The sequence below is a fragment of the Salvia splendens genome, chromosome 10 (assembly GCF_004379255.2).
Source record: "Salvia splendens isolate huo1 chromosome 10, SspV2, whole genome shotgun sequence".
Lineage (NCBI taxonomy): Eukaryota > Viridiplantae > Streptophyta > Magnoliopsida > Lamiales > Lamiaceae > Salvia > Salvia splendens.
In genome coordinates this window covers 22,667,677-22,737,474 of record NC_056041.1, presented here as the reverse complement: position 1 = coordinate 22,737,474, position 69,798 = coordinate 22,667,677, and the positions used below count along the sequence as shown (strand labels likewise).

General features: G+C 37.8%; 8 protein-coding genes and 2 long non-coding RNA genes across 13 annotated transcripts in view; 6 read left to right on the top strand and 4 right to left on the bottom strand.

Moving 5' to 3' along the window:
- The first annotated feature begins 5,608 nt into the window (after positions 1-5,608).
- LOC121751703 lies at positions 5,609-7,951 on the top strand. The gene is made up of 3 exons (XR_006040151.1): positions 5,609-5,663; positions 5,837-5,894; positions 7,770-7,951. It is a non-coding gene; the product is annotated as an uncharacterized LOC121751703 (long non-coding RNA).
- A 2,464-nt stretch (positions 7,952-10,415) lies between these two features.
- Positions 10,416-17,502, bottom strand: LOC121752378 (putative glycerol-3-phosphate transporter 5). Its single transcript, XM_042147410.1, has 3 exons — positions 17,405-17,502; positions 11,737-12,776; positions 10,416-11,109 (listed from the first exon to the last, which is right to left on the bottom strand). The coding sequence occupies exons 2-3, from the start codon at positions 12,701-12,703 to the stop codon at positions 10,559-10,561; spliced, it is 1,518 nt and encodes a 505-aa protein (XP_042003344.1). The 5' UTR covers positions 12,704-12,776; positions 17,405-17,502; the 3' UTR covers positions 10,416-10,558.
- A 5,187-nt stretch (positions 17,503-22,689) lies between these two features.
- Positions 22,690-25,433, top strand: LOC121751416. Its single transcript, XM_042146152.1, has 6 exons — positions 22,690-22,968; positions 23,350-24,153; positions 24,500-24,670; positions 24,749-24,894; positions 25,025-25,135; positions 25,224-25,433. Exons 1-6 carry the CDS (start codon positions 22,831-22,833, stop codon positions 25,276-25,278), a joined length of 1,425 nt encoding a protein of 474 aa, XP_042002086.1. The 5' UTR covers positions 22,690-22,830; the 3' UTR covers positions 25,279-25,433.
- A 63-nt stretch (positions 25,434-25,496) lies between these two features.
- On the bottom strand, positions 25,497-27,507 carry LOC121751417. The gene is made up of 5 exons (XM_042146153.1): positions 27,093-27,507; positions 26,312-26,977; positions 26,163-26,242; positions 26,022-26,081; positions 25,497-25,935 (listed from the first exon to the last, which is right to left on the bottom strand). The coding sequence occupies exons 1-5, from the start codon at positions 27,423-27,425 to the stop codon at positions 25,710-25,712; spliced, it is 1,365 nt and encodes a 454-aa protein (XP_042002087.1). The 5' UTR covers positions 27,426-27,507; the 3' UTR covers positions 25,497-25,709.
- Positions 27,508-34,143: 6,636 nt separating this feature from the next.
- LOC121751259 (alpha/beta hydrolase domain-containing protein 17B-like) lies at positions 34,144-38,159 on the top strand. Of its 2 annotated transcripts, none has more exons than XM_042145975.1 (5): positions 34,144-34,866; positions 35,643-35,679; positions 35,939-36,175; positions 36,769-36,816; positions 37,527-38,159. In XM_042145975.1, exons 1-5 carry the CDS (start codon positions 34,547-34,549, stop codon positions 37,989-37,991), a joined length of 1,107 nt encoding a protein of 368 aa, XP_042001909.1. In that variant the 5' UTR covers positions 34,144-34,546; the 3' UTR covers positions 37,992-38,159. The 2 variants fall into 2 exon arrangements, with proteins under 2 accessions (XP_042001909.1, XP_042001910.1); XM_042145976.1 differs by lacking the exon at positions 34,144-34,866 and adding an exon at positions 35,237-35,545.
- Positions 38,160-43,183: 5,024 nt separating this feature from the next.
- Positions 43,184-44,397, bottom strand: LOC121752777 (serine/threonine-protein phosphatase 7 long form homolog). Its single transcript, XM_042147871.1, has 3 exons — positions 43,541-44,397; positions 43,385-43,472; positions 43,184-43,306 (listed from the first exon to the last, which is right to left on the bottom strand). Exons 1-3 carry the CDS (start codon positions 44,395-44,397, stop codon positions 43,184-43,186), a joined length of 1,068 nt encoding a protein of 355 aa, XP_042003805.1.
- A 2,732-nt stretch (positions 44,398-47,129) lies between these two features.
- LOC121751580 lies at positions 47,130-48,937 on the top strand. Its single transcript, XR_006040122.1, has 3 exons — positions 47,130-47,721; positions 47,822-47,931; positions 48,918-48,937. It is a non-coding gene; the product is annotated as an uncharacterized LOC121751580 (long non-coding RNA).
- A 5,611-nt stretch (positions 48,938-54,548) lies between these two features.
- On the top strand, positions 54,549-59,630 carry LOC121750738. Its single transcript, XM_042145338.1, has 7 exons — positions 54,549-54,839; positions 55,365-55,497; positions 56,624-56,706; positions 56,788-56,866; positions 56,942-57,051; positions 57,770-57,834; positions 59,271-59,630. Exons 1-7 carry the CDS (start codon positions 54,738-54,740, stop codon positions 59,362-59,364), a joined length of 666 nt encoding a protein of 221 aa, XP_042001272.1. The 5' UTR covers positions 54,549-54,737; the 3' UTR covers positions 59,365-59,630.
- A 2,197-nt stretch (positions 59,631-61,827) lies between these two features.
- LOC121750185 (transcription factor MAMYB) lies at positions 61,828-65,031 on the bottom strand. 2 transcript variants are annotated; one of them, XM_042144665.1, is made up of 2 exons: positions 64,038-65,027; positions 61,828-62,104 (listed from the first exon to the last, which is right to left on the bottom strand). In XM_042144665.1, the coding sequence occupies exon 1, from the start codon at positions 64,956-64,958 to the stop codon at positions 64,038-64,040; it is 921 nt and encodes a 306-aa protein (XP_042000599.1). In that variant the 5' UTR covers positions 64,959-65,027; the 3' UTR covers positions 61,828-62,104. The 2 variants fall into 2 exon arrangements, with proteins under 2 accessions (XP_042000599.1, XP_042000600.1); XM_042144666.1 differs by lacking the exon at positions 61,828-62,104 and adding an exon at positions 62,901-63,508 and having other exon boundaries at positions 64,038-65,031.
- Positions 65,032-66,582: 1,551 nt separating this feature from the next.
- The window catches only part of LOC121752309, a 12,539-nt gene continuing 9,323 nt past the window's right edge, over positions 66,583-69,798 (top strand). For both annotated transcript variants that reach the window (XM_042147304.1, XM_042147303.1), the window contains exons 1-6: positions 66,583-66,818; positions 67,800-67,927; positions 68,025-68,096; positions 68,210-68,355; positions 68,444-68,558; positions 68,632-68,712. In XM_042147304.1, coding sequence (XP_042003238.1) covers positions 66,596-66,818; positions 67,800-67,927; positions 68,025-68,096; positions 68,210-68,355; positions 68,444-68,558; positions 68,632-68,712 — 765 coding nt within the window. In that variant the 5' untranslated portion in view covers positions 66,583-66,595. The remainder of the gene's footprint in view (positions 66,819-67,799; positions 67,928-68,024; positions 68,097-68,209; positions 68,356-68,443; positions 68,559-68,631; positions 68,713-69,798) is intronic.

Below are 69,798 nucleotides of genomic sequence, written 5' to 3'. Positions count from 1 at the left end.
CGAGAGATAGCAGCTCGGCTTCAGAATCTGCCGCTCCTTGAGGAGCTCGCTTCATCTTCGGTCCTGCTTTCTGCAGACCGAGTCCGGAGTTGTCGAGCTGATCGGGACGAGAACCTGGAGGCTATCTTTGCCTCCGTGGGACCCGTTTCACCCGCTTCGACTTACAACGGAGAGGGTGAGGCCGAGCCGCTGGAGCGGGAGGCCGAAGTCGATCAGGCCGGGCATCCGGAGAAGGAGGCCGATCAGGAGGCGGAGGCGAGGCCGGCAGGAGGCGAGGCCGAGGCTGAGGTAGCCCAGGAGAAGGAAGCTGTACCAGACCGAGGAGCCGGAGACGAAGCAGGCGGAGTATGATTTCGTCTCCCTTCTCTTAGTCTAGTTTCTTCCTTGTAAAATGGCCTTGAAGCCCTAGTGTAAAAAATTTTCCTTGTGAATGAAAAATTCTCTACATTTGTCTTCGTATAGCTTTTCGTACTCGCCTTTATTCCTGTTGTATTTTACTATCTGCTCGGTATAGCTGCCGAACTAATATAGCTGCTTTGTACCCAAGGAGATGGAGATACTTCACTGGAAACGGCTGTACTCTTCGGCTTTGGACGAAGCTGAGAGAAGAGCTATAGCCGATCAGACGAAGAATGACGAGCTTCTGGCTCGTTTAGTGAAGCTGGAGGCCGATATCAAGGACTTAGAGTCCGATAAGAAAGATCTGGAGGCCGAGCTGAATACGGCCATTGCTGAGAGGACTGCGTATGAGGATTACATCCGTGTGCGCGGGGGAATGACCATATCAGATGTTCAGAGTCGAGTTGACGAACTGTGGGAGGAATATAATGTACTCCGGAGGAACAATGCGCTGGAGAGCTCGGCTTGCCAACAAGTCGTGACATCATTGCGGCGCTGGGCTTCTCGGTACAACATTGTTCTTTCTCGGCGCCCCTCCATAGAAAGATTCCTTCGGCATATCGCGCCAACAGATGCTCGCACTCCAGATCAAACCTCTGGTTCCCTTGTTCAAAATCCTACTCCCAGCCAACAACGAACTCCGGAACAGCCGGAAACGTCAAGACGAGAACGGGCTCAGGAGCAACCGGAATCGTCAAGACAGGGACGGACTGAAATTCGCCGAGGAGTTGTGACTATGAGCGAGCAAGATCAGCAGATGCTTATTGCAGAGACTCTTCATCGCCGAGGTGTTAGGACTTCTCGAGCTCGGGGAAGAGGCGTTGGGTCGAGGATAGCATCTCGTCGACCTGCTTATTCTTCATCTGCTCGGAACAACCGAAATCGGCTTCCAGAGGATTTTGCAGATAGGTGGCTTAACTTCAGCAACCCTGGACAGTAGAATAGTCCTTTGTAATAGCGTAACGCCATTTTGTAGGGTAGCGGAGTTGTGTGCCGAACAAGATTTGAAAATGAAATTTTGTTTTTGTTTTCGCTTCTAACACTGTGTATTTACAGCTTAGCGAAAAAATTTCATCGTACTTGTCCTCGGTCTTATGAAGTAAACTTCTTTGACCGGACTTGTCTTTGGTCTGATGAAATAAACATCTTTGACCGGACTCGTCTTTGGTCTGATGAAATAAACATCTTTGACCGGACTCGTCTTTGGTCTGATGAAATAAACATCTTTGACCGGACTCGTCTTTGGTCTGATGAAATAAACATCTTTGACCGGACTCGTCTTTGGTCTGATGAAATAAACATCTTTGACCGGACTCGTCTTTGGTCTGATGAAATAAACATCTTTGACCGGACTCGTCTTTGGTCTGATGAAATAAACATCTTTGACCGGACTCGTCTTTGTGTTCTAATTTGGCGATTTTCGTCGCCGGGATCGAACTTTCCCTTGTCCTAATTCGGCGAGTTTTATCGCGTGGATCGGACTTTCCCAGTTAACCGAAGTGGTCTTATGCAGTAAACCTCTTTGACTAGACATGGTCGTCCTCGGTCTTATGAGGTAAACTGCTTTGACCGAACTTGGTCGTCCTAATTCGGCGAGTTTTATCGCGTGGATTGGACTTTCCCTTGTCCTAATTCAGGCAAGTTTTATCGCGAGAATCGGACTTTTGTTGCAGTTCGTTTCAGACGAAGTGCTTGATTCTTAAGCAGAATTGTGGTCTTGTATCCTCTTTAGAAGCTTTGACACACAATCGTGGGCTTGTTGCAGCTCGTTTCAGACGAACTGCTTGTTTAAGCTGAATTGTGGTCTTGTATCCTCTTTAGAAGCTTTGACACACAATCGTGGGCTTGTTGCAGCTCGTTTCAGACGAACTGCTTGTTTAAGCTGAATTGTGGTCTTGTATCCTCTTTAGAAGCTTTGACACACAATCGTGGGCTTGTTGCAGCTCGTTTCAGACGAACTGCTTGTTTAAGCTGAATTGTGGTCTTGTATCCTCTTTAGAAGCTTTGACGCACAATCGTTGGCTTGTATGTTCTAAAAAGGGGATCAGCCTTTGAAGAACGAGATACCTCAGTTTTATTTGTAAGAGACGACACTCACATAGACAGACACAACGCACGTAGAGACAAGAACAAGTAAAAAACAAAGAAAACACATAAGACTGACTGACCGGACTGTCTCTTACAAATGGAACTTCTTGAGGTTGGAAACGTACCATGTTCGGGGTACTTGTGCTCCTGACACGAGTCAATTTGTAAGACCCTTTGCCGAGGACTTCTGACACCCGATATGGAACTTCCCATGTGGGTTCGAGTTCGCCCAGCTTTTCTGCTCGGCTTACTTCGTTGTTTCTCAAGATGAGATCTCCCACTTGAAATTGCAGCTTTTTCACCCTTTGGTTATAATACCGGGCTACTTGCTCCTTGTACTTGGCTGCTTTTATGCAGGCCAATTCTCTTCTTTCTTCGGCCAGATGTAGTTCGGCTCTTAGTCCGTCACCATTCATTTCTGAGGAGAAATTGAGTTCGGGGACTGGATATGCCGATCTCAACCGGAATCACGGCTTCAGTGCCGTACACCATCGAGTTCGGCTCCGGTGTGACTTCGGTCACTTCGCCGGCCTCTGATTCCGGCTGCTGTGATTGCTATGCTGGATGGTGCCGAACTGATTGCTCGGCACTTTTAAGCGCAATCTGCGAACACACTTGCTCTTTTTCGATCACCTCGGATGACCGCTATCTCTCCTTTAGTGGAGAAGGTGTTCGGCGAGGATGCCTCTGATCGCTATGACCGGGCTTCTTTTTGTCTTCTCTGGATGAGCTGTCTAAAGACCGTTTTCGACGGTCTGCCTCATCGGCACGAGAAAACTTGTCCGCAATGTCCCACATCTCTTGAGCTGTTTGCGGACCGCACTCCACGAGCTTTCTGTAGAGAGCTCCGGGCAGGATTCCATTTTGGAATGCCGAAATGACAAGTAGATCATTGAGATTATCTACTTGTAGGCATTCCTTGTGGAATCTCGTCATAAAATCGCTGATCTTTTCGTCGCGACCTTGACGTATAGAAAGCAGCTGAGCCGAAGTGATCCGGGCTTCCGCTTTCTGAAAGAACCTCCTGTGGAAAGCATCCATTAGATCTCGGTAGGATCTAATGCTGCCTTGGGGGAGGCTATCGAACCACCTTCTTGCGTTCCCGATAAGCAGCTCGGGAAACAGCTTGCACATGTGGACCTCGTTGAGACCCTGGTTCGCCATGTTATATTGATAGCGTCCCAAGAAATCATGAGGATCCACGAGTCCGTCATAGGTCATCGACGGAGTTCGGTAGTTCTGTGGTAGGGAAGTTCGGGTAATATCGTCCGAGAACGGAGTCCTCAATGCTCCGTACATGGCGAACCCGACATTTCTTTGGTATGGAGGAGATGGAGTTCTCCTGTGATTCCGGTACCGAGGATTCTTTCTTCTGGAAGACATGATACTACTGCGGTAGTGACTGTCTCGTATGGAGGGAGAGGGAGAATCCGCCGTTTTTGTCCCCGGCTGCTTTTGGCTTTTTTGCAGGAAGGTTAAGAATTCCTCCTGCTTTTCAGCCAAAAACAGCTTGACAGCCTCGTTCAAATCGGGCTGCTGGGAAGACTCGGTGTGACGGCTTTTGGAGCGGCTTGTTCCTCCGCCATGAGATCGGGTGGTAGATTTATCCCTAGGCCGTTTTCCAGACCTATGGGATGGATTGGCTTCCTCCTGGTTCTCCCGGGCAGGAATGCGGGTACTCTGCGATCTGGTATGCATTTTTTGGGTGGAAAAAATGGATCAAAAATTCGCTTTATCACAAATTTTGTTCTCTGGTTCCCACAGACGGCGCCAGTGATGATTCCGCGAATTTTTGATGATGATAAATGCTCGTAAAAATAAATTACGACACAGAGAATTTTACGTGGTTCGATTTACTGAGGTAAATCTACGTCCACGGGGAGAAATGGGGGCAGGTTTGTATTGCTTGATCTGCGAATTACAGCTTACAACACAGACTTGCTATATGATTATTTCTCTAGAGAGATTCCAACCTCCTCTATCAGATCTAAGTTCTATTTATATAATGAACTCAGATCATGGCTTGCATCACCACCCCAAGTCGTGGATGTCGTGTAGGTTATGGCCTAAGATCGTGGGTGAAGCGTAGGTCATGGCCTACGATCGTGGCCTGAACTGACATCACGTGGTAGTGGGTGTGTTGGACATCCTGTATGGGTCCACTAACTCCTTGTTCGGTCGAATACTGAGACCGAACTGCTTTGGTTGCCGATCTGAGAGTAGAGCTTGATGCCGACCTGAGAGCAGAGCTTGATTGGTTGGCTTTTACCGAGCTGTAGGCTGAGGCCGAACTCTTTGGTAATGCCGAACTCCTCCGAACTCTTTGGTAATGCCGAACTCATACTCTTCCTTGGGCTTTGGGCTGATGGGCCGTCACTGCTGTTGGGCTTGTTTAGTTCGTACCCCATCAAAATTCAAGTTATCCTGTTTTTCAAATGCAGTTATCTTATTTTATGTTTTGTATGAAAAAAACACGCAGTAAAATAAACACAAATAATTATATGTAACATTATAGAAAAGCATGTTTATATATGAAAATGGTACGTGGCAATAACTGGTTTGGGAACATTCTCGAAAATCGAAATGCTTTACCTAACTAATGAGTAATGACATACTAGTATTAAGTATGCATGTAAGTTACCACCTGCAACAAGTTTTAATATTCTTGGAAGTTGGTACCTAATTCGTAATATTTTTCCTAAGTTACATTATTACATACACTTGTACAAGAAGATTTTATATATATATATATATATATATATATAGGGTCATGTTAATGTCCTTTTCTATCATTAGATTTAAGTTCCAATTTGATTTGGATCATTGGATCTACGAGATGAACGACCCGGATTTGATTAGTAATTAAGCACCCCGTAGTTCATTATTTCGACTATTTCGTGCATTATGAGGGTGAATTAGTAATTTTATAGTATCAAATCTGGAGAAAACGAGGAGGCGCGAATTTAGCGGGATACACCCACTGAATTCCATCTACCGCCTCATTCTTCACAAACCGCATTTACTCCCCTTATCTCTCCACTATCCTTCTCAAATTCCATCCGACTAGCAAATCCCTAGCCGCCGCGGACATTGTTATCGGTAATTAAACCGTTTTTCAGTCGAATTCCATGCTTGTCGTCGGTTCCGAACATTACTCCAACGCGTTCTAAGCAGAGGTAGGGTTTTTCCGAATGTTATTGAACTGCTTCACTTTTCGAGTTTGAATAACCCTTTCTCCAATAATCGATAGGAACACAACACCCATACCACAATTAACCCGATTACCACCAATCGACCGGATTTGGTACTACAATCTAACTCCCTGTTGTTTGGTTGAATTCCTGCGCAGATCTTAAAATGCCGAAAAGAGGACGGCCCACCAATTCGCAGCAATCCCAGCAAGATTGGTGAGCTTTTGTGTTTCGCGTTCAACTGTAATTGCTTTGTATGTTTGGATTGTAATCCCACATGGTTTACCGTAATTTGCACAGTATTTTAATAATTTTTGTGAATTAATTTGTCCACTGTATCCATTATGCGTGTTGTTTTTGAATTTTTGTGCATAAAATCAGTCAATGTTGGCTTGTTCCAGCATTACTTGATATTAAATGTGCATTATTTGTCAAAGTGATTACATTATTTTAATATGTGAATGCAGTTTGCGCATATGCGATTTCAATTGGCATATAACGAATGCACTTTGTTTATATTCATTTAATCACATGGTCTATGCATTATTTTGGTTTGTCAATGCATTATGTTTCATGTATGAGTACATTGTTAATGTTGTTGCTTTGGTTTTAGATTGTGATTAAGTAAATTGAAAATGTGTTTGTTCATTACAAGACATGATCTCTTCATTATTTTTAAAATGTGCCTACATTATTTTAATATGTGAATGCATTATGGTCATTTCTGATGTAAATTGGTAGATAACAAATATGATTGCATTATTTGGATGGTTAAGTGGTTACATGTATATATATATCATGTATGCTGCAGCATGCTTGTCTTATGATTGCATTATTTCACTATGTGATTGCATTATTTGCTGATGTGATTTCATTATTTGAAAATGTGATTGCATTATGTTGGATCCTGTTGTAAATCTGTTTGTTCATTACTTGGTATAACATCTTCATTATTTGATTCTGTGATTGCATTATTTGGATGGTTAAGTGGTTACATGTATATATATCCAGCAAGAGGGTGAGCCTATAGTAAAAGAGAAAAGGTATTTAGTGTTACATTCTGTGTATTGAAATTGTACATCAATGCATTATGTACATATATGATTACATTATGAATGTTGTTAGCATGGTTATAGATTGTGAAAGAGTACATTGAAAATCTGCTTGTTCTGTACTTGTTAAAATCTCTTCATTATTTGCCATTGTGACTACATTTTTTTAACATGTGAATGAATTATGGTCATCTATGTTTTAAATTGTCTGATAACAAATGTAATATTTATGCATTCATTAGTTCATATAATCTCTGCATTATGTTCATATGTGAATGCATTATTTTCTATATCATTTAATTATGTGTAATTCTGTGTTATACAGTAAAAGAGGAAAGGTATTTAGTGTAATATGTTGTGTATTAAAACTGTACACCAATGCATTATGTACCTATATGATAACATTATGAATGTTTTTTAGTGTGGTTATAGATTGTGAAAGAGTAAATTGAAAATATGCTTGTTCATTACTTGTTAAAATCGCTTCATCATTTGTCAATGTGACTACATTATTGTAACATGTTAATGCATTACGGTCATTTCTGTTTTAAATTGTCAGATAACAAATGTAATATTTATACATTCATTATTTCATATAATATCTGCGTTATGTTCATATTTGAATGCATTATTTTCCTAAATCCTTGAATTATGTGTAATTCTGAGTTATACATAAAAACCTGAAAGGTATTTAGTGTTACATTCTTTGTATTATAAGTACATATCAATGCATTATTTACCTATGTGATTACATTATGAATGTTGTTAGCATGGTTATAGATTGTGAAAGAGTAAATTGAAAATCTGCTTGTTCATTACTTGTTAAAATCTCTTCATTATTTGCGATTGTGACTACATTATTTGAAAATGTGAATGCATTATGGTCATTGTTGTTGTAAATTGTCAGATAACAAATGTAATATTTATACATTCATTAGTTCATATAATCTCTGCATTATGTTCATATGTGAATGCATTATTTTCCTATATCCTTGAATTATGTTTCTTTTTCATGATGCATGTTGCTGCTGCTTGACAGGGACTAAGCAACTGAGAATGAACATAGAGAAGGCGGTTGATGTTTTAATTTACTCTCCAAGGGTTTAGCAATCTCGTGGGCTAGGGTGTACTATGGAGTAAGTAACACAACCGTCGGCAAAGTCCACGAGTTCCAGTCATACCTCTAGGGTTTAGATATCATCAACGTTAGGGAGTAGTTATAACTAATAGACATTATGTAAAAATATTTATGTGTAATGTATTTTATTCACCCAGTAATGGACGATATGTGTCCTGTAATGGATATGTTTCAGAGACGTTTTTGTTCTGATTTTATGAGTAGTTATAACTTATTAACATAATGTGGAAACATTTCAGTGTAATGGATTTTATTTACTCAGTAATGGACGATTTGTGTCCTATAATGTATATGTGTATGAGACGTTTTTGTTCTGATTTGTATGAGTAGTTTTACAAAATAAAATTGAATTCTTGTGGTGGTGCTATAACCTAGCCCCATGTGTTGCTAAACCCAAGGGGAATGATTCATACTCTCTTCCATTTGTGAAGGTTCCGTTTGTGAGTGGGTACTACAACCTAGCCCCATGGATTGCAAAACCCAAAGGGCAAGAATTCAATTTCCTTTCAACATTATTCTCTTCAATCTGTGCATTATTCAATTATCCGTGCACATTATTAGATACTTTTGGTACATTATTTGTCGTACCAAATCTTAAACGCATTAAAAAATAAAATTGAATTCTTGTGGTGGGGCTATAACCTAGCCCCATGGGTTGCTAAACCCAAGGGGAATGATTCATACTCTCTTTCCTTTGTGATGGTTCCGTTTGTGAGTGGGTACTACAACCTAGCCCCATAGATTGCTAAACCCAAAGGCCTGAATTCAATTTCCTTTCAACATTATTCGATTCAATCTGTGCATTATTCAATGATCCGTGCGCATTAATAGATACTTTTGGTACATTATTTGTCGTACCAAATCTTAAACGCATTAAAAAATAAAATTGAATTCTTGTGGTGGTGCTATAACCTAGCCCCATGGGTTGCTAAACCCAAGGGGAATGATTCATACTCTCTTCCCTTTGTGATGGTTCCGTTTGTGAGTGGGTACTACAACCTAGCCCCATAGATTGCTAAACCCAAAGGGCAAGAATTCAATTTCCTTTCAACGTTATTCTATTAAATCTATGCATTATTCAATGATCCGTGCGCATTATTAGATACTTTTGGTACATTATTTGTCGTACCAAATCTTAAACGCATTAAAAAATAAAATTGAATTCTTGTGGTGGTGCTATAACCTAGCCCCATGGGTTGCTAAACCCAAGGGGAATTATTCATACTCTCTTCCCTTTGTGATGGTTCCGTTTGTGAGTGGGTACTACAACCTAGCCCCATAGATTGCTAAACCCAAAGAGCATGAATTCAATTTCCTTTCAACATTATTCTATTAAATCTGTGCATTATTCAATGATCCGTGCGCATTATTAGATACTTTTGGTACATTATTTGCTGCAATACAATGAAGAAATTAACTAAATTACTTTCTTATTGTTAAAAAAAATGAAACCAATCGAGGAATACTTCCAGAATTCGTGTTTAGGCGAGAAACTATACCACTATACGTGTTCAACGTAGAAAAGCGAGTCAAGTATGTGAGAGAAGAAAGAGAAATTACGAAGAAATACGAAATAAAAACAAACTAAAATACCTTCTTCCCTAATTGAAAACACCAAAACTTATGAAGAAAATCTATAGTAACTTCTCCAAATTAATGCAGACGAATTGAATTTGAGTTTTCTGATTTGCAGCAATGTAAACGGTGAAAATGGATGAGAGAAGAATTAAATATGGAAAATAAATTAGAAAATATACTTACCAAACTTAATGGAGAGAATTATGGAATTGAAATAACCGCTGCAACAAAACTCTCCCAACAATGCCCTTTTCGAATTAATTTAATAATATAAATAATGAAAACAAGCTTAAATTTCGGCCATCAGATCGTGAAAATAGAGGGTCGAGATTGAGAAGGAAATAGAACAAAAGATGGGAAAAGGATATGATCACATCCCTATATATATATATATATATATATATATATTTGAATATTTAAATTAATAGACAAGTCACCACCAAAGTCAATAGGATATCATTTAATCAAAGTGGCTGGCAGTTGAGCAAAGAACGACCGTCGCTCAACCAACTTATCGATAGTCTTCATCACTAGGTTTTCAACATTGCTATTAGTCGTACTTCATCCATTCCATAATAATTGAGTCATTATTCTATTTTGATAATAGTGAAGCATTTTCTTTTTTTTTTTAAGTAAAAGTCAACACATTTCTTCTCATTTGTTTTATTTTCTCTTTATCACTATACATTTTTCATTTCCTACTTTATTCTTCATTTATTTAACTCACTTAACACAATTTTTCTTAAATCGCGTGCTGAAAAGAAACGCCTCCACTATCACGAAAATGGAGAGAGTATTAATTTAGGCTTTAAAATTAACCATTATGGAATTGAAGTATTTTAATAAATGAATTGATAATTAAAGGCAGATTAAACCTAAGAGGCTAAGACCCTTAATCTCATATAACTACTCTATAATTACGTAATTAATATTAATATCCACGTATTATATTAAAAGGATTCACCAACATCAGAAGAAGAAATTATTAAGGTAACATTTTTGTGTTCAAATCTCTGAAATCAGATCTCTGGACTGTATATGCTTCTGAAAATATAGATTTCCTAACTATACCTTTAAATGCACACAAAAATTGGAAAAAGAATACAAACACCTTACCTATCAACTATGCTAAGCCATAGCCATAGCCATCTGCCCTCATTCAGCTTCCCCTTGATTTCATTCTTGACAACACGAATCAACAAACACGCAGCACAAGAGATCGAAACAATAAGCATGAAGAAAACGCTATTCCATCCTCTAGTAGAAATATATCCAGCCAGAAGAGGGCCGAGAGCAGCACCTACAGAACCGGTGCCATCTATGATTGCTGTAACGGTAGCTAATGCACGGGAGCTTCCTCTTATCATGCTCTGGGTCCCAAGATCAGCAGCGACTGCAGTTGTTATTAGTGAGTAGGGTCCATTTACGAGTAAGCCAGACGCAAACATCAGAACAATGTTCGTGAACATTGATATGCTTCCATAAAGGCGGTAAGAAATAAGAGCTGGAATGGATAGCAGTAAAAATATAACTGATGTAGCACCACGAGCCTCAATCATATCTGATACGTAACCTGCTGAAATTCCACCAAAAACACCTCCAATATCAAAGATCGTCGAGAGAATCCCAGCTGTTTTATGAGACAGATGTACACCAGCAACAGCTGCAGTTTACATGAATAAAACAAAGGCATATGATAAGGAACATCAGTCGGCAATTTTATTAAGAAAGAAGAACGATGTACATGGGAATTTAAAAAAAATCAATGTAAAAACACATTGGTAACGTTATTTTAAAAAACAGAATAATTTACAGATAGAACTTTACAGAACCTTTGACATCATAAGAATTCATGAGATATGATAAAAGATGATGAACTTAGGTAGCTGAAAATTCATTCATTGGCACTAATGGAAGTCGGTATGCAACTATGCATCAACGGTCCTCAAACAAAAAATGCACCAAAAATCACTATCGTGAAAATGTTAACAGAGAAGAGCTTAAAATCCATCATCTCCAAATTATTTTTAGGCATAGCAATAGAAATTCAGCTACAGATTTAGATATCTCAAAGAATGATCTATAAACAATCCATAAGCTTCTCGGAACTAAAAGAAATTAGAAGCTAACTTCTAAGACATGTCCCACACTTGGCATCAAATGGAAGAAAAACGGCATCCAAAACTTTTCAGCATGTTCGACAACAAATTTACGGGACAAAAAGAGCAAGTGAAGTAGCATAAAAATCCACCACAAATTATGCAATGCACACTCGAAAAAGATGAATTACCAGTGTTCCTAATGTAAAAGGGCAACCAATACAGGAATGTATAAGCCACCAGCTTAGAAAAGAACAAGCAAAATGCAAAAGACGCCACATTCGGCAACCTCCACGCATCCAAGAAACCAATAGCCACCAAACCCCCATCATCCTCACTCTCCATCACATCCGCATCGACATCCCCGTTCTCAACTTTCCTCGACTCGACCAACGCCACCCCCTCCACATCAGACTCTGCATTCCCCCCGGGCACCTCAAACCCTACGATTTCCGGGTGCACGACAAGGAACAAGTAGACGAAAACCGCCACAGCCATGATCAGAAACCCCGGGAGGAGAAACGACCATCCCCACCCGAACCCCAGCACAGATGAAGCCACCACTGACCCTACAATGTTACCCACAGAGGTGTGTGAATTCCAAACCCCCATAATCAGCCCCCTTTTCGACTTACCGAACCAATTCCCCACCACCGCCACCACGCACGGCCATCCGATCGATTGGAACAGGCCACAGAGCAATTGAATCAGCAAAAAAGCCCTAAACGAATGCAAATCGAGAAAATACCCTAATCCGAAAATTGACACGAAAATGCCGCTCCCAACCATCCCAAAAGTCAATAGAATTCGCAAATCGACGGTGTCCCCCAAATGGCCGGCGAAATACATGCCGATGGCGTAGGACAATAGGAAGGAGAGATCGAGCTCGCCGAGGCGGTGCGGGCCGTCGGGGCCGTCGAAGGGGGCCCACCCGGTTCCATTGTCGGTGGGTAGGGTTTGGTTGAGTGGGGTTGTGAAAACGGCTTTGACGATGCTGGGGGGTTTACGGGAGGCGTGGAAAGCGGCGTAGGCGGAGAAAGTGAGGAGGAGGACCAGAAGCTGGTGGAATTTTCGAGATCTGTCGGCGGCGGGGAACAATCTGAGGCCGGGCGGCGGATGTGGCGGTGGAGAAGGGTTTATGGTCTTCAGTTGCATCATACTACTACTGATTTCAGAACAAATCGAATCTGGTCTTCATCCCAAACTTCGTTGAAAATTAATCGACTTCGATCTAAACATGCCCACCGGTTCCGGTTCCGGTTCCGGCGGTTAACCGCCGGTTTCGGTTCCGAACCGGAACCGTGGACTTTTTCCCGAACCGGAACCGTCGGAATTCGGGTTGCGGTCCGGTTCCGGTTCAAGATATTTTGAACCGGAACCGTGACCGAACCGGCGGTTCCGGACGGTTCGGAACCGGCGGTTAACCGGCCGAACCGCCGGTTCGGGCGCTAATTTCGAGGCATTTTGATGGGGGAACCGGCGGCAGCTTTTCAGCTGAAAAAACCGGCCGGTTCCGGTGGTTAACCGGCCGTTAACCGTGAAAACCGGCGGTTAACCGCCGGTTCAGGGCTTCCGGATGCGGCGCGAGAAACGAGGCGACATGACGCAGCTTTTGCAGACGGTTTCGTTGACTGAACCGGCGGTTCCGGCCCGGGAACCGGCGGTTTTGGCCGGAAAACCGGCGGTTCCGGCGGTTTTCCGCCAAAAACCGCCGGTTTTTGCGAAAATTGAAAATTTTTTTTTTTTTCAAATTTCAAATTCGAAATTCTTCCATTTTCCCCTCATTTTTATCTATAAATACCCCCCTCTATCCTCATTTACATTCACCCCACTCTTGTGTTAATAAGAGTTTCTCTCTTCAATCTCCCAATTCTCTCTCTTTGTCTCCAATTTCTCATTTGTGCTATTGTGCTTCCATTTAATTACGCAAGTGCTACTCTTATTACGCATTGTTATACACTTATACTTGTTCCCGTAGTTCTATCTATAAGTTGTCTTCCTTTCTCAATTGCTAAAACAAAAAAAATATTATTCCATATTTCTACATTTCTACTTCTACATAGCAATATGTCTTCATCCCGAGAAGGTCGTGTTGATAAGGGAAAGGGAAAGGCCAAGAGGCCATCTCGGAGATCCGTTATTGATGAAATTTCTCAAATGAACATGGATGAGTGGCAGGTTAATATTTATTATCTACTAATTTAATTAATTTTGAATTTCATTACATTATTGTTCATAATTTTATTTTGTATTTACAATACAAATATTATTTTGTAGGCTCGAGAAGAGCAAGATGTGGCACATGCTATTGCTCTCTCTCGCTCTCAATACCAAGGCGATGCTTATGTTGGTACCGGTAGTGGTGCTCCCGGTCGCGGTGCCTATTCCCAACAAAGTCCAACCCCTGTGAATGTTGATGAAGACGATGATGATGATGACGACGAGGAGGAGGGGGAGGAGGTAGAAGAGGTTCAAGAAATGCCACCCCCACCACCACCAAGGAGTCGGCGTGGTCGTGGACAACCTCGTCCTCCTCAACCTCCTAGACCAGCTGACAGGTCTTTAACCTCCAACATCATGGTGAAACACTTCAAGAAGGTACAAGATAGTAACGATCCTAACACTCATAATGTGTATTGCAACTATTGCGAAAACGTATACACATTCCGAAGGGGTGGAGGATACGGTACATTTACCCGTCACATGGAGAAAGCGCATCCGGTCGAGTTTGGTATCGCTCCAACCCAAACTCAACTCAACTTTCAACATGGAGTCGGGACCGGTAGTGGGACGGGTTCATCCCAAACATCAGGTACGTGTAGCAATACTCTTTTGAAATATGATCACAAAAATGCTCTTAATGTGATGTCTAGATTTGCCGTTATGAAACATCTTCCATTCAATGCTTTTGATAACGATGCTTTTGAGTCGAGTATGCGGCAAGTTTATAATGCCGCTGCAAAAAAATTGAGTCGAACTTCAATGACTCGGGCCGTTGTTCGACAATGCATGGAAAAGAAGGCGCAATTAGGTACGTTTATTATTAACTTAGGGCATAAAGTTTCTATTTGTTCTGATGTGTGGACTGATTGTTTTTGTAAAAATTCGTATATGGGCATCGCTGTGCATTTCGTTGATCACAGTTGGACTTTAAACAAACGTTTGATTGCATTTCGAGAATTTCCCGCACCACACACTGCACAAGCAATTGCTCAATTGATCATTCAAGTTTTGAATGAATTTCAATTGATCAATAAAATTTTTTCTATTGGTTTTGACAATGCTAGCGCTAACACTGCTAGCATAGATGAACTAATCAGTGCATGTTCTCCTGTTATTAATGGTAAATATTTTCATGTGCGATGTATTGCCCATATTTTGAATTTGTGTGTTCAAGATGCGATCGATTTGTGGCAAAAGTATGTTGATCCTATTAGAACTGCTGTGAAGTTGATTCATAACAAAGCTCCTATTGGTAGAGCTTGGAAGAGATATTGTCATGGTAAGCAATGCAGGTACACCAACTTTTGTTTGGATGTTTCAACTCGTTGGAACTCGACATATGATATGTTGGAGTCGACTTTGAACCACATTGAGTATTTATGTGATTTTTTTAGAAGTTGTCCTCATGTTCCTTCTGATTTGATTTTGATACCCGCTTGTTGGGACCACAGCATGGATTTATTTCGATTATTCCGCGCTTTCAAAAATGCCACTGTTGAGTTATCCGGAGTTTATTATCCTACTTCTGTGCACGTTTTGGAGCATTGCATGTATGTGGCAATTGGTTTTAAAACTTGTGTGAAAAATACTCAATTCATTGAGTTGAAGGCTATTTTGTTTTACATGGTTGAAAAATGGTTAAAATATTTTTCACGTATTCCAAATGTGTTTTTGATTGCAAAATGCTTGGATCCAAAGTGGAAGTTGCATGGTGTTTATAAAATTTTAGACATGTACTATGGTTGTTTGCACGCTTTGGATTTTTCTCAACTCCGCGAAATGGGCTTGACAAGAGGAGAATGCTTCGAACTAAGTATTCCGGATGTTGATGAAATCAAACTAAGGTTAGATAGTGCACTTCGTTCTCTCTACGCGGAATATGAAATGCGGTATAACACCGCTCACCAGGTACGTGCTCCTCCTAGTCCGTTTACATTTGATTTTGGTGGAGGGGATTTTACCAATATCATGATTGATCCCGACGTAGTATCACAATTGCAAGATCTATACGGTACTACAACCAATAGGACTAGAGCGACTAGTGAATTAGATATATATTTGGAATCGCGCTCTATTTTTCAAGATGCAGGTCCTCCTACTCAACAAATTGACGTCCTTAATTGGTGGGGAACACATGACAAAGAGTTTCCGATACTCTCCATCATGGCTAAGGAGATATTCGCCGTTCCCGCTTCCACCGTCGCCGTTGAACAAGCTTTTAGTGTCGGCGGTTGTGTCCTAGACGACAGAAGGAGCAATCTCTCCGCCAAGAACATGGAAGCCACTATGTTACTTGACGATTGGGCAAAGGCGGACATGAGAGCACAAGAGCCGGATTTTGACTTCCGTGTAGAGAGTGATGGTGAAGAATTTTCTTCCGATGGCGATGACGAGATCAGAAGCGAGAGCACTCAACATTAGCAATGAGTCGACGGGGGGCGGTGAACGGCGAGCACAGCCGACCAAAAAGGTAAGCAAGGTAAGAGAACTACGTGGGCTTTGATTCCTCAATAAAATTGTGGATACGTAGGCACCTCAACTTAAATTTGAAAAGTTTAACTTCGAAAGTTTAAGTTGAGCTCAAGCCCTTTTCAATTTTTTTTCCCCCCCATTTCATGTTTTTTTATTTGTAATTGTAATGTATCATTAAAATATATTCCCCATTTGATATATATCTTATTGGTGAAAAAGTGGATATCTTTGGGGCAAATGGTACTGGAACACAAATTTATATATGATCTTGAAGTATCATCCAGATTCCATATATAAATTTGTGTTCCAGTACCATCTGCCTCAAAGATACCCACTTTTTCACCAATAAGATATTTATCAAATGGGGAATATATTTTAATGATCTTCAAGTACAATTTACCTTAGGATCAACCATTTTTTCTTGCAAAATGTTGCCCATTTTCTAAGCAAACACGTATCAGCACGCCATATACACATTGCTGCATTTCTAATAGGGGCAATTTGATCTTCCAAAGCAATCAATGTGTTCGAGATGCATTGATTGCTTTGGAAGATCAAATTGCCCCTATTAGAAATGCAGCAATGTGTATATGGCGTGCTGATATGTGTTTGCTTAGAAAATGGGCAACATTTTGCAAGAAAAAATGGTTGATCCTAAGGTAAGAGAACTACGTGGACTTTGATTCCTCAATAAAATTGTGGATACGTAGGCAACTCAACTTAAATTTGAAAAGTTTAACTTTGAAAGTTTAAGTTGATCCCAAGCCCTTTTCAATTTTTCCTTTTTCCCCCCCATTTCATGTTTTTTTTATTTACCTTCCGAGTCCCACGAGGCGACGACACTTGTAAATTATATTATATTGTTGTATGTTGTTGTATTGTATACTTATATATTGTAAATTGTAATGTATCGTTGTCCGTTACAACTCAAAATCAATAAAATTTATTTCATTTTCTCCTTATTCGTCTTATTTGTGCTTGAATTATGCATTGTCTTGTTCCGATTTATTGTATAAAGCCAAATTTCAAATTTAAAAAAAAAAAAAATGAACCGGCGGTTCCGCCGGTTCAAAAACCGGAACCGCCAAAACCGCCGGAAAACCGGCGGTTCCGAACCGGAACCGGAACCGCCGGTTCGTGAACCGTGGGCATGTTTACTTCGATCTTCATTAGTTGATTATTTCAATCGGATTCTGCTGTCGTAGAGATTAAGATTTTGACCCTTGAAAACTAGATTTGTCAATATTATGATTACATCTTCCCTTTTTAAAAAAAAAAATAGAGTGAACAGTACATAAATATAGTAGTACTATTTGATATTGCACTTTTGCATAACCTATTTTTTGTTTTATCCTCCCTCCGTCCCCGAAAAATAACAAGTAAAAAAAGAATATATTATTCTCTCTTATACTTTACTTTCTCTCCACTTAAATTATTTATTACTCTCATACTTTACTTCTTTCCACTTAAACTATTTATTATTATTTTTTCAAAACCATGACAAAAAATGAAAGTGTCCTAGTTTAATATTTAAAACTCATATTTTTATCTTTGGTAATGATTTTCACCCCAAAAGACCCTAAAAAACACATTTTCACATTTTTATCATAAAAGACATTTTTAGACATACATGATAATGATAAAAGGAGTTAAAATGATATTATAAAAATCTTGGTGTGCCCATATGCAAATTTTTTTATTTTTTAAAATAAATGTAAAGTATGGTTCAGTGCACAATCAACTAGTATTAATTTAATGAATAAAGATAGATGTTAATAAATTGTATATGTATATTTAAATTGGACGGTTTTACGATTTTGCGGTTGGAAACTGGCCGTTCCTTCACAATTCCGGTTTCATTTTTTTCCAATCGTGATAGATCTGCATCCTTAAATCTCATGGTTCTTGTTCCGGTTCCGATCGAACCGTAACAAGTGATTCCAGTTTCACAGTTACCTTGAGCATCGGTAGTTTTGACCGTTGAAGTTGGAGGGTGAGTTTTGTGAAGCTGGTCGTTTACTAGAGATTTATCTAGAAATAAATAGGGAAAAGACAGAAAAAGATTGAAAAGGGATGGAAGAGATGACCATTGAAGCTGCAACTCGGAAATAGTCTTTAGAGTTTCAACGCTTCATTCATCTGTTTTGAGTTCATATTGTTATGTGTGTTGCCGATTGGATTTCGAATAAAGTTTTGGTTTTTTGTCCGTGATGTAGACCAATATCGATCGAATCACATAACTCTCGAGTCACATTTTATGTTCTTGATTGTTTGTTTATCAAACAGTACATAATGAAACTTTTTCAACATTTTCACTAAAATCAATTTATAAATAGTAGTATTAATTAATTTAAAATAAACTAATTATTAACCATTTTGCAATAAATTAGGAAAATTTTAAATTTCAAGTTAAATTATAGTATTTGCATATTTAAAAAATTATTATTTTTACTGAATATTGTAACTATTTCAAATCAAGCTCGAAATTATGTTAAAATTTGACATAAAATTTCCATATTATTTACTCCATTCGTCCCCCAAATATTGTCTCACTTTGACCCGTCATGGGTTTTTAGAAATGTAATGAAAAGTGAGTTGAAAAAGCTAGTGGAATGTGAGTCCTACTTTTATATATTAGTTTTATAATAAAATGTGAGTAGGAATGAGTTAGTGGAATACGAGGTCCACTACTAAAAATGGTAAAAAGTGAAATGAGACAAATTTTGTGGGACGGACGGAAATGGAAAAATAGGACAAACTTTCAGAGACAGGGACAGAGGGAGTACTATTTTTTAGTGGTATAGAATAATATAACAAATAACTAAACTAATTTTATAATTAAATCAAATAAAAATTAAAATTAGAAGTATTATGTTTACGTACAATATATGCATTTTGCATATTACTACTACGTCGAAAATAGTCCATGCAAGAATTGCAACAAGTTTGGTCAAAAGGACTACATACTACATAGCTATTGAGTATTGTTTGTAACGCCCCACTTTTTGAACCCTAATTTGTGAACCCAAAATTATTTGTTTTTTAATGATATTATTTTTTGCGAAGTCCGTGAATTACTTGTTGGAAATGTGCACAACATTTTTCATGTGTCGCAGTTACGGAAATACGTGTTCAACCCGAAACACGTGATCCAATACGAAGGAGTCGCCTTGAATCCCGACTAGAGCTGCGAGGAGAGACCCCGATTTATTTTAGACCGAAAGATCCAGAATGTGAGAAATAAACATGTTGCTTGTGTGAAAGTACTTTGGAAAAATCATGGGCATGAAGAAGCCACGTGGGAGAATGAGGATAAAATGATGGAACTATACCCAGAACCCTTTACTTGAGGGTAGCAAATTTCGGGACGAAATTTCTGTTAAGGGTGGTAGAATGTAACGCCCCACTTTTTGAACCCTAATTTGTGAACCCTAAATTACTTGTTTTTAATGATATTATTTTTGCGAAGTCCGTGAATTAATTATTGGTGGATTAATTGTTGTTGGACTAGAGAATTGTGAAATAAATGACTGCGCGAATTTAATTAATTCCCTTCCGTGAGGAATATATTTATTGAACTCAATTTGCATACTGGATAGAATAATTGGACAAATAATATAAAGGTCCAGTCCGTGATAAATAAATTATGGACTGCACAATTTAAAATAAAATACAATGGACCGTGAATTAACTAATTTAATTAAAGATTCTCCTTGATATTAATTCCATTACTAAATAAAGATCCTGCAGATATCTTCCTCCTCCGTGAAAAGATATTCCTCCTCCGTAATCTATAGATAAATACCAGATAAATGCAAATTAATTCAAAAATAAATAATAAAAAAAAAGAAAATTTCGAATTTAATCCCTCAACCCATGTTGAAACCGTTCCCTACTATCCCACAAATCTCTCCCATATTCTCAACCCCCTTTCCCCTATATTAAATCTCTAAGCAGTTATATCTCCCCTCACCAATCGTTCTCTGCAATCTCTGCAACCAATTTTTCTTCTTCAACTTCTATCCAAGGTAAGCTACGTCTATCGTTTGTATCTAAATTTTCTCCTACTTCAAAACCTAACATCAAATTGTTGCTATCGGCAGTAACCAAAATTATCCAGCTTCAAGAACCTGCCTTTCAGCCTTGTGAACTTCACAACCCAAATTCAATTCAAAGAGGTAATCTCCTACCCAAATTCTGAACGTAAATTATTGCATTCTGCACCTTTTATCACATGCTCAGCATCAATCTCCCAAACAAAGAACTAATCAATAGCAACCAAGCAATCAAAACCAATACGAACGTTACGATTTGGAACTCCCCTGCTGCGAATCGAAAACTAAAAACGAAAGAAAACACTTTTTGAATGAGAACTTATCTTTCGGAGTTAGTCGGGGCTGCACGGTTTTCGTTCGGGTCGTTTCGGGGCTGTTCGGAGTTGTTTGGGGTTGCGCGGTATCTGTTTCGGGGTAAATCGGGCAAAGGAGTGGTAAAGGCTGACCGACGGCTCTGGCGGAGTTGGAGGTGCGACGACTGAACGCCGGGAGCGACGACCGCAGTGGCTGGCGAAGGCTGGACGGCGAAGCAGCAGGACCCTCGTGACAGCAGCGGCGGACTCCGGCGACGAGCAGCGCGACTGACGGACAGCGGCGAATCGCAAACGGCGACTCGGAGCGAGGAGACGGCGAGGTTGCCGTCGTGAATAAGACGGCGGTGGCTGGCGGAATCTGAGGAAGCCGATGGAAATCGGAGGAAAAACTTCTTCAATTTCGGTCAAGTAGAGAGGAAGGGAGAAAGGAGTGTGAGGCGTGAAGGAGATGGAGTTCTGTGGTGGGTTTTTTTTGTTTTAATGGAACTTGGGCCTTGGGTTTAAAATAATTTGGGCCTTTGACATTTATTTAAAGTATGGAGCTCTTGTTTTAAATGAAATTGGGCCTCATTAATTAGAATTGGATGAATTATTAAAGATGGGCTCCATTTAATGGTTGGGCTTTATTTTGTAATTGAAGATATAAGGTGGAGAAAATAATTAAGTCTTGAGCTCTTAATTAAATCTTTGGGCCAATAACTAATTCATCTTTGAGTAATAATTAAATTAATTTTAGGGAATTATTTAGTTAATTCTCGGAATCATTCGATGTACGAATAATTTTCCCTAAGGTTCGAAATAAATATAGTTCAAGGGAAAGTGGTTGCGTTAATTTAATTACACACTTTTATAATTTTAGGGATTTTATTTCGATATCATTAAGAAAATACGAGGAGACAACGGAGGAAATTGGGGGCGTAAGCGGCCGCCGAATAATCGAAAACCGAGATAAATCGAGATAAAAGATTTTGCCTAGGATGCATGCATTTTTTTTAGTTACTTGTTTGAAACAATGTGTTGATTTATCTATTATATAAATTGTTAAAGGTGAATCATCGCAAGGGAATCGTGATCGCAAGGGAAAGAAAGTAATTTCAATTTAAGCACTCGAGGTGGGCTTTCTTTTAAATAAGGACAACGTCCTAAATATTTTATCAATGGAAATGAAACTGTATTTATCATGCCATGGTTTGTGTTTTAACGTGCCTATCTGATATGGCTATGCGCCATTGTTATATAAATCGAATTCGGGTCCTCGTAGGGCCGCAAACCCTACTTGGACTAGTGTACACCTATGGTAGATCGTGTGCTAGCGTACGGGCTGGCCGGTCTAGTGGCTTGGTTTGTGGCCACATTCCAAGTCATGTATTGGCAGATATGGCTAACGTCTATGGGAAAATGACTGATCAGTCGACTTTTACTATGGGAAAATGATTTTAGTGCATCGGGCCTTTCTAAAGCTAAACCCCGACGGTTACTTAAGTATGGCATGATAAATTGACAACTTTTATTGAAAATGTTTTCGGCATGAGCCCATTGAGTATTCTTATAGTACTCAGCCCTGCATGTGTTTTCCCTATGTGCAGGTTGAGCGGCGACGAGGATGTGGTGGTGTTGAGCAAATGAATATAATATATTATTGATGTCTTTGAACCTTGAGTGTCGTTGTGTCTTCACACATGGCGTCACTCTTCCTCTTGGTTGTTTCCGCTGTGTCGTTTCGTTTAATTGTGTTATATTTGGGCCGACAACGTTAATTATTAGGATAATGGACATTTTGAATTTCTTGTTGGATAATATCAAACTCTTGGTTATTTATTGGGATATTAATTGTTGGTCCAACTTGTGATTGAAACCCTAATTCTTTTCGTCTGTTTATTTAATACTTTTAATCACGATCGCCCGTATTTATTAACCCTAAAAGGGCGGTCGTGACAGTGTTAATGCACTATTTCGACAGCCCATGCATTTTAATTTCGACTAATTAGAATCAATGTTTCAAATTCATAGATTTTATTATAATTGTCATATTTACAATACCAACATTACCAACTAAATAGATAAGAGCTTTCATTTTGCATATAAAAGATGGAGGTTTCATCGTTCAACATCTCCATTCCAAAATATACACACAAAAATACATCTTTTTTGTGTGTATATGCAGAATGAAAATGTGCCCCAATAACAACCCATCATAATTCAAATAATAGAGACGCGGCGGATGGGGTTAGGCGCCAGCCATCGGGGAGGCTCGCCCCCTTCTCATCGGCCGGAGCCGCCGCGACCCCCTCGCCCTTCGATCAGTCGCGCCATCTCCTCATTTCTCTTATGCGGCGCCTCCCCCTCCCGCTCCCTCGCGGTATACATTTCAATTTCCGTTTCAGGCATTATTGTAATCTGTCGAGTGAGATTTCTATTGTTAAGTTGCCCTCTCTTACTCAATTTTTGTATCAAATTGACATTTGATCGATCGCCTATGAAATCTGAAAATTTGTTTCTGTTTATATGATCGCATAATATGTGGATTTTATTTGATTGCATCAGTTTGATGTTTCAATCATATCAGATTATCTTTTATAGCTTTGCCGCTACTTGATAGTAATGATTTATTACAATCAGATCAGGTTAATTGATGATTTGTTAAACTGCTTATTCCAATATAGCACTTCTTCTAATCTTCTATACATAAATACTGAGAAAAATTGTGATGGTTTTATGGTTAATTCAATGTCTGATGTAGGTGGAGGATTGTCCAGCTGAATTATTGATGAGTTCAGCAGAAATTGGTGGTGGAAGGAGGTTGAATGGAAAAGGAAAAGGTAATCGTCTTTCCATGGGTAGGAAAACTGCTCTAGTTGACGATGGCATCACAAAAAGCGGAAGATGCACTGCTGGAAATGAAATTGCAGCACTCGAAACAGCCCGAGGTGATGGAGATAAAGGAAATTGCTTGTCTATATGTGGGGATATGATTTCTTGTCCATCCACTGCCAGTTCTCGTGGTGATGGCACTGCAAGTGCTTCATCCTCCATGGATCAGCCATCTCCAGACACCGAAATAGCTAAGTTTGATGCTGCCAAGGACATTACTGGCATCACAAGCAGTGATTCTTTTCCGATTTCTCTAGATGAAGTTTCAGCAGGAAACAGCATTGCTGAGGCTATTGATTCTTATTCTGAAGATTCTTCTTTTTATCATGATTCACCCGTGTCTTTCCACTTAATGCAAGATCAGGGATTGATACCTTTGACTTCAGGTTTCATAATATTAGGGAGAGAAGAAAGCAGGCAAGAGGGGACTCTGCGTCACGGAGATCTAATGAGTGCATCCTCAAACAGTTTAGCGAGTGTATCCCCAGATAGTCGCGATATAAGGAATTATACATCATTTTCATTTTCAAGAAATACCGTCTTTTCAACGAGTGGATCTGAATACTCAAGATCTCCAGATGGCTCTCACCACGATTTAACAGATTTCTTTAGCAGCAGCCTTCATGGAAGTTTCTCATCTCTTTTTGGAAGTGAGATACATGGAAGTAGCGAGGTACTACTTTGCTTCCACTTTTATAATTATAAACTTCTTTATTGAATTCAGAGAGGTTTAGTTCCATGTTATGCTCAATTCTGCTTCACTCTTTAAGAATTAGGAATATGATGCAATGGATGTCTTCTTTCTCTCTTCTACACCCAAGTAACTTGTCTGTCACTTGCATAGCTGAGTCATTAAATGGTTATACATGTCTGTCAAACTTTATTGAATATATGCATGCACGAATTTTTATCTCATTGCTCATATTCTCCTATAGTGCATTCTACCTCTATAATGGTAATGATTGGGGTCCGGTGCATTTGGACCTCTAATGGTAGTTAAAGTTTCTGGTTGTGTACAGTTAGGGGAAAGAGGCCATGGCAGTCTCAGTACAACTGATTCTCCAACTGATGTCTGCCCTAGAAGGATACATGCTGGTAGCTCATGTTCATGCCGATTTGGTTTATCAGCAGAGGAGTCTGGCTCACGAGCAATTTCTCGAATGGTTTTTCTTTCACAAACATGGTTTGAGGTAGTCTTCTGTGTCAGACTGTTCGAGCTGTATATATACATGTGTGTATTGTTATGTTTCACTGTGTGCATTTTTTAGGTGCTTGACCAAATAAACCAGCAGCAGCCCATGTCTATTTCCTTGTCTGTGGTCTCACAACCAGCTCCAGAATCAGTTGTTGCCTCGTTGCCAATGAAGATCCACGGAAAGGAAAAAATATTGGAATGTGAAGAGGATATCTCACAGTATGTTTCTACTTTCTACTGTTGCCCCATATGAACAGACAAGAAATTACAAATGACGGAAAATTAACAAACTCGCATATGCTTCCTACATTAAAATATCAGATTATCCTGTGACCATGATGTGATGCAGGTGCCATATTTGCTTGGGAGCCTACGAGGACGGAGACAAGATACGTGTACTTCCATGCCAACACGAGTATCACATGTCGTGTGTGGATAAATGGCTCCAAGAGGTTCACGGGTAAGTTGTCATGTCTACCATCTTGCCCGTTTGTATGTCCGTCTGTGTATGTCTCGATTTTAATGAACTTTGTGCCACCTCCTTGTAGCGTCTGCCCACTCTGCCGAGGAGATGTTTGTAAGGGCCTCGCTGAAGCATCTTGATCGAATCTAGACACCCTTCCCCATTAGTATGTTAGGTAAATGGTGCAAGTCATTCTGAGGTGAAGAGTTCTTGGAATTATTCATGCCTGTTGTTGAATGTGAAAGAAAGTTGATGGTATATACAAATGGAATATTTCGATGCTTGCACACTGGAATATACATCTTGCAGTTATTTTTCCTAGGCAATAACATGGCTTTGGAAGTAAAATTGTAGCGAGTGAAGAAACTGAATAAAATCATTAAATTACAGGAAAAAATACATAGGATGTATAACATTTCTGCAAAATCAATATTTAGCTATGAGATTGTATGATTATGATACAATCCTTTTCTCTTTACAAACAAACACACAGTGACATAAGGGTACTTGTATAGTACATGGCTTCTGGTTGTTGAAAGATTGTGCCGATTCAGATATCGGCTTCAACATGTTACATGTCGAAGAAGGGATTATATATAAAGCCCTTATCGATGCTGCTATTGTTAAAAGATGTGCGCGAAGCCGTCCTTGAGGCTTGCTTCGTAAAGTAGGAGGACTGATCTTGAGGAGCAAACAGATTTGGGTGCGAGTTTTCATCTTCATCATCAAACGTGGTCCATCTTTTCGAGTTGCGTTTCTCTCTCGCCACAGCTTGGCTGTTGTGGTCGCAACTTGATCTAAATCATCCACAAAAGATGAGAGCAACAATCACAATCAGTTTCAATTCATGAGCTAAAGAAGTGAGAAACAGGCATTCACTTACTTTGGAAAGCCCTTTTTCAGCTCAGCATTGTCGACAGCGCGACTATCAGAAACTTCATCTCTGACATATCAAAGTAGGCTAAACTGGTCAGAATGACAGATTCATTTAGTAGTATAGTTGATGCCAAAATGAAGTGCTTACGAAAGATGAACGCGTGTGCTTCTTGCGCTGAGTTCTGTTTGGATACGCGAGAGCTCCTTCTTCACGTTCTCTCCAAATGCCTACAAGCAGAGAGTTATGTCAGCTATGCAAGCTCAAACTTAGCCAATGGCAAGAGTAGTAGTAGTTACCTCATCTAAAATACCATCTGCTGGTAAGCCATTCTTGTTCTTCATTTTCTTGATTTGTGGTTCCTTTGTGTCATCTGATTTTTCAGGTAGGGACAAGAGTGTCCTTTCATCCTCCACATTGCCCTTCTTCCATTTCTTGAACCCCCATGTTTTCTTCACTGTTTTTCCATTTTCTTTGTTGTTATCATCATTCTCCTCTCTTTGAAAGATTGCCATAAATGGTTTCCTCTTCCCTTTCTCACTACAGACTTGCTTCTCAGATTCAGGTACACTTTCCATCAAGAAAATGGACTTGGATTCATTGGAACCAGCATTCCAAAAGGGATTTTCAGTAGACCTCAAAAGCTCATTCCCCTTCTGATCCTTATTCTTTCGTTCCGACTCACTTGTATCCTTGTCCTCCTTCAACTTCCCGTACTGATTGGGCGATACGAAACCCAAAACCGAAGAAGCCCCTTTTGCTCTCTTTGATGCTGATTTCACCAAGCATTTCTCTTCCTTCAAATCTATCACAGACCACTCTTCGTTCGAAATCTGTTTCTGTACCCCGTGAACAGTTACATCCGTTTCCTTAATCTCGGCCCCCTGAACCGCTAGCCTCTGCAACAAAGGCCTCTTTGATGCATGATACTCATCCTCAGATATGCAATTAGCATAGAGTAACTCCTAAAAGGGAAAGGATCTGTTAAAGCCAAATTTGTAAAAGATCAAAGCTGCAAAGGGATTCAATCATGTGGCAATCCTAACAATATCGAAATCTAGAAATATTAGGAGAAAAAACCTGCAAGAAGATGAGCTTATCCCTTAGAATCACGGGCGGCTCATAATCGAGGGGAGAGGCGATAAGGGTTTCGAGAAGATGAGCTCTGAAAGCAGAGACCTCATCTTCCTGAATGATTCCCTCTTTACAGAGTCCCATCAAATTATGCATCTGGTGGAAGGACTCCTGTTGCCACTTGAGCTGATCCGACTGCTCCTTGGCGCGCTGCTGCTCGGCTGCAGCAATCGCAGGCATCCGCTTCTTCTTCAACGAGAACGGGAGGATGCTCTTGCAGATGGAGGTCATTGAGTCGTGCAGCGATGTGTAGTACGTGGGCTTGTACGCGTACGCCATTTTTCTTTGATTTTTCTTTTGTTTTGAAGAAATTTATAGTTGATTTCTTACTAGTTTTGCAGAGTTTGAAGATGGAAGTGAGGCTTTGGTGTAACTAGCTTTTTGAATTATGGTTAAAACGGTAATGTTGAACTAGCCGTTGGGATTTAAACGTTGCCTTGATTTGAAACAGCTACTGGTGGGCCGTCAATTTGGGCTATACGTACTGAGTTTTGGGCCGTCAAATATATCAAATTATTGTGAGCTTTGACAACGTATCTAGTCAAAAAGTATGATTCTATATTAAAAATATCAACAATAATAATATATTATGATAACTAATCGATTTTTTTCGTCGTGTGATAGCGTAAACAAATCTAAATTAGTGATTTTTTTCTGGCTAGTTTTTAAAATTATGGTATGAAACAGAATTTGATCAATTTTTATGATTTTCACAACAAATTTTATGAATTGTAATTCACTTTATAAAATATTTAATTCATAAGTAAATTAATTTTGAGAACATTATTTTGTAGCTCCATTTTTGTATGAATCGGATTGTTGTTTAAAAGCAGTATTCAAATTGAATGATTTTTTTGTTAATAAAAGAAACAAATTATGAGTCTATAATTTTTGCATTTCCTCAGAATATTACTTTCCTCTGTGAATGAGTCTCGTTTTTTTCTGGCATGGGTTTTAAAAAATTTTAAAAACAGTGGGCGGAAGAAACTTAGTAGAATACAGGTCATACTTGTATATATATGTTTTAAATGATATGTGAGTACAATCTTTTTATTTGTTCTTGAAAGGACGTTGTACCTGAAAAATTTTCGCCTTTGTTTCCTTATTGAGAAAAAAAATACATATGTGGACCTATTAAAATTATTCTTTTACAAGTCCAACTGATTTTTTTGAGGAAGCTCATTTATTCTTTTGAGCCCTAATTCAACTTCATTATTTTATGCAAATCAGCCCAAATTAATTCCCTAATTTTGTCGTGTGGTTGCTTTCCATTTCTGTTACACAAAATCCGGAAGAAGAGAACAAATCGGACTCTACTCCCCATTCCATGAAATCGGTTTCCCATGATCCCACGTTCATCACTCCCAACAATCTTGCTATCGCATACTCTACTCCTTTCACTCTTCTTGATTTCATCAATGTCGGCAGTGGTGACGGCTGTGCGGAGGAGAAGCGACGGCGGAGCGGAACGACAGGGATGGCACTCTCGGCTGTACCGCGTGTTTAGTGCGTACAACCGCGAAATGAAAGTAACTCCGGCGATGGTGATGGAGGCAGCGCTCGTCGCCTATATATACGCGGTGGTTCTGATCACCGACACCATTGTCGGTTACGTTTTCTTGAAGAATTGCAGAGAAGAGCAGCGTGATTCTTGCCCTCGCCAGATTGAATTCGTCAAGCAAGGGAAGGGGATGGAATCGGTAGTTTGAATTTCAACATTCATTTGTTTTTTTTCTTGGGAATTAATAAAAGTGTGGACCAGAATTTGCTCTGTTTTTTAGTTAGAAAGTTTTAGCCGTGAAATGTAAAGATGAAGACAGATTCTTGGAACAAAATCAGAAATTGAAGAAAATGGAGTATGTAAATCAAAATAGTCATACAAATTCCGAACAGCAGCACTTTTTCGGGGCGGCCGAACCGAGAAAAAGGAGGAGCCCTGCGACCTTTGCGACGTTGAGAAGCCCGAGAGAGAGAAGGGAACAGAGCAGCAACGACGAGCCCTCAATTTGGAGTACGAACAACAACCGCGGGAGAGAAAGATGCAGTGATGATTTGATTATGAATTCAGAGAAAAAGAGAGGATGTGAGGCAGCGGCAGAACGGGATCCACTCCGGGCTAAACCGATGTGGAGCTGCGACGGAGGTAGGGTGAATCCACTCCGAGCTGAACCGATGTGGAGCTGCGACGGAGGTGGGGTGAATCAGCGAGCAGCAGCAGCAGCTCCTGCTGCGTCGCGACATTGGCAGCAGTGGTGCTGTGTTTTTCCGGCGACAACAAGTGAAGATGAAGGGAGATGTCGGGCGAGGGAGCAGCGGCGCTGGCATCCGGTGTGAGAACAGCAGCGGCTGCTCAAAGCGGCGACTTCGGTGGATGGCGATGGCGGCGTGGTTACGAGCGGATTGGAGTAGCGACGGTGAGGCGGAAGCGCCGTACTGATGTTTGGGAGAACCGAGGAGGCGGTGTGAGGAGCTCGTAGCTGTGAACGCGATTGCTGTGTCGCAGCAGTGAGGAGCTGGAACATCGAGCTCACCTTCGGCAGATTTGAGAGAGAATGGAGATGCGTTGATGAGTATTTCATTCTTCTAGATACGCGACTAATTTAATGGATTTGCTGGAGCAATTAATTCTTTTTGACTACCAGGAAGTGGAGTAGGATTTTGGGAAGGGATTTGTATTGAGCTGGAGTATATATTTTAGGAGTTGGGAGTTTCATTATACTTTGAAATTTATAAGAAAGATGGAGATGGAGAACACTGCCAGAATCTTAAATGATTAAGTGATGTGGGCTGGAAACTGTCCAAATAGAGAGAAAGATTGGAGTTACATGATGAAGTGATATGGGCTGAATTCATGAGTTATACACGAGAATTTAAGAATATGCTAGCTAAGATTTAAAGGTAAGATTTAATAGCATTAAGGATGCATGCTTTTCTTTTAAGTATTTATTTCGCAAGGTCTAATATTTTTTTTTGCATATCATGATCTTTTGAAAAGGTTGAATTTTATGCACGTCTGTTGAGGTCGGAATATAAAGTTGATTTGAGGAGATAAGCAAATGAGGTGGACTTTCTTTTTAAATAAGGACTATGTTCTAAGTATATTTATTTTTGCGAAATATGTTTGTCATGCCTTATTTTTGTGTTGCTATGGGACCTATCTGAAGTGGCTTTTGCCATGTATGGTTAATCGAATTCGGGTCTGACTAGGGAGTGAGTCCCTACTCAGGCTAGTGTACACCCCGTAGATCGTGCGCTATCTCTTTGAGTTGGCCGGTCTAGTGGCTTGGAATGTGGCCACATTCCTTGTCATGTATGTTCAGATATGGTATGGTGATGTTGAGGTTGATGGCTATGATGATGTTAGTAAAATATTTTTGTGACTCGGGCTCTTTCAAAGTTAAAACCCCGAGGTCACTCGTTAATGGCATGATAAATATTTTTATTGAAAATGTTTTCGGCATGAGTCCACTGAGTGCATCAAGTACTCAGCCCTGCATTTCTTTTTTAAAAATATGCAGGTTGAGCTGTGACGAGCGCGGTGGGTGTTGAGCAGAGCTGGTGAAGATTTGTGCTTGGTTTAAATGTTACGAATATATTGTGTCTTCATACATAATATTATTCTTCTCTCGAATGCTTCCGCTGAATGTTGTTTCTTTTGAGTTTATGTATTGTTGAGATATAATCCCTTTGAGTTCTCAATTGTTGACATGATACTTTGATTTTATTTGAGCTATGGTCGAGTTGCGTTGTTTTCCCCTTTCTTCCCCGCTTCTTTAACCTCCCCTAGTCGCGATCAACCGTGTTTTCTATCCTTAGAAAATGCGGGCGTGATAATGAGTCAGTGAAACGTGGGCATCATTACTATTTATAATAGAGGGAACATTTTTTTAGTACATCAACTATCCCAAATGAGCAATTTTGGTCTGTAACATTTTACAATATCTTTTAAGGTCCATCAACTATAAGTTAATATCAATTCAACTACTTTTTGACTATTTCCAATATTTTCATGACCAAAGTACCCTTAAGGCCAATGAGGGCAATTCAATCTATTTACCCTCTCATTTTCATTAAAGTATGTAATTTAGGATAGTTGATGTACCAAAAAAGATGTTCCCTCTAATTTTAATTTCAAAATACAAATATCTTAATGATATTAACATTCTATTACTATTAATTATTCACGTTTAGTTTTACTTATTTATTATATTTTAAATCATTGTACTATATTTAATATTAATAGTGAAATAACTTAAATATAAATATATGTAAACATTATACTTATACATTATTTGTATATAAAAGTAGTTCAATTTATTAGATGGAATATTAATTTTTCAATATTAAAGCTATATATAGAATATGTTACTTTTAAGTGCAATACAAAATTGATGATTAAAATAAATTAAAATTTATTAACGTACATAGAATCTTAAATAATTCAAAGAGCTAAGTTTTATTTATATACTCTTATGCAATAATTGTAGTCTAAAACAATTAGTTGAAATTATCAATAATCAATTTAATGAAAAAAAACAATGACATTCTTAGTTGAATACATGATTAATTTAAATCTATGATTGTTTAATTAAATAAAAAATTAATAGCTGCTATTAATTGTTTAATATCACAATGTCGCGTCTTAATATTATCATTAGGCCATTTAGAACATCATGAAAACTCTTCATAGTTCTCATATTTATTTCCTTGTCTATTCGCGAATCATATTTTTTCTACTTTATTAAATTTTTATTTCAATGTAGTATATATTATGATTAACTTAAATTTTCCAGTTTAATAAAACTAGGAGATTCATTAAAATAAAATATTTATCTTAGTTTTATCTAAATAATTGAGTATGAAACCATATAAAAGTATTAACTAGAAAGTAATACTCCCTCCGTCCAATAAAAATATGGGCGGATAAGATGACACGAGAATTAAGACAAAATTGGTAAAGTAAGAGAGATGATGAGAATGACATGGTAAATTAAGAGAGAGGAGGAGAATAATAATCAAAGTAGAGTTAATGGATAGTGGAACCTACATTTTTAAATTGTTATAACTTTTCAAAAATGGAATGCACATATTTTTGTGGGACAGACAAAAATAGAAAGTGCACATATTTTTATGGGACGGAGGGGGATCATAATATTCAAATAAGGTATAGTATATATTAATAATAATAGTATAAAATCTATTAAACTTAATCCAAAATAAATTAGAAAAAAGAAAAAAGTGGAAAAATAAATAGATTGAATTGCCCTTCATGGCCTTAAGGGTACTTTGATCATGAAAATATTGAAAATAACCAAAAAATAGTTGAATTGATATTAACTTATAGTTGATGAATCTGAAAAGATATTATGAAATGTTAAATTTGCTCATTTGGGATAGTTGATGTACTAAAAAAGATGTTCACTCTTTATAATAATTAAGAACTGGAACTCATATTCATGGATGGACCAAATTGGATAAACGAGACTCTTATTCACTGATAGAAGAAATATAATGTCTTATAAAGTATAGATGGAGTATTATCACACCTTTGTGACACGCTTTCCTAAATTATACTCCTTTTGTTCCATAAAAAATACTCCCTACTACTACTAGTCTTCTTTTCTTTTCTTTTTTTTTTTAAAATTTTGGACCGCCCATAAAAATAATCATCTTCCATTTTTAGTAAATGTTTCTCTCTAATAATTCTACATTCCTATTTCTCTTATACTTTATCAATTTCACATTAAACTTGCGTCGCCCAAAACGATCGCAGTATTTGGCTGCATCGCTTTTGTATTTTTTTAGAAAAGAGGGTAACATCTGTGTTGTTTGGACATTTTGGAAGAATTATGAAGGAAATTATCTTAGATTATAAGAAGAAATAGGAACATTTGGGTTTGTGACTTGTGGGTATTGGGGCTCTGCCTAAATTCGATCCAGAATTGGAAATATGTGGATTTGTCCATAGGTTTATGATCAAATATTTTGTGAGAAATTCAGTGAAATCTTAATGATTTATGGAAGTAAGAAATCAATGTCATAGATGCAATTGTGTTGTGGTGTTTTAAGAAAGAGCTCGACATTTTTGTTTTTTAGATTGATGATGTTGGGTTGCAATACATTTTGCTCAATCCTTTTAACCTATTAGGTATGGTATGTGTAGGTAAAATTCAATTTATTGCCTTTGAAACTTATTTCCATTGGTTTTTATGATTGCAAATGAAGTTAAAGGGGAGATGCCCAAGAAACAGATTTTGAAATACAGGATTTACAACTTAGAAAAAATAAAGATAAATGAAAAGGTTTCGTCTTCTTATAATCTTCAGCTTCGGAAAACATATCTTATTATTTTGAGCTCATTATATCACACTAAAAAGGAAAGAAGAAATAGAAATTGAAGAAGAAGAAGAAAGAAAAAAGAAAGGAAGAAAAAAAGTCATATGTTTCATACTTCCTCCGTCCATCATTTATAGTCCCATTTGGACTCTACATGGATTTAAAGAAATACTACTAGTAGTTAACTTTGTGAAGAAAATTGGAGAAATTAGTTAGTAAAATGTGGATCCCATTTTTTATAATAGAATGTGAGTATAAAGATTTGGGTGAACGATGAGGTCCATTTACTTAGAATGAGAAAAGGTAAATAAGACTTTAAATAGCGGACACTCCAAAATTTCACGGGACAGAGGAAACCATTTAGTTATATTTTAAAAAAAATCTCTTGATAGACCTAAAAACCACTTGTTTGGTATCTAAAGTTATTTTTATCCCAAAATACCAAAAAAATATATAAAAAAGATCAGATGAAGTTCACTCTTTTTGTTAAAAAATCTGATCATCTTAAATAAAAATATTTGTTGATATCTATAAGGTAAAATGTTGAATAACTATATATCGAAATAGGAAGTCCACATCCACCTAGTAGATCCAATGTAAAATCTGCATACACTATTATAGATCAGCACCAACACTGCTTCGTTGCATTTGTGATTTTTGTTTTCTTTTCGAACCAAAAAAAAAAGAATACACTGTAAAATAGGAATAATTTTTTATAGAAACTCACTGCCTGGGAATATAATAATTCGAAATACTAATATTAATGGATGAATAGAAGAGGAAGAAGAGAAGTCCATCTTTCTCTGCATGTGACCAGAAAAATGTCGTCTTCCACTGGAAATAGCTTTTAGTAGCATCAGACTCTGTGATTGCTGACACCCTCTTAATTATTTCCCATTTCTTTATCACCATTTCTCACTCCCCTTCACTGCAATGCTTCTCTCTCCTTTCCCCCTAAACCAGCTTCATTGAAGCATTCAAACAAACACAAGCAGTTCAAAATTGAAGCACACACACACATGCATTCATGAGCACAGGCAACACTCTTCACTCAAATTAAGTAAATGGGTTGTTTGGTGTCACAGCTCGCGGCCAAATTCGCCTTCTTTCCGCCGGCGCCGCCGACTTACCAGGTGAAGAAGAGGGACGACGGCAAGCTCGTGGCCGTCTCCGCTTCTTCCTCGCTCCCAATCGCCATTGACGACTCCTGCCTCGATGTCCTATCCGTACACACCAAGAGGGGCAACAAGATTGTAGCTTTCTACCTCAGGAATCCCTCCGCCCGCCTCACCGTGCTGTATTCCCATGGAAATGCAGCTGATCTGGGCCAGCTCTACGACCTATTTCTCCAGCTCAAAGCCAATCTCAGGGTTAATCTCATTGGGTAATTCGAGATTAATTCAGTTTGCCCTATCTATTGTTTTCTATTTTTACTGTTTTGATTTTCTGCTTATTTATTGGCTTAGATCTGAAATCTTTATTTTTAGTTGACAAAATAGAGGCCTAAATTAATTGAGTTTGCGTATTCCTTCTTTAATGTTGGCACTGTTGCTTATTTTTGATGTGAAAGTGATTGGGCTTTGCTAAAAGGTGATATTAATGGTACCTTGAGATTGTGACATCTTGTTCACTTCTCAGTGACTTTCATGTTGCTCTTAATTTTGCTGTCTTTCTTGTTGCTTTCAGTTCTTTCATCTTTCAGCTTTTGTGAGATTGGATGATTACAAAGCTTAGTACAAGGCATGGATCTGTTTCACCTTTGCTTCTTTTCTAGTGTTTTTACCCTCTTTATTTTTGTTGTCTTACAAATATCTGGAGAATGCAAATTACTCGTATGAATTAATTAATTCTAAACTTGTCTGACCATCTTATCCTTCAAATACACAATTCTATGTTTTGTCAATGTATCCTATCACTCAAACTAAATGCCACCTAGATGTGCAATTTGTATGCCTCTGGAGCATTATTTCTTTGCTCAATGATTACAAGGGAATTAGCTTGTTCATCTTGCTCTTCAATATCTGCCTCTTTCCCATGTTTTGTGAATATTTTCATTTTCTAATGTGTGTAATGCAAAAGATGGACTCTTGCAATTTAATGATTTACTCTTTCTTTCATTAGTTTATTGCGTTACTGAGTTAATTCTATCCAAATTTGCAGGTATGACTATTCTGGATATGGAGCTTCAACCGGTAAGGTAAAATTCAATGAACTTAGTCCCGTCGTTAACTGATGTTCATAACTGCTTAGTTTTGGAAGGTGCAGAAAGAAAATTGGCGTGCATAACCTTGCTTATAATAATTATATTTAATTCTGTTTTGGAACACTTAGTAGTCAGTCTCATAAGTCGTTGTATGCTGATGATTGTTATGAAGAAGTTTAATAAATAGAAATCAGCCTGTTACGGACCTTTTGTTTGTTTGTGAAGCGTCTTAATAATGGTTCATGACTTCCAGCCTAGTGAATATGACACATATGCGGACATAGAGGCTGTATATGAGTGTCTTCAAACAGAGTATGGGATTAGCCAGGAAGATCTAATTCTATATGGGCAATCAGTGGGAAGTGGCCCCACACTACATTTAGCAGCTCAGTTACCAAGATTAAGAGGTGTAGTCTTGCACAGTGCCATCCTATCTGGACTTCGTGTGCTTTGCCATGTGAAGTTTACCCTCTGCTGTGATATTTACAAGGTTAGCTGTTATACATTTCTCGAAATAAACATATATTTACATGTTTAACATGTGGCAGTGCTTACAATCAAGGTTGTACTTAGCCCCCTTCTGATCAGATGTGCCCTTTACCAGCGATATGGTGTGTTTCTTTGATGGTTGGACTTTTTGAAATATGGGTTTTTATATTTGAGTCCTTCGATATATTTTCTTCAAGTCAAAATTTTCTTGCTCTAAAATCGGTAGACAGGTGGAGATTGTAGCTTACTGGTCATTATGAGTTTAGATACCCATTTAACTAACTAATAAGGTACTGCTGCGGCTCAGTTATTTCTTGTTTGTACGCATTGGGATGATCTTTCTGTAAATGTGTCAGTTGTGATTAGTAAGTGAAATCAAAATTCATGGTGGTTGTGATATGATCCTTGGGCTGCATCAGGTTGTATGTATGTTGAAAAATATGTTTAGTTTGTTTTGAAGCATTTTTTGAGAAAACCCTTTTGTGGTGTGATTCTCACGCTTGTGCTTTTTTACAATATTCCATATGTTCAGAATCTAATTGACCTTTCTACCTTTTATTTGCTGTCAGTTATTAACTCCATTAAATCTTGCAGAATGTAAAGAAAATTCGAAAGGTGAAGTCTCCTGTGCTTGTTATACATGTAAGTTTCTAGAATCTCTATGACACTAAACATTTTTGTTGTTTACATAACAACTTAACCAATGCTGAGTGGTTGTTGATATCTTTTTTATCTGTGCTCTTTTGTTTTATGTAAATTTATAATGGGTGCTTGTAGACAATTTCAAACTATATATTACTAGAAAAGGCTTAAACCAATGAAGGTGATTCCTAGGCCAATGCCAAAATTAGGAAACTGCTATAAGTCAAAATCTCATGATAATCCGTACTCTTGTGTTGCATGAGTAACTACATTCATATGTACTTTAATAGAAGTATTGCACCAATGGGAAGGAAATTGGATGGTTTCCGCCCTTGAACATTTTCCACGTTAGTAGCTCCATAGGCATAGTTCATTAGCACATGCTTAAGCATTGAGAAATACTAGTCTATTTTCACTTTGGTGCTCCGTCAATGGAAATATTTTCTGTTGCCCTAATCTGAGGTGTTTTCTCCATAGGCCCCCCAATTCCTTTTATCTTTTTTACCAACTCTTATATTGTTTCTTTAAGAAAAAGTGTCAATCCATTGTAGCTACTGAAGTTTGTCCATGTTGATTTTTTGATATGTTTGTAGCTAGCCACGCTTAATGATTCTTCTAGCTGCTTTTAACATGTGTTTATAATGCTTTTGTTAACTGACAAATCATGTTCGTTTATTGAATATTTTCCATGTCCTTATGATAATTTACAGGGAACAGATGATGATGTTGTAAATTGGTTGCACGGCAATGGTCTATGGAAAATGGCAAGGGAACCATACGAGCCATTGTGGATCAAAGGAGGCGGCCACTGCAACTTGGAGCTGTACCCGGATTATATTCGCCATCTTTGTAGATTTGTTCAAGAAATGGAGAACATGACCACTGAAGTTCGATTGAGGAAGATTATGCCGACTCTGGCTCTACAGAAGAGGTGGAAGTGTACCTCAATGTGTTGTGCCGATAAATGCTGTATAGTTAAAGTTAGAAGACCGAGATGGCCACAATGCTTGAACCTCAGTTGCGTAAAGAGGCCGAAATGTGCGGAGTGGAGGCTGCCAGGATGCCCATCATGCTTGATTCCTAGCTGCACGGGTTTGTCATGTTGGTGCAAGAAATGTTCGTGCCGGTGTACAATATGCTCGTGTTTGTGTGCTGCCAAGTGCTCTTGTTGGTGATATCATTGGTGGGTATACAAAAACATTTGGACTAAGCTAGACTTTGTACAGATTGCTTCTCTGTTAACATGTAGTACTAATTAATGGTAAACTAGTCTGATAATTATTGGTATGTTTAGGAATTTCAAGCCAATTAGTACATCATTTTGCTCTTCTTGATTCTACTAATTAACGGTTGTAACTCTGTTTCTTGCATCAATGTCTATTATGCATAAATTTTTGGCATATCAATGTCCATTTTGACCAGATAGTTTATCAAATCATACTCATTACTCAATTCATGTTTAGTACTTTTGGTCTCAAACAATATGGATATGAATTGGTTGTAAATGATGAGTTGCTCGGCTTGGGTTCTTTCTTTTTTATTCTAGACTACAATTGACATTCTTTAAATGTACTGGACTTTTTTTATTCCGCCTGGGAGAGACGCTTGAGAGTCGTCTCCTTTTAATGAAACGCATGACGGAGATGCGTCTTTCATATAGACGCATGAGGGATATGCGTCGTTTAATATTAAAAAAATTTTATTTTTTTTAAAGACGCATAAGCGTCATGCATCACAGGCAAAGACGCATAAGCGTCATGCGTCGATATTTTTTTATTTATTTTATTAGACGACGCATGGGCATCATGCGTCTTAGGGAGAGACGCTAAGTTGCATAAATCAAACGAGAGAGGCAGTAGCGGGCAGAACGCGAGAGAAAAGGCAGACGCGAGCAGAAACACATAGCAGGCGCAAACTCAGCGATTTCGGCGATTTCTTGGAGATTTCCTGTCATATTTCGGTAAGTTTCCTTCAATCTTTCAACATTCATCCCTTATTTATAGTTTATTTGCATATTATTAGGGTTTCTAATAAATTTAATTTAAACTTACTAAATTAGGGAGAAAAAATTGGCTCTAATTCTTGTTGGTTTGTATATATATTTTTGCAGAAATCATGCCAGTATTTGTGAGTTTATATTGGGGTGGTAGAATAGTTCAACTTCCTCAAGTGGGTATTGGTTATGATCCACCTCGTGCTAGAGCCTCCATCGTATTGAATTCGTGTGTTTCATTCTTTGAATTAGTTGCAATGATATATGCTAAGATAAGGATAGATTCAAATCAACACTCCATCGATATATCATGGAGGCATTGTTTCTTGGGTACCGCGAGTTATATATGCACTGGGGTTGACAGTGATGACAGTGTGATGTTTATGTTCAATGGGGCTCTAAATTCTACTCGTCATATTGAATTATTTGTTGAGTATTTGTCTGTTGGAAATGCCTTAATCCCACCAGTTGTTGATTATGGTGTTGGATAATCTACGAGGTTGAACCTATGAGCTTTGATTGTGGTATGAATGAGCAAACAGATGTTGCAGATGCTGCTGATGTTGGATTGAATACTGAAGAGAATGTTCAAGAGCATATTGATGTTCATGTTGTACGAGAAGACCTTGATCCACCATTGTCGTCATCATCATCTGATGATATTTTAACTGATGATTCAGGTGATGTTTCTAGTGATGAGGAGATAGTGTGTAAACCCGTCGTGCAAGGTGAACAACCACTTCCAGGATACGTTCACAGTGGGTTGAAATATTTTCGCAGACTGCCGAGTGGTCCTTCTGAGGTACTTGAAGTTGGTAATGAGCGCAGTACTATGTACTGGGACGAAGCACACCCGTATCGGATTAATGCGGGAATAAAATTTGATAGCAAGCTGCATGTGAAGACTACTATTACTATGTGGAGTCTGAGGCAACACCGACAATTTAGGGTGGTTGAGAGCAAATTAAGAAGGTGGCATGTCGTATGCAAATATCCAGCAGGGAGGACAGAAGATGGGATAGCTATTATCAGCAAGACCGACGCTGAAAAAGCGAATGAATGTTCGTGGAAAGTTTCTGTTACACAAATGACCCATGATGATATGTGGGAAATTAGGAAGTGGGTGGGACGCCATAGTTGTGAAGGCCATCGTAATGATAGAGGACATGCTAACTTTTCATCACCAATGATTGATTTGTGTATTCGCCATCAGTTGCTAAAAAATGCCAAGTACAAAGCCGCAGCCGTAAGAAATTTTGTTCATGACAAATTTCATGTGGTAATCAGTTATAAGAAGGCATGGTATGCACGGAGAAGGGCTTTAGAGATTGTATTTGATGGATGGGAGGAGTCATTTAGGGATTTGCTAAGCTACGTGCTTGAATTGCAGTCTAGGAATCCAGGCACAATTGTTGAGTGGAGGCATAACGAGTTGTTGATCCAGGGCCGTAATAAAGTTTTCTATTACGTTTTCTAGGCACTTGGGCCTGCTATACATGCTTTCCAAGAGTGCCAACCAGTTTTAACAATAGACGGGACTCACCTTCGAGGAAGATTTAAAGGTAAGTTGCTTGTTGCTTGTGGTGTTGATGCTAACAAGAAATGTCTGCCTATTGCATATGCTGTTGTTGATGAAGAAACTGACGACAGTTGGGAGTGGTTTTTGGATCATGTCAGAATTCATGTGGTGAAATACCAAAGGGAGGTGTGCATCATTTCGGATAGGCATAAAGGAATCCTTAAGGCTAAGCGTTTTGATGAATGGAAAAAGCCGCCGATATGTCACCACAAATTTTGTTTGATCAATGTGAGGAAAAATATCTTGACGAAACTTAAGGGTAAGGGAGCTAGAGTGAAATGCATGGTATGGGCATTGGGTGTCACAACTCAAGTACATAAATACATGCTAATGCGACGTGCACTACGGGAGGAAAGTCTTGTTGCGATACACGAGCTCAACAAAGCCAAAAAAGAAAACTGTTCTCTTTGTTACGATGATGAACTGAGAAGGGGGGTGCCCTCAACAAACATGTCAGAGAGCTACAACAACGTGTTGAGAGGTATAAGAGAGTTGCCAATTAGAGCTTTGGTTGATCTGACATTTTGGAGAACAGTGCAATGGTGGGTAGATAGAAAGACAGAAATACAACATACCGAAGGTCGGTTGACCCCGTGGGCGAGGGACAAACTTGCTGCATATGATGCAAAGGGGCAACTACATTACTGTTCAGTACTTGACCGAGGACTAGGCCTTTACCAAACTCTAAGTCGTCCACGTGTTGAAAATGGACAGGCAAAGGGCAATAACAGACAAGACGTCGAGTTTATGGATTCAAAGTGCAGTTGTGGGAAGTGGCAGATGTGGAGAGTTCCTTGTTCACATGCGTGCACCGTTGCTAGAGATAGAGGTAACTCTATGTTTGAACTCATTGATAAACACAACCACAAAGCTACATGGGAAGCACAGTACTCTGGTGGCCCATTTCACGCACCAAGACACGAAGACTATTGGGCTTAACCTGCATGGAAATTGCATATCACCCCTGAGCAGTTGCTTCCTCGAAAGCGCGGACGAGGCAGATTAGGAAGAATGGATGTCCGTGAGGAAGATGAACCGAGAGCTCCCCGCAAGTGTAGGAATTGCGGCGTAGAGGGGCATGACCGAAGAAATTGCTCTGTTGATCGTGTTGTGTAGGATCCTCCCACTTTTTGCAGTGCAAGTATTTTTTCTTAGCAATCTTTGATTTTCTTAGAAATGTGGCAAGTTGGTATCATAGTCAATGGCAAAATGTGTGCATATTCAAATAGCATTTGCATAATTTGAGATCTCTTAATACTTATTTTAAGTTGAATCTGCACATGTTTGAATGCAGAATCTTGAAAGCAGGGAGTATGCTCTGAGCAGATCATATTGATGTTATAGATCTTTCCGAAGCTCGTTAGAGGGGGTGGTTTGAGTTGCATAGTTAATGTTTTGGCTACTCATCTAGTATTGCTGCTACTGAAAGTTGATTAGGTTCTTGTTTAATTGTATATTATGACCATTTTCATATTGGCCAATCTTGATTAATGTCTCAAATACGTTAATGAGAAATGAGAGTTATGATTGGCATAACTAGTATGCATGATTTTGGTTTATCATATTTTTTCATCAAGGAATTTACACTTGTGAGCATGCTGCAGCCTATTAAAAATAAATCCAAAACAGTATTACAAAACACATTCCAATTTTTTTAGTAACTCAAAACATCACTAAACAATGCTACTTGTACGACGATGGAGTGTATTTCGACGGTTCAATCCTCTTATTCTTTCTGCTTGACAATCTCTTGTACACTTTGCTTATTACCTTCCCAACCCCGCCGCGTGATGAACCCTCTACAACTGGTCGAGGTTGGACATGGATGTTCTGAACAACATCTTCTTCCACATTTTCCTTTCATATGCCGTCATTTTCTTCTTCTCCTTCATCGTCATCTTCTTCTTCAACTTGTACAGGAGGTACAAACTGATAATTCTGGAAGAATGAATCGATCGATGCTCGGGCTCCACTCCATTGCGGCACATCTTGGCTTTGTGAATAGGGGCGACGATTCCAATCGGGCTCAGGTTGGCTTGGAGAATACAGGGGACGGTCCCACTATGACTGAGACTCATGCGCCGGGTATGAAGACCACTGGGGTGGGTCATGCTCTGGATTCATCGGCTCTAGGGATGCGACTGCGACATCCTAAACTGCTTTGTGAAACCGTGTCCCCCAGTCCGAACACCAGGCACTCCACGACCCCGTGGAACTACGTCTGGTTGATAAGGCATGACAACATCTTGATGTTGAGAAGCCAGGTACTCCATGACATCAGCGTTGTTCGTAGACTGGAGGACATTCCTAACAATTTGTCGAATCTGGCGCATTCGTGGGTCCATTTCGTCTTTAGTACTTAAATGGAAAACTTGCTAAAAACCCTCAACCTAGACAAAAAAATGATGCAAATATCAATACGAAACAATGTATAACACATGAAAGCATATAGTTTAATATAACAAACTTACAAATAGTCTCATCGAAGAAGCTGACTCGTTCATCCCAGCGGTTGACCGTGCCCTAGGCTGAGTCAGGTACGTCACTGTAATCTTATTGTACCACGCCATATACCTCGGGCTCATAGGAATATTCATGGACATCGGTGCGGCGTCTTCGGCAGCCTGGGACCTTTCATACCTCAGGTCCCACTCCCCAATGTAGAACTGATGCGTGTTTTCCCAATTGTTACCCTTCTTACCACGCCGATCATTTTTGCCCAAATGATCAGCATTTTTGAGCATCATGTCTACAAGTCGAGGAATGTCCTGGTACCGATTAAACTGTCGCCGCACTCATCCAGCCTCGTGTGCCTCGACATAGGCCCAACACACCAAGTACGTGTCGCACAAGGAGCATCCATTTGCATCACTGCAGTCGTCAGGCAGTATGCAATGCGCATAAGGCGTCCACATAAACTACAAACCAGCAATGCACACACCAAATTAACTTCATAATAAATTCATAAATTAAGTCAACATTAAAATAATATTCACCTGGTCGGGCCTAAGCAGGGATATTTGATCACGATAATGCTCAACCGAGTATCTGGGATCATTTCCTATGTGCGTTGTTCCTTTCCACCTACAAATAAGATTGATGTAAGAAAATAACCCAAATATGCATAAACAAATAAATATTTAAATATATACCTGGCGCCACATGGGGTATATGGTTGGTGCACGACTGCTCCTATGAACGCAGGCCTCAGTGTGGGCATTCTTTCCCACGCCCATAGCTGCAGAAGAATCATAGGCCCGCCCAACTCTTTCCTCTTATCCATGGAAGCCTCGCACAGATAATGATAAAGGTAGGACAAAGCGGCACTTCCCCAACTAATATTCTGCACCTCGTCCGGATCCTCAAACGCATTCAACCACATAAAAGGAACCTTACACCCCGTGGTGTCTGGTAGAATGAGACCTCCTAACAAAATTAGGGCATGGATACGAGCCCTTTGGATGTATACGTATGTAGGCAGGTCATCACCCAAAGGCATCCTCGTCTGGTTGATCAGAGCGGTCATCAGCAACCCGCCTTGCTTTGTATCTGTGGATGCATCCGGTATCCATCCCACCAAATCGCGGCACTTGCTAGGCCAATCTGGATATCTAACATGATGGTCACGCCCTGTGAAAACGCGACCGTCCGCTCTCAAGCCCCAAATGGCTTGCACATCTTCCAAGGTCATCGTCGCCTCTCTGATCGATAGATGGAAAGTGTGCGTCTCCGGCCTCCAACGCTCAATTAAAGCCGTGATCAGCTCATTGTCGACCTTCATCGACTTCCCACAATCCATCACGCCTTTAAAACCAAAGGCGTCAAGCCAATCCCTCACATTCTCATGAATGCCGACATCCCAAGTCTTACTTTCCGTCCGACGGACTTTGAAAACTTGTGTGGTGCCATCTTTCAATAGTTTACTTGATAGGTGCTTTTTCTGCAGATATAGCACGGACGGGTCTTCGGGTCCATATAACAATTGTCCACTTGAACTTGAAGTCTCCATCTAATCTAATAACATATTCACAAAACCTCAATTACAAACTCACATTTACAATACAAATAACATATACATTCAAATTTATCGTCAAAATAACAAAACATCATAAACCAAATTATTCACTCCTAATCCATTGAATATCATATATTAGAAACTCCAATTCATCACAATTCATGCTTTGTAAGGCCTAATTTACATATAACTACTAAATTATAAGGTTAAATTACCAGATACATTTCAACACCTACCCTCTTCTCCAATAACAACCAAAATCGCAACACCAAGCATCTCAAACATATCCAGAACTATACAATTGAATGAATTTCACCAATAAAATCCATTACAACTAACAAAATAACAAAACATCGGTCAAATTAGAACAATTTGATATAAACCTTATTTTACAAAATTGAGAGAAACCTACACAAAAAATACAAATAAACTACAAATAAGGGAGGAATGTTGAAAGATTGAAGGAAACTTACCGGAATATGACGGGAAATCGCCTGCTATGTGTTTCTGCCCGCGTCTGCCTTTTCTCTCGCGTTTTGCCGCTACTGCCTCTCTCGTTTGATTTATGCAACTTAGAGACGCATGACGCTCATGCGTCTCTCCCTAAGACGCATGATGCTCATGCGTCGTCTAATAAAATAAAAAAAATATCGACGCATGACGCTTATGCGTCTTTAAAAAATAAAAAAAAAAATAATATTAAACGACGCATGTCCCTCATGTGTCTATATGAAAGACGCATCTCCGTCATGCGTTTCATTAAAAGGAGACGCATGAGGGTCATGCGTCTCTCCCAAAGGCGGAATAAAAAAAAGTCCAGTACACTTGAGGAATGTTAATTGTAGTCTAGAATCAAAAAAGAAAAAACCCATTGAAGCTTAATTCGGAAAAAAAGCTCGTTCAGATCTCGACTCGATAGTAAATGAGCCTGGTTTGAAGCTCGATTCGTTGGGCTAACATGTTTGGATTCGTTTGCTGACAAACATGTTTGCAAGCTTATTAATCGAGCATCTTCATGAACCTTCAATTGAATGCAATCAGACTTTCAGTAGAGCTACTACACTGTTGGATTTAAGAATTCGGTTTAAATGATTTATACTCCATCTGTCCCACTAAAATGGAACGTTTTTCTTTTTGGATTGTCCCATTAAAAATGAAATGTTTCTTAAATGGAAACAACATCATCTCTACTTTTTCATGCATCTTACTTTATTATCTCCTCATTAACTTAAAAAAACAACACTACATAAAATAAAACCTCGTGCCAAAAAGCAAATGTTTCATTTATAATGGAACTGAGGGAGTACTTAGTAGTATTAACATATAGATTGTATATTTTATGATATAGTAGTAATTAGTTATATGAATTATATTATATATATAAATTATTAGAAAAATAGGAGAGGAAGGTTGTAGGGGGAAAGAAGCTAGATCTGAGGGCATAAGGACAATTGTGCGTTGGTAGGTTATTGTATTCCGAGAAGCACTCTGAATCACCATATATATGAGTAATATAATCCAACACATGGTGTCGTTGTCGTTGACGTTGACGTTGCCATTGTCAACCAACCTTAAAAAGTAAATAACCATAGGTTCGTTATATTTGGTTTTGTTGGTGTTGGTGTTTTTGTTATATCTAATAAGAATGGGGTGGAAGAGAAACACAGGAAAAGAAGATGATGGTTGTGAGAGGAGGAGTTGGTCAGGTGCCGCCGGCAAACCCAATTTCGAAAATCTCATCGATTTCTCAAAGAAAAGACCTCCTTCATTTATGCATCCACGCATCCACAATGTAGACTCGCAGCTGCCTCAAAACCCTCCAAGACTGCAGAGGAGCGTCGGCATGAGAAGAGAATGGAGCTTCGAGGATCTTCGACGACTATAGATACTGCATTTCCCGTGCATGCATATATAACCAATTCTTATAAATCCATATTCTTATTTCTTATCCTATGCCATTCTCTTATTCCTATCTCTTTTCATTTGTGGCTTTCAATATGTTTATATATTTAATTTACTCATTCATATACAAATATTTGTGTTTATCACAAAAAATCCTTATATGAAATATTTTCATTTTAAATTATCATTTTTGTTTAACTTTTCGTAATATTTCCTATAAACAATACCCTTTTCAATACCATCATACCATGTCCCACAAATGTTGGTATTGTTTGTTAAGTACGTTAAAAGTTTACGTTATGAATAAAAATCAGTGTCTTAAATATAATCAAATACTTTCATGATTAAAAATAATTCTTATTTTGAATAACAGTTACTCTATTCATGAATATGGCCCACTTCTTGGATGATTCAAAGTTTAATTGAAGAGGGAACAATAAAAAATTCACCCATTGATTTAATGTAAAGTCCAAAATTCGAATACAAGTTTGATCTAAATTTTTTAACATTTTCGGTTTCTTCAATTTGTTCATTATTTTTGGATTTATGTTGAATGTCCAATTCTTCACTTTTTTTAAGTCTATTGTAAAATATTTAACCGTCAATGAAGAGAGAGAGAATGAGAAGCAAAGATGTAACACCCCGTAAAAAAAGAGAGGGAAAAAAATCAATTATTCCTTAATTCAAATTTTAAATAAAGATTTTGTGAAGATTTTCCTCCTCCGTAATCTATAAATAAAATACCAAATAAATTCAAAATAAAAAAAGGGAGGAATTCGAATTTCCACTCCTTCCCCACGTTGAAACCGCCCCTCTCTCTATACTCCCTAAATCTCTCCCACGTCTAAACCAAATATTCTCCTCTCTATAATATACGTTTCACCAACCAGTTTTTTTCAATTCACTGCAACGAGAGGTTGCTGATTTTGAGAAGTCCGATATCAGTGTTGTGATGGTTGCCTGCGTGACGTGATGAGATGAAGGAGGCAGCGGCGTCGGGCGACGGAGGAGCTACCGACCAGCAACTCATAACTGCTCGAGCAACAGCTAACCGCGAGACGGCGGCGCGGAGTGCAGTGCTGACAGTGGCGGCTGTTCGCGATGGAGACAACAGTGGCAGCGGCAGATTCGGAAACGGCTACAGCTGCTGCTCGAACGGGTCGATTGGTGCAGCCGACGGCGAGCAATACCGACGAGCGAGGCAGGGACGGAGCAGCGGCGTCTGACAGTGGAAAACCTGTTTACGAACAGCGGCGGTGTGAAGGAGAAGCAGCGACGGAGAGACAGAGACTTTGAATTGGAGTTTTGAGAGAGAGAGAGAACATGTAATGAGCTTTGGTAGAAAGAAGTGAGGGAGACAGAGACGTGGTTTTGGGCTGCCCCATTTTAAGTTTTGGGCCAAGGAATAATATAAAGGTCGGACCATTTGTTATTTAATTAAGAAGTTAGCTATTTTTTATTTTTAAATTGCTTGATTCGAGAATTCTAACTTTTGGGTTGGGATTAATACGAGAAGGATGAGAGCAATGTTATAAAGTCGCATAGAATTCGGATCGAACGGGTTATCTCTGCGAGCAAAGTAAGATCGAAGAGGAGAACTCAAATTCAGAAAATTAAATGATCGAGGTGGGCTTTCTAACTAAGTATTTTGTGGGCTTTCGAACTAAAGTGTTTTCAAGAGCTTTCAATTTAATATATCGGTTCGAGCATCATGTTATGTGTGATTGATTTATTGTATTTATTCCAATGATGAGGCGAGATATGTTATCAAAGTGAAAGTGTTGTTGCGCATGTTATGTGGTGCTATGTGTTGATTTATTGAGTGATATTATAAATTGCTTGGCTTTGTTGATGTGATGTGAATTGATGCTCGATCTTGACGGAAAAGTAATTTGTGTTTCAAATACGTTTTTAAGGAAAATAAAGTTTGCAAAGGGAATGTCATGCCATATTTTATTTTGAGAAATGTCTATCTGTTTGTTTAGCAAGGGAGTTGTCCCTACTAGACCTATTGAAATCGAATTCGAGTCTGATTAGGGAGTGAGTCCCTACTCAGGCTAGTGTACACCAATGGGGATCGTGAGTCGTCTCTTGGGTCGGCCGGTCTAGTGATCGAGTTTGCGGCCACATTCTCGTTCATAGGATGTTGATGTTGTTGTTGATGTTGAGGTTGTTGTTGAGGTTGAGGTTGTTGAGATGATGATTATTTAGTGGGGAGCGAGTCCCTACTATAAGTTAATCGAATTCGGGTCCTAGCAAGGGTGCGTCCCTACTCGGACTAGTGTACACGATGAGGATCGTGAGTCATCGAACGCCGGTTTTCGTGCTCGTGGAAAGTGGCCCCCTTACACGGCACCCTAAGGAACAGATATGGCAGTTTCTTAAATAATTCAAGGAGAAATGGTTGTGCTTTGAAATGATGAGGAAAAAGGTTTTGAGGATGAGTTGAAAGTTTGTGTTTGAGATATTTTTAGTGTCTCGGGCCTTTTCAAGTTAAAACCCCGAGGTCACTCTATGGTGGCATGATATAACTGTTTTTATAAAATTGTTTTGGCATTTGTTCACTGAGTACATCATGTACTCAGCCCTGCATGTGTTTTCCTTATGTGCAGGTTGAGCGGTGACGAGCGCGGTGGGTGTTGAGCATAAAAGTGAAGAATGTCTATCAAATGTCTAGAATATGTTGTGTCTTCATATATAGCATTATTCTACTCTCGAAATGCTTCCGCTAAATATTGTTTCTTTTGAGTTCGTGTATTGTTGAGATATTTTCGTTTGGAGTTGTTGATTGTTGAAATGATACTCTGATTTTATTCGAGCTATTCCCGTTTGTTTCGAGCTATGGTCTAGTTGAGTTGTTTTCCCCTTTCTTCCCCGCTTCTTTAATCCCCCCTAGTCACGATCAACTGGGTTTTCTATCCTTAGAAAATGCGGGAATGACAAAAGAGGAGAATGTGATTTTTTAATATACAAAAATTGTTGTTTTTACTTTACAAAATACGAAACAAGTCCTATTGGTGAAGGCTAATTTAAATACTAATATTTCTTAAAGGATCCAATTCATCATTTTTAATTCATTTTTTATTGCAATCATTTTTAAAGCACAATCAAGGTTTAAATTTGTTACAATGATAATCAAGTCTTAAGAGGTTTGAACAAAGGTAGTCTATGAGTCTTCTAGACAGTTTGGACTGAAGGTAGAAAAACTTGGTATTGACTTTCATTTCAAATTAGCTTCATTATATAATTTTCACTTATTTTGTGCAACTAACATGATTATTTATTTCTATGTATTTTTTTGTCAATTTAAATGTCGTGTTGCAAACTAGAAAGTGACTGAATATGGGGTATTAAATATTCGCACTTTTTTTTATAAGTGATCTCTTATTTTACTTAAAAGATACTAATTTAATTACATTGAAAAATCAATCACAAATTTACGACCTAAAATTAAAAGTGCGAGTAATATGAGACGGATAGAGTATTACTCTATATGAAATTAAGCCTATATATTTAACTTGTAATTTCAATTTATTTATTTGCATTTGTATGGATACATTCAAAATTTAAGAACATTTTTGGTGGATAAACAAAATTTGATTATTAATTGAAGAATATATCTAGGGGACAAGACATCCACCATTTGATCTCATGTGCTTCTTCTTCAATTTTCAATTGAGAAGCTAGATAGCAAATAACTACAACAAATGTCACTCCCTCCGTTTCATAGAAATAGATCAATTGAGAACGACACGGGTTTTTATGTGACATATAAACAGGGGAAGAAGACCTTTCTATAAGCCTATAAAACTTCATTCTATTATCTTAGCAGTTAGGGGAAAATGATCGAAAATAGGCGAAAATTAAGCTGACATGGCTATCGAAAGTATACATGGACTAGCTGGCCTACCACCTTAAAGGATGTCATTTCAACTTTTGCAACTTTTCTACTTGTATGGCTAGTCCACGTGTATTTTTACGGTTTCACATCAGCTTTATTTTGACTAGGAATAGACAAATGTTGTAAATCGCACAAATTGTATACATAATATTTTTTGTGCAAGTTTTGAAAGTCATGTTGTTAACCATCAAATGAGTTAAAATGGTATCCTTCCATCCAATAATAAGAGTCTTACTTTTCTTAGGCATTCTACTTTTATACATTAATTTTAGAATGAAATGTGAGTGAAATGAATTAATGGAACTTTGGCCTACTCACATTTATAGTCAAAAATTAAATGAGACATCTATTGTCGGACGGGCATAGCATTATTCTATGTAATCATCAAAGTAGATTTGTCGTCATTGCGACGTTTTACGGTGAAGAGGTTGTGAGAATAAGATTTTCCCAAGAAGGAACTTTGCTAAAATTAATGGATTACATACATTGGTTCAAGAACCATCAATGTGTTGCACCCGTTGGTCCATTTGAAGTCCCGCATGATGGGTTTGGGTGTGACCACGAAAAATTCATATATGTCAAAAGGTGTTGCTTATGCCTGAATATAATTTATCCATGAGTGAGTTGTCATAATATTTCAAAGTCTATAATGTGTGATCGTAACAAAGGTAAGTGGCACGATGTTGTTAAAGTCATGAGACGTTAAGTACAAAATCTGAAAAATCAAGATTCAAAATTTCGTTCAGTGGACAAGGTTGTTGACATTGAAACTATGTTGCTTAAGCAACCAGTAGTAGCAGCATTTGGTATTAAGCTAACCTCGGCCTTCTCAGAATGTAGACTGTAATAGTAGGGATATTTTGAAATAAGAACCCTTGCCATCAAATTCGCTATTGCTAAGTCATGGCGTAACATTCAATGGTTACAGACATGCCTACAATGATAATTACTACATTGTTCAGAACTCATACGACCTTTATTAAGGTTGCGAAGGTTATTGAAAAATGTGGAGGTATTTTGTTATGGAATGTGTATGTTCGGTTTAACTTCATATTAGCAAATTTTTGTGACCTTGTTAAAGTTGTGAAGGTTGTGTGCATGCATCCATGTTGCACTGATGTTTTTGACACTTGTGACATTCTTCAAGGTACGTTTGACTAGGGGTGGTTGAAAACACCGAACAAAACACCGAAACGTATAAAGTTATACGAAAGTAACAATATAGTATAACCTTACCAATATACCGAAATATTGAAGTTCGGTACGATATACCTAAATATTGATATGGTAACGGTATGAAAGTACCATACTGATCCATCCCTACATTTGACATATTTGGATAGAGTATTTAACTATAAAAATTTGTTATGACTGGCTTCCGTTATTAACCTGTCATAGTTTCATACTTATGGTAGCTAAGATATCATGTATTCATAAAAAAGAGGTCCATGAAAATAGTCTTATATTTATATTTTGGTTTATCCACAAAAATTAATCTCATCCAAAAATGGAATATTTTGATCAAATACTTTATTATTTTCTCTCTCTCTCAAACTTTATTCATTTTTTTCGTTTGAGGGAACATCTTTTTTGGTCCACGAATTTTGTCAAACTCTCATTTTAGGTCTGTAAATTTTGAAAATATCATTTGAGGTCCGTCAACTATGAGTTAATATCAATCGAAGTATTTTTTACTATTTCTAAGTTTTTCCGGACGACAATACCCTCCAATACCTTGAAGGGTATATATTTTTAATTAACTTATCACATACTCATATTTTTTTATAAATATCTTACTATATATTTTTCCTGATTTCTAAATATAATTTACCTTCAATATCATTTAATTATGTGACATGCAAGAAAATTTTATACTCAACTTTTTATAATTAAATAATATGAAAATATTTTTGAGGTATGAATACTCGTAAAAATTAATGTCACAATCAATAGAGGATACTTGAATATTGATATATTATTTAAAAACTAAAAATACAGTATCAATATATGTCTACTGACTGTGACATTCATTTTTAAGAGTATCCATATCTTAAAAATATTTTAAAATTCTTTAATTATAAAAAGTTGAAAAAGAAACTTTTCTTGCATATCACAAAATTAAGTGATAATATTGAAAGTCAAATTATATTTGAAAAACTTATCAAAATAAAGATATTTATAAAAAAATATGAGTATCTGATAAGTTTATTAAAAATATATATCCTTCAAGGTATTGAGGACATTTTCGTCCGAAAAAACTTGGAAATAGTAAAAAAGTACGTCGATTGATATTAACTCCTAGTTGACGAACCTCAAAAAAGTTTACGGACCCAAAATGAGAGTTTGACAAAGTTCGTGGGCCAAAAAAGATGTTCACTCTTTTCTTTTTTATATCTCCTATTTTATCCATTTTTGTTCTTCTTTCTTACTTTACTAATTTCTCATTAAAACTTATATCGCCATCGACAAAACATCAACAAATGGTAAAATCATCAAATTGATAGCCTGGTAACATATATTAGTTCGCGTAAAAAATTATTTACTAATTTCTCATTAAAACTTATATCGGCCTTCGACAAAACATCAACAAATGGTAAAATCATCAAATTGATAGCCTGGTAACATGTATTAGTTTGCGTAAAAAAATATCACATCTACTGCTCTGTGAACAAGCGCTACAGCAAATAGCCTATCCCGATCTTCCGCGTCCTTCTCCGATTTGGCTTCTTCGACTCTCGAGAGCTTCGGATCATTCATTGATCCTGGTAATTTTTTTAAAAAAAGTTCGATCTGCTTTTGTTTGAATTTTGATTCTGATTGAGTGCGTGTAGAAGGGGAAGGTGCCTTTGAATGATTTTTGGTTATGTGTGATGTTGATCGATAATTGATCTCGAATTTTTATGTTTGAATAGGCGAAAATATGGAGATGGTGAAAATGAGATTGAAGCAATGGGCGCAAGTGGCGTATTATGTGCGCCAATCTCCAAATACATTACTTGATTTACCGAAAATAGACAAAATTGGAGGTCACGACCGCCGGCGCTGTCGCCGGGGATTTAGAGTCGAGATTTTTTCTGTTTGCAAATAAAATGAGGTGGAAGTCCGTCTCCAATCTCTTAATGGCAATCTGCATCAAGTTCTGAGCGGAGCCGGAGTTCAGCTTGACGTAGTAGTGCATTGCGTGCTGCAGACTGCTCACTGCATCGAGAAATTTTCTGTTCTCTTCTGTCATCGACGAAGAGCGATTAGAATTCCTGGTCTTTGTGGTCATCGATGGGACACCGCAATTATGACCTCAGCGAGGTCGAGGTTATGTTTGATGAGAGTGGAACAAGTAATTGAGTTGATGAGAGTCATATATCAAGGTTAAGTTTTGTTGGTGGACAAATAAATGCATGTGCTTTTTTGAATCCTAATTTCTTTTTTATTTTAGAGTTTTTTTTTACAAAATAAAATAATTATATTTTGAATACTAATTAAAATCCATTAATCCCGTCAAAATCGCACTAAACTGGCGTTGACTGTTAGATTTTGAGGGTTCTGTAAAAAAATGACGACTCCAGCGACGTTTCCATTTGTTCAGGACTTGATTTTCAAAAAGCGAATGTTTTGGACCATCGTATTTGGTCCTATGTTTATGACCAAAATTGACTCTTACTCATTAATTATTAGTTAATTTGTTTACATTCAATAAAAGTGCATTTGTCACGTCGCAAGCTGCGTAAGGTCTGCTTAGGATTAAAACTCCACATAGGTTTGAATCATGATGAGAAAATAAACCGTGAGAAATTGCCAGAATCCCCAAAAATTTCTGATATTAAGAAATCTTAACCTGAACATGAATCCCTACATTCAAATCCAAACACGGCCAAATCCCATTAGAGACACGATCATATTTATGCTGATACGACACGATATTGACACAAACCTGACACAGTACGACAATAATACGATAACAATATGAATTTGATATGACAACAATACGATAACGATGCGAAACAATTGCAGCGTGTTGCAAATAAGATATGGCCTGATAACTACATGATCATGAAGATTATAGTTGAGTAGATAAGGAATGGAATGAATGCAAGGCGAGAAAATATTAACCTAATTTTAATTTTAATAAAGAAAAAAATTAATACAATAAATAATTAGTTTTAATATTAATAATTTATATAATACCCAAATTTAACCGCGAACCCAACCCAAATTATTATGTTTTTATTGGGTCAATCGATAAAAACAAATATAATGTTGATACTAAATTATTAATTTGATGTAGTCTAAGTTTGGCATATCCATAATGATAATTAAAATAATTTATCTTGTTTTCGATGTTTATTGTCATATCAAAACGTGTAATTGACTGTTGAGGCTCGGCTACAACCGCAATCGCCGTATGCACTCTTTTCCTTCAAATTAGGCGTCGGAATTGGATAAATCGTTTCGGTTCACTCTCTCCAAAATTCTCCCCAATTCGAATCACAAATCCACCAACTCCGAATTGAAGCCACGCCAATTGATTGCAGCTATGGCGAATCTCATCGAAGAAGATGCAAAAATGGTTGAGATCACTCTGCGAACAATCGGCCCTTCACCTCGCTCCCGCCTCACCCTCCCCTCTACGCTCAAAGTATCTACTTCTACGTTTTCTCGTTACTATATTAATCAGCTCTATTCTCTCTCGTTTGCTTACGCTTTCAATAAATTGGTCTTTTACCGTTTTGAGTTATTTCTTCATAAATTTGATGAATTGTTGCCTTTATTGACTTGCGTGATTCACCACGAGGCATAATTTGGATGATTAACTAGTTTTTTCATTAGAATTTGTTTTTGTTTATATTCGTTGTTGGAGGTGAGGAGTATTAGTTTTATAACAGCGTATAATTCTTCAACCTTCGGTGAATTAGCAATGTCAATGAAGTAATGCGTTACATTTTACTGCAATATAGTAATTCTCAAGGTTATCATTTTGCACTTCATGACCATTGTCACACCCGTTTCCAGTTTAATCTTGAATGTCGTTTTAAATATTGAATGAAAGAGTCTCCTCCCTTTGGGGGAATGTATTGGTCTATACTTTCCTGTAAACATATCACCCCTCTCCCTCCCTCATATAAGAGTACTATTTTTATGTATTATTTTTGCTGACAAATAGGTTAAAGAGTTGAGGAAACTGATTTCTGGAACTACTGACTTGCCCCTGGAGAATATGACTCTTGTTTTCCGTGGAAATGTGTTGCACGATAGTACAAATGGTGAGGACTCATTTGTCCAACTCCACGAGCGAGGTACCAAACTGTCTTTTTGTCTCTTGTTGTTTTTGCACTGGCTCATGTGTTTCTTTCAGTGATGGTCAGAAGCATGGTTTGCTTTGTATAGCACCTGTGGTACTATGTTCTTCTTAAATTTATAAGGCTTCATGAAATGTGTAAATTTCTAGGTTTAATTTATCAGAAAAAAAATTTCTGGGTATTAAACTTTTTTTTTGGTACTTCAATTAAACTTGTAAGAATACTCGTACATTGTTTTGTAGCTCATTGTTTTTACCTCTGATATTAATTACAGTTTACTAATTTAATTTTAAAATGTGAATTTCCCTAAATTTAACTCTGCATGGAATAAGTTACGCTATACAGTTCAAAGATTGTAGATTGTGCATAGCCTGTCCATAATAATTGTGTACTTTATGTTAATGTCCCACTGATAACTTATTAAAGCAATAAACACTTACCAAAATTATTTGCCATTTTGTCTGTGTTAGTTCTGGTGAACTGTTCAAATTTATTCTAAACCTTAATGTCATAGTTGAAGAATGTGCGTGTTATTTGACACCATGGTATTATATACTGATTTAACACTTTAGAGTACATCTGATGAAGCATGAATTTTACTTGCACATTCATTTTCACCTTAAAAACCAAGAACTCATTTTGGGTTCTGTTTTGGGCGTTGAGAAAAAATGTATTTTGGGAATGGTGTGGGTAATGGAAATATGTGTGGTGAGCTGTTGGGAAATAATTATGCGATCCATCTAAGTGGAAAATATCTCAAGATCAAACTGATAACGTTTCGCTGAAGATTTGTTATTATTGAACCGTATGTATGTATGTATGTATGTAAATCATGTTGTTTTCTGATCCTGACAATGATGTAAAAATATAACAAAAGGAGAACTGGACAAGGGTTGTATAACAATGAAACTTCTCATCTCCTGTCTTTTCTCAAGAAGCTTAGTGGAACTTACCAATAAATGAAATGGTGTTTCTATTTTGAGGAGATGAAAAATTTGTTGGAAAGGAAGCTGTAGTCTTAGCTAGATTTTGTTGCTTATGATAATAATATGATATGCAAAATTCTTGGCCTTGTGATAGTCTTCTTCTATCTCTAACAACTGTCAAAGTATATCATTTCTAGAAACTGTGACTGTTGCTATCAAACCGAAGCCACCTGCTAAGAATATCCAAGACAGTTTTGACGACGATGATGGAGAAGATCTAGTCAGTTCCAAGTGAATTCTGAAATCTCTATTTTCTTTCTAACATTTCCTGAGTTCTGAATTTTATCCTCTGTATATGTAGAAATTTCAACTTCCAGAATCAACCAGCAGGTGGAAGAGGAGAGTGTTCTTCACATTACGTGACAAATTCAAGATCCCTGGTGCGGCTTAGTTTCACCATTCATTTTTACAAAAGTAAAATAGGAACATTATAACTGGTCTTTTTGCTGGTGTAGATATGCTATTGATGGCAATTTTCTCCCTCAAAACAAAGACATGGGTAGCCATTATAATGTGGTTCATCCTGGCACCCGTTGCCCATAGATTGGGTCTTGGACCTTTATATGTGAGTCCTACTGTTCTTTTTGGTTGTACAAATTCGTGCATTTATTGCTGTCCTGGCTACCTCATTTTGCAAACGGGTTTATCTCAAAGTCCTATACAATTTGATAATAGAGTGGTAATGCCTAAAGCACTTTGCGGAATAGATACAGTGAATCTTGATCAAAATTCTAAATCTAATTGATTATTGCTTCTAATTTTTATGTGTAAAGATATTGAAATTGTAAAGTGTGTTTTGAAATGATGATTTTTGGCTAAATTATTAGAAATTCTGAAGAGGTAGAAAAACCTTGCTTCAAACATCTTAGTTTGAACTTTTTTTATACATTCACTCGCCTTTGACTTTTTATGGCAAAGCATGCCATAGTGAAGATGAAAGAATGTCATATTTGTAAATGGCTGCGTGGAGCTTGCATTATAGGTATTTTTTTTACTTCGCCAGCTAGATAAAATTTTTCTTAATCATTTAAGACTAGTAGGTTTCTATTGCCAATCTGGTATAGCTTTTCTTAGGACATTGCCAATACCACTAGTAATAATATGATGAACCTATCATTCCAGCTTTTACATTTGATTTCAAGTACTATAATTTTAGAATTGCTTGAAATAAACTATTGTCCATATAGACAAGACAACAAAAGACAAGAGCTTGCCTTATTTATACATTGATTTGAATTTTTAACCTTCTTTGGGATCTCAACTTATTTTATCATTATTGCTAGATACTTGCAACCGGCTTTTTTATCATATTCTACAATCTTGGGCATCGACAACCTGGTGATGTAAGGTAAATGCCCGAATCAGAAAACTTCTTGAAAGCTGCAGTTCCTTTTGATTTCCAATTGGCAGTTTCTGTATTCATCACTTTTTTTGTAATCATGAAAATGTGCTGCAAAGTGTTTTGTAAGAGGCTGCACATTTAAGAGTAAAATAATAAGGTGAAATACGATACTGTCCCAACGTTAAGAATATGCACAAAAACAACCCAATATTTTGAAAGTATCATTTGATACCAAGATCTTGACACTATCCCGAACTCCATTTTATGGCATTAGAATGTCTACGTGTCATACCTGAGGCTAATGTAGGATTTGCTTACTTGCCACCTTGCTTGAAACAACATCGTCTTATTCAGAACCAATTTTTTGTAAGAAGTTCCACCTCAACAAAATGGGATGTGATCGTCCTGTTTCTCCAAGATAAAAATAGAATCCAACTCCCATGTGCAAATAACCTCATCCCCTTCTTAACCTGGACACTATCCTACTACTGATCATTCCTGATGCTACTACTTAATTTATTTCCTTATTAAAAGATAAGTTATTTAGAATAGAATAGAATAGAAGGACGGTCAGGGCTTTTGTTTCTGGAGCCTTAGTTCAACTTCTTATTGAAGTACTAAAGTTTGAGTCATTTAGGGGATGAGAAAAATTATCCTAGTTGAGAGGGGGGTGGCATAACTTGGGGGTACAAATGTCCCAAAAAAATTTTCTTGGAGAAACAGATTTACATTGTCTCGTTTGATTGAAATGGAATTTCATAACTTTTTTTTTGTGGGTTGCGAATAAAACAATATAATATTAAGTGAGGTGGCAATTGACAAATCCATGTCAGCCTTCAGCCCTTAGCCCTTCAGTGTGATCCCCAGATTAGATAACAAAAACTGGGGAACAAAATGGGGCTTGTCCCAAAATTTTTTCTTGAAGAAACAGAGTGACATTGTCTTGTTTGATTAAGATGGAATTTCATACCTTTTCTGTGGGTTCCGAATAAACAATATCGTTTTAAGTGAGGTGGCAAATGGACAAATCCATGTCAGCCTTTCGCGTGATCCGTAGATTAGATACCAAAACTGGGGTTAATTTACAATAGGTACCCATGGGAAGCGTTTTAAATCTTGGGACATGTTTATGAATATGTTAACATTAGACTATTTTTTATATTTTCCCAAGTATAATTTCCAATGGTATGAATTATTGATGCAATAGTTACGGTCTCTCTTACAGCATTCACAACATTTGGACATATGAAACAAAGGTATTTTGAGAAATCGCAAAAGATTTTGATTATAAGGTTGAATATTCACTTCATATGTAGTTTCCTCCCTTATAACAGGACATCTCTAAAAGGGAAATTGGTTTAAGTTGTGAAAACGGTCACGGTCTTAATGCAAATTGATGGTTCATTTACTGCTTCACTAACCTTGGTGCTGCTTTTATCCAGTGCATATTCTATATTCAATGAAGATTTCAGAGAACTTCCTGGAACTCTCAATGCGGACCGCCTTGACAGGGACATTCGAGCTGGGCAGTTTTGAGGACACCCCAGATGGACCACACGTCCAATTTTATCAGTCTGACAACACAGTTGTGTTGCAAAATTCTCAACCCATCCCCACATTGAAGTTCCTGTCATTGGATGGCAGGAATTGAAGCCGGCAAATGTTTGTAGCATGTGTAAGTTGCTGTTGCTTGTTAATGTTATGAAAGTTGCAGCAGGATTGATTACATTACATAAATTGTAAGTTGTATAATATCTTGATGTTACATTATAGAGGAGACTGATAAAAAAATTTCATCACAATGGCTTCCTGGTGTAAGTACCATAGTTTACACCCTCATGGTTTTTATGCTGTTACTCGTCTAAAACGCAAACTTGGAGGCTCCAATGGTACTCCAAAACCAATCCCATTTTTGGTTTTTGAGTAAAATATACATATCTTTAGGTTTACACTAAGAGCATCTCTAACTATTTATACTGAATTCAAGCTCATTTTACTGTAAATGCCACACCAAAAGGAGAATTGAAAATTTTCTGATCGGAGATAATGTGAATCTTTTTGATTCAAGAAACATATATGCCCGGATTTGTTCTTGCAAAACTACCCAATAACCCAAACAAGAAATATGACAATAAAAAGATGGAAAAGAATAAGGAAGATGATAAGTGTTATGATTTAGATTAAAGCTCAAAAAAGAAAAACCCAATGGCTACTTTCACAAACAAAAATCTAATGGCTCTACCAATTAGCAACACAAGAGCTAGCAAGCATGCCTTAACAAATAATCTAAGTCCGGTAATAGATTAAATGCAACCCCAAGGGATTTTGGATAAATCTTCAATGATGAAGATGGGTGCTCAAATTTGAGTCTTTGTTCTTCAATAATGTTCAAAGTCTAATGGCAAAAACCCTAGACATGGGTATTTATACTAGAGGTTAAAAGTGCTAAATAAAAGAGCCAAAAAGAGTTCAAAAACGAGTTGGGCACAAAACGCCCGAGTCGGGCGTTTTCCTTGCCTAAGTCGGGCAAATTCTCTAGAGTCGGGCGTTTTGCTCGTTGGACAGCGCAGCTTTAGTAAAATGACTATAACTTCCTCACCCGGGCTCCGATTGAGGCGTGTAAGGTACTCATGCGAAGCTCTTTCAACGATGAAGATAATGGTGGTCTTAGAAGAGCATTTGGACACCATCTTGATGGGTAAATTGATGTTTGAAACGGACCCCAGCTCTGGTGTGGTTCATTGGATGCCTTCGTTCCTTCTATTGGTTTGGCGCTTCCCGGATTCACATCAGGAGATCAGAGTGTTTTTCCTTGGAGATGGAAAATCCGACCGCCGGGGTTTATCTACTTGCAAATTCTTCCACAGTTAGTTAAAAGAATGAAATTGATTGATATTAGCGATATTAGGTAGTATAGAATTATAGATATCATTATGGGAGAAGTTGATCGTTGAAATGATAATTGATATAATAGAAATAGAAGCTATCCATTCTTTTTCCAGATGTACATGCCGCAAAATATTGATTTTACTCAAACTATTTATACTAAACTCAAAACTTAAAATAATATTCTCTATATTACAGTACGATAGATATTGTGAATCATGTGGACTCTATTACTAGAAATGCAGAGTGGCATTTTTCAGATGGACCAAAAAGAAATATATCAAAATTTTCATGGACAGGTGGAGTAATAATATTTTCTTTGCATGCATGGAAATACTTCAGGTGATGATGTGATCAGTGATATTGACCTTATATTAGGTGATAAAATGGCAGGAAATTGTAGTATAAGATGAAATTATACTTTGTGTTTGTGATATCTACACACATTTCCCCCTGTCAAATAAACGTAAATGGGAACTGAGAAAATCTAGCAAACTGAGCTTTCTCCTTAAGTTAATTGCTAAATGTTGAGTTGTGTAACTTGCTTATAGAAGAATCTATCTTGAAATAGGATCCCATTAGAAAGGAGTACAAGATTCAAAAAGTAGTTATAACTAGACTATTGTGAAAAGATGTACGTTCTTGTGCATGTCATTAAGCACTTCACTACAAAATCTTCAGTAGAGAATTTTTCAGAGAAAGAAATGAATAGTGAGGTTCTCAGCAAATAGATGGGCTATACAGATACGAAGGTAAACCCGGAAAAAAGTAGTTGCAGAAGTCACAATTGATGAAACACGGAGCCGAAAGAGAATAAATAAATTACCTAAATACATGTAATCTTAGAACAACTCCAACCATTTACACTATCCAAATTTAAAATAATATTCTCTATATTATACCTTTTCACACTCTGATTCGTATGTGTTTGTAGGCAAAGCAACAAGATTTAAATCTTGTTGTTTAGGATAGGTTTGTTAAAGTTGATTGCCTTCGCTTTATGTTTTTATTGTGTATGGAATGTACCTGCTTTCTGAAACATATCTGCAGAATGTTTTTATTCACACATTTCAATATTGAGTGCAAAACCAATTACCAACTGAAAATTGTCGATTTAAAAGCCAATAACTCTCTATTACGAATAACGAACAGTGAATGCTGAAATAACACTTATTCAGTAGCACAGATATGGTATAGAATCATCAAATTACTTTGAGAAAGTTTTGAATATGAGTTCTGGAATTCATATACTTGGCGTTTGATAATGTTAATGTGCAACATATTTAACTCTGCTCATCTCCAACATTCTTAACAACGATGCTCTTCATCCAACAAAATAAGGACACTCCCAAAAGAGAGCAGCAGCTTCCTCCAACAAAATCAACAAATCCTACAATATGAAGAACAAATTGTGTATAAATACCATGAAAGCTCATACAGTGGCCATTTACACTCTTGCTTACAAATTCTAATTCCAATAAGAGCACAAATGTTGCAGCATCTGAAAGATCAATTTTATCTAGTATGTAGAATGTTTAGTTTATCTTTTTCTAGTTTATAGGATTCTTTATTTAATTATAGTTTTATTCAAGTTGGAGTTTTTAATAGTCTTATAAATAGACTTGCATGCTTCCTAGTTCAGTTTTATCGATTAGATCGAACTGTTCTTCGTTCCTGGTGATTTTTTTCCTACGTTCTCCTGTTTGATCCAGCCAAAGTCACCCACCTCTAACAATTGAAATTGATAAGCATATAAGTTGGGGGATTCCTAACTTAACCCAAAATCATTGTCAAAAGCATAATCTGTTATTCCACACTCAACAGCTGCCTACCTCTCTAACAATTGAAAATTGATAACCATAGTATAAGTTATGGAGCCCTAACTTAACCCAAAACCACGGTCAAAGGAAAACGGTTGACTCCCACTTATATGCTATTCCACACACATTCATGTGGAATCAATGCGTGATTCATATCATTAGAAATTTCACAAATGATTCATATTGTTGTCCAAATCCAAACTTTAATTGGCATCATCCGACATTGACAGAAATATTCAAGTGCAAGTTTCTTTGTATATTTCAAGCCCATGTTGTCTTTTAACATAACTAAGAAAAAAGAAAAGAAAAGAAAAAATGGGACAGGGGGAGCCACCATGCAATTCACCTACAGAAAAGAGTGTATAGTTGTTTTTATGCTAGGTTCTGGCTTATGACCATTCTCACTATTTTAATAATTATGAATGCACAAACAACTTTATACAAAACAATGAAAACCAAAAAAGAGAAAAGTTTATAAAAAAGCAAATGCAGCAAATTGCTAATGCCATATCTTGATAGCTAGATAGATAGATGGATGGATAGAAAAAATTATAGGCTAATCCACGACATACTTTGATGGATTGATGGACCGAACAAGTAAGCTTCTTTTATCAGTTTATCCTTCAGTACTCAATCATAACGTTGATTGAATCTTTCACTAAAACTCTAAAAGTGAGCACCTCTTATTGCATATATACCCTACATTTGACCAAGAAAAGCAAACATCTAATATAGCGAACAGATTTTGTTAAACCCTTCTTATCCATCAAATCCCTTTATTGAATACACATCCTTCATTTGATCAAGAAGACCAAACATCTGATACAGTCAAATGATTGGTATTAAACCCTCATCCATCAAACCCCCTTATTCAATACACATCTTACATTTGACCAAGAAGACCAAGCATATGATATAGTCAGATGATCTGTATTAAACCCTTGTCCATCAAATCCCCTTATTGGATACATATCCTGCATTTGATCAAGAAGAGCAAAGCATCTGATGTATTCAGAAGATCTGTACTAAACCCTTATCTATGAAATCCCCCTCATTGTATCTATATCCTACATTTGATCAAGAAAGGCAAACATTTGATAAAGTCACCTAATTTTTATAAGGGATATTGGCGCCTAATATCACGAAACTTTTCAAAATTTTGTTTTTCGGCTTCTAGAGACTTTGTAATCACATCACTATCATTTTTCAGTGGTAACCATATCTTATGTGACGTAATAACAAATGAAATAATATAGCCGGATTTTGTCGCTGGTAGAAAAATTCAACAATTATTAAAGTTCGTGATATTATATGTCAAGTTTAAAGTTTGTGGGGGAAAAACAAATTTTTGGAAAGTTCGGTAATATTAGGCGTCAATATCCCTTTTTATTAAACCCATATCCATCAGATTAACTCAAACACAAGTCTATCGTTTCCAAAACAAATTACAACACAAGATTATATCAAATACACAAGTTTTAGGGAAATGAAGGATTGGTTTACCTAAGAAGAAGGTTGGGCAGAAGCCTTAGAAGTCCGAAAATCCTTCTTGAGCTCGGCCATTCTGGCAACACATGCAGCCTTGGTTTTCCCCGGAACAGAAGCCGCAACTTTCTCCCACCGCATCGCCACCTCCTTAGGAAACGCCTTCAATGCATTGAGCAATGCTAGATCCTCCGTGGCACTCCATCCGCTCTCCTTCATCGCATCCTCCTCCTCAACATGCCTCTTCTCCCGATCCTTGAGAAACTTGGCGTAAGAATCCTGATCGCTGCCCTTCTTCTCTCCAATGTGCTTGGCTTTCGCGATCACAGTCTCCACCTTGTGCCTCCCCTTGAAACCCTCCGCTATGGCCTCCCACCGCCCCGGCTTCCCCACCGGGTGCTTCCCCATCAGCTTCTTCAGCATCTCGTCGTCGCCCTCGCCCCACTCCTCCGCCTTGGCCTCAACCACCGCCTCAATTGACGATCTGCCGGATCGCTGCTTGGGCAGATCGGAACGAGATAAATCGATCGCGTTCGAATTCCCCAAATTCCCCTCGGTTTCTTCAGATGCTTTCCTGGCTGATTTTGCCGATTTTCTGCTAGGTTTTTCGGTGAATTCAATCGGAGCGGCGGGGATTTCCTCCAGCGGCGGGCCGACGCCGACGCGGATGTCGCCGGCGGTGAGAGAGGGGGGCGCGAAGGGGCCGATTAGAAGGGATAGGGAGAGCCATAGGAAGAGGGATTTGAGGGGTTCGAAATTGAAGTGAATTAGGGCGAGGGAGAAGAGGAGCAGAGAGAGGGAAAGGGAAATGAAGAGGGTGGGCTTGTGGAGAGAAGAGAGAGAGAAGGAGGAGGAGGAATTGTGAAGAGATTCATCGGGGAGATGCTTGGATTGGAACATGAACCTAGGCTTGCTCTCATATTCATCTAAGAACTCCATGGATTTCGAGCTTCCAAGCCTGGTTCCCCTCTTTCAATTTTTCAAGGGTTATATTTATATGCTTGAGATGCAGATTATGTCCAAATTCAACTAAAACAGAGCTCGTATGGTAATTTATTTAGTTAACTTGAAAATTGAAATGATTAGATTATGTGGTATTTTATTTACTATTTTGAATAAAATTATTAAAAAAATGAATTAAATATCAAAATAATATAAATATAAAGTTTAATATTTAATTTTAAATAAATTAAAATTGAGTAATCAGTTTAATATAAGCAAAATAGTTTAGTAATCATTTATAAAATCAACCCCGATGTTGTGTAAGCAAATTCACTATGTTACCTTTGTTTCTATTGATACTTCATAGAGACCATATTTCTTTTGTTAATGAGATCGGAGGAAGTTGTAAATGTGACAAATTTTGTAGAACGAACTAAAATGAAAGTAGGGATGTCAATGGGGTCGGCCCATCGAGTTTCGGGCCAATTCTACTCGGGTTGCGGGTCAATCGGGTGCAGGCTAATCGTGTTGTGATTTCTTTTGGATTATAAACGTTCAACCCTAACCCTAAAAGCTCGGGTTTCGGGCTAGCCCAACAAGTTAATCAGGTTGGAACTGATAAGATTGACATGCGATCAATCCAATACATAATGATGAAAATTAGTTATATTCATAAAATGTAAAATATTTAATTATGATAAATTTTAGATGTATGCTTAAATTCAATCATAAACATGATCAAATCGTAATATTTGATATATTTCGTGAAATTTTAATGCATGTATTAGAAATTTAAATATTCTTCGGTGAAATTAAAGTTTTTAATCTATTTATCAATTAATATATTAATAAAATTTCAATATATAATTTGTATATTTAATATAAAATTAAAAGTCATTTTTAGTTATCTATATTATAAAATTACTCAATGAAGTGTCGAATTGAGAGTAAAAAATATAATAATAGAAATTTTATCGAGTTTTCGGGTCTGGCCCTAACGGGTTGCGGGCTAATCGGACTTTGATTTTATCATACAATAAATTTCCGGCCCTAACCCTATAAATTTATCAGGCTATTCGGACCAGCCCACAGATTGCGGGCTACACTGACATCCCTAAATCAAAGGGATATTGTTTCTAAACATAAATTTTGGTCAATGTTTGGTATTTCTCACTGACTTTAAAATTGATCTAGAATATCATAAATTTAGCACTCTGTTTAGTATGAGCACGAAGATTAAGAAATTATGTTAAAAAGTATTAGAGGTGAATAAAGTAGAAAAGATAAAGAGAGTAAAATAGGTGTTGGAATAAGATTGGATATTTTATTTTTTGAAAAATTGAAATGAGAGTCAACCTAGTTGGGACATGTATTACTCAAAATGATCCAAATAAGATATTTTTATCAAACTTTTTTATTTTATGTGGGCAACCGTGATACGTTTTACTATAGTATTTTAAATTATATTTTAAGTTTATAACAGATAGGATAAAAAGTCACGCATTAAATTTAAAATGATTTAATTTTGTCACAATTATGATAAAAAGTCAAAATTTGACCCTCGGCTTGAAGTTGGCGCCCTTTAAAGTGGAATTCATCATTATTGGATAGACATCCAAATCCTACACAACACAATGAAGAAAAAAAGGCCTAAACCCTCCTCCTACGGCACTCTGTTTCCGGCGGAGCCATCCTTCAATTCTCTCCCGTCTTCCAAGGCCGACTTTTCCCGCTTGATCGCCGCCGTTTCTATCGCTGCTGCGGTGGCGGTTGCCTGCACTTTCATTACCGCATTTCTTAATCAGCCGCCTAAACCCTTCTGCGATGCTACCGATGACCCCGATGACTCTCTCGCCGGTAACGCTTCCATTAATTCACTAATTATACATGCTCAGTAGCTCCACGACGTCCGCTTGTTTGTGCGGTGTTCATTTTTATGATTATGCAGTGCCTTCTGTGTATTTTTCTCCAATTTAAATAGTAATGCTAAGTTCGCCATTTTTGTAAAATTAATTTACATATGCGTTGTTCATCTATATCAGAGAGAGCAAATTTTCACATACATTAAAAGGACAGTGTTAGTAATGTGAATTATTTGTAAATTCGAAAATGCAATGCATGACTTGCCATATAGTTTATTGAAGCTCATCCTTCCAGACAATACCTTGTTTTTGAGGTTGTTTTCATTGGTTTCGTAGAACTTAATCATCCCCAAAAGGAGGAGTAGAAAACCTGTAGTGTAGTTAGCCAAGAAAATAGTATGCTCAAATTTAAGGTTCCTTTACAATAAGCAAGAAGCAAAGTAAGGATAAGAAATTCTTAGTGATTATTAGGATTTCCCAGCTTTACTGAGAACTCCATATATGATTTAGACTATATTAAATCTCCTAAGACAATTCTAGGAATGTAAAAACTAGTTGATCATTTATACATCATGAATAATGAAAATATTTGAGGTACAAACACAACTATGGTAAATTATTTTGAGGAGGTATAGCGACCTGATATTCAAGCTAGGATCTATAGGCTGACCTTTGTAGGATGCAGAGAAGTTATAATAGTATTAGTTGTTCACCCTTCTTATTTACTTTGCATTGAATTTTAGCACGGAAAAAGGCTTTGAAAGCCCAGAGGCTGAAATGGTCTTTTTGCTGGTAAAAATATTTCTGATTAACCTGCTATCACTACTGTGAAAAGATATGGGAAAATGTCTTTTTTTGTGATGATCCTCCATTAGACAATTAGTAAATCATCCTTGCTTTGTCTGTTAGCCGGGTGCTATATTTCTGCAATGTTTTGGTGTCCTGGCTCTTCTTAGTTGTCTCTCTGTGCGTTCAGACTACTGCAAACCATGTCCTGCAAATGGAGTATGTTATGATGGAAAGTTGACTTGTGATCATGGCTTTAGAGAGCAGGGAAATCTATGTGTGGAAGACGGGGATATTAGTAGAGCTGCTAAAAAACTTGTACGTAATAATCCTATTCTTTCATGACCTTATAAGGTGCAATGTCTTCTTTTGAGCTAGTACAGTCTAACACTGGTTGGAACTGATGGTATTGCAGTCACAATGGGTAGAAGATCGTGTATGCGGAGCATATGCTCAATTTTTGTGCAGTGGAACTGGAAAATGCTGGGTTTGTGACATTTGAATGTTATACACTCATCAACTAATTTACAAAATTCATCTGTTACAAGGAAAAAATACACATGCTATGTGCATACTACATTTCTAATTTTTCTCTTATAGGTTCCGGTGGATGAGCTGTTGGATAACTTGGATAAGAACAGAATGAGTGATACTGGTAACCTGGATAAGGCGGTATACATGCATACAAAACAAAAAGCTATGGAGACCATCCGTAGTGCTCTGGAGACAAGGACGGATAATCAAGGGTACATTACTTTAAAATATCTTATTGATTTAATAAGTAATTCAACTTCCTCAGCCTTCTAGTTTGATTTTCTGATGTGCTGCTTTAAGTATTGAAGAACTCAAGTGCCCAGAGTTGCTTGTTAGCAATTACAAACCACTCGGTTGTGTTGTGCGCCAGTGGATTATCAAGCATGCGTTACTCTTGCTCCCGGCTTGTGCATTGGTATTTTCCTATGCTTCTATACAAAATTCAGAAATAACTCTGTAAAAGCTTGCTGACTAAGTTTAGTTTACAGATTGTTGGATGCATACTGATTGCTTGTAGGACATATCAGAGACATCTCTTGTCTGGTAGAGCCGAGCAACTTTACCATGAGGTAATATTATACTGTTATGGATGGACACCATTTCTCTTATCTGTAATTATTTCATTTTTGTAGTTATCTTTTATTTCCTTTGTAAAATAATGAAACATAGACATATGTGGAGGAGTATATAGGCATAATAGAGAGAAGTACTCGATATCTTTCATTACTTTATAAAGCACATATATGTAGTCTAGAATAGAGTAGGTCACATAACTGATGTGGGATACTTATTCTATAACATATATATTATAACACTCATGTCCTGCTTGGTACAAAGTTTGATAAATGTTTTAAACAGTTTAGTGAAGACATCAACAACAATAGTAGTAGTAGCATAGTAACAGCAGTGTTGTTAGGAGCGCGGGGCGCACCAGGGAGATTAAGTGAAAAAATGAGGCGCGGGGCGCGCGCCCCACAAATTAATCTTAAGTATTTCTTTATAATTGGGCTATGGAAATACTTACTTAAAGCCCAGGTGTGTATGCATATACTTACTAGTGGGTCCCTGCACATGTCAGATAGTTATACCTATTATATATTCATTATAATGGTGGCTGGAATCCAATAGAAAACAATGAATCGCCAGAAGTAAATGTTTATTAAAAGCACACGTAACCCAAAGTTTTTTAACTAAAATTTAATATTAAACTCGCCTTCTTCCTCCCAGTGGCTCTTCGTCTTTCTATTTCGAAAAAGCCCTGATTGCCGCTCATCCTCTATAACCTGCAACATTACTGCTAGTTTGTTGTGGCAGCAGTTGTCGTTCTTCCTCCAAGCCATACGCCCCAGCACCGCGCCTTACTGCGCACACCTGCCCCATCCACTCCACCGGCGACCCATAATGTCACTCGCCCCTCCCACCATAGGGAAATTTCGGTCGAGATCCGTGCGCCCCACACCCCATGCGCGCTTTTAACAACATTGATTAGCAGTGGTAGTGATAGCGGCAGTAGCATTAGTAGTGGTAGTAGTAGCAGAAGTAGCAGCTGTAGGGTAGTAGTGGTAGCTGTAGCAATAGTACTAGCAGCAGCAGTAGTGATAGTAGTTTGAAACATTCAATATGATAGTTGTCTTTAAATTAGGTTTGGAATAAAA

Excerpts from the sequence above, each read along its gene's own strand:
- LOC121752378 (XM_042147410.1), bottom strand. The coding sequence starts at position 12,703 with ATGATGCAACTGAAGACCATAAACCCTTCTCCACCGCCACATCCGCCG. Across the intron at positions 11,110-11,736 it reads CTTTTACATTAGGAACACTG|CTGTTGCTGGTGTACATCTG; the intron begins GTAATTCATCTT and ends TGTAAACTGCAG.
- LOC121751416 (XM_042146152.1), top strand. The coding sequence starts at position 22,831 with ATGGGGTTAGGCGCCAGCCATCGGGGAGGCTCGCCCCCTTCTCATCGG. Across the intron at positions 24,154-24,499 it reads AGATACATGGAAGTAGCGAG|TTAGGGGAAAGAGGCCATGG; the intron begins GTACTACTTTGC and ends GGTTGTGTACAG. Across the intron at positions 24,895-25,024 it reads TGTGAAGAGGATATCTCACA|GTGCCATATTTGCTTGGGAG; the intron begins GTATGTTTCTAC and ends GATGTGATGCAG.
- LOC121751417 (XM_042146153.1), bottom strand. The coding sequence starts at position 27,425 with ATGGCGTACGCGTACAAGCCCACGTACTACACATCGCTGCACGACTCA. Across the intron at positions 26,978-27,092 it reads ATAAGCTCATCTTCTTGCAG|GAGTTACTCTATGCTAATTG; the intron begins GTTTTTTCTCCT and ends TTTCCCTTTTAG. Across the intron at positions 25,936-26,021 it reads CTGAAAAAGGGCTTTCCAAA|ATCAAGTTGCGACCACAACA; the intron begins GTAAGTGAATGC and ends TGGATGATTTAG.
- LOC121751259 (XM_042145975.1), top strand. The coding sequence starts at position 34,547 with ATGGGTTGTTTGGTGTCACAGCTCGCGGCCAAATTCGCCTTCTTTCCG. Across the intron at positions 34,867-35,642 it reads CTCAGGGTTAATCTCATTGG|GTATGACTATTCTGGATATG; the intron begins GTAATTCGAGAT and ends CCAAATTTGCAG. Across the intron at positions 35,680-35,938 it reads ATGGAGCTTCAACCGGTAAG|CCTAGTGAATATGACACATA; the intron begins GTAAAATTCAAT and ends CATGACTTCCAG.
- LOC121752777 (XM_042147871.1), bottom strand. The coding sequence starts at position 44,397 with ATGGAGACTTCAAGTTCAAGTGGACAATTGTTATATGGACCCGAAGAC. Across the intron at positions 43,473-43,540 it reads TATACCCCATGTGGCGCCAG|GTGGAAAGGAACAACGCACA; the intron begins GTATATATTTAA and ends TCTTATTTGTAG. Across the intron at positions 43,307-43,384 it reads CCCTGCTTAGGCCCGACCAG|TTTATGTGGACGCCTTATGC; the intron begins GTGAATATTATT and ends GCTGGTTTGTAG.
- LOC121750738 (XM_042145338.1), top strand. The coding sequence starts at position 54,738 with ATGGCGAATCTCATCGAAGAAGATGCAAAAATGGTTGAGATCACTCTG. Across the intron at positions 55,498-56,623 it reads TGTCCAACTCCACGAGCGAG|AAACTGTGACTGTTGCTATC; the intron begins GTACCAAACTGT and ends TATCATTTCTAG. Across the intron at positions 56,867-56,941 it reads TGACAAATTCAAGATCCCTG|ATATGCTATTGATGGCAATT; the intron begins GTGCGGCTTAGT and ends TTGCTGGTGTAG.
- LOC121750185 (XM_042144666.1), bottom strand. The coding sequence starts at position 64,958 with ATGGAGTTCTTAGATGAATATGAGAGCAAGCCTAGGTTCATGTTCCAA.